The sequence below is a fragment of the Podarcis gaigeae genome, assembly GCF_964106915.1.
Source record: "Podarcis gaigeae genome assembly, chromosome: 3".
NCBI classification, from domain to species: Eukaryota; Metazoa; Chordata; class Lepidosauria; order Squamata; family Lacertidae; genus Podarcis; species Podarcis gaigeae.
Genome location: NC_139680.1, coordinates 122103623 through 122164570, shown reverse-complemented (window position 1 = coordinate 122164570; position 60948 = coordinate 122103623). Strand labels below are relative to the sequence as shown.

The following is a 60948-nucleotide window of genomic DNA, read 5'->3' as shown; positions in this document are numbered from 1 at the left end:
CACACACACACACACACACACAAGCAAGCAATGGAAGCATGATTTTACAGTGCAAAGAGTTGACAAGAGGAGGTGAAGGTGATATTACGGCGACTGCAAATGAAGATCTGCCTTTGTGACTCTTGTTCAGATATCTGAAACTAAAAAGTGTGAATCTATACTGCTACAGCAGGTTGAAAGCGCCCTAAGGTTTGACATTATCCTTGCGCTTGTTAAGAAGCATCGAAAACACCCTTTCTCCCCACAAACCTGGGCCACCTCCAGTCCGCCTTCTGGCCAGTCCAGACCTGGACCTTCCGCGGGCCAAGCAAGCCAGGGGAGGAAGGGCTTCCCCAGCCAGCCAGCAGCCCCTGGGAGACCCGGTCAGCCTGCGAGAGAGCCTGCACTTCTCCCTTTCTCGGATCCTGCCCGGGCTTCTGGCAGAGCCTTTTCCAGCCCCCATCTCCTCCTTGTTGCAGGAATTGATGCATAGCTTGTTGCCCCTCCAGCAGATCTCATGCTTGTGACTTTTGGGACTTGTCCCCATCTTGTTCCACCTGCCCTGTGGCGCCTCCTGGCTGCTCTTGCCCTGGGATTCCTGGCTGGTCTCCTCGCTTTTTGCCCAAGGGATCCTCGGATTTCTCCGTTAACATCCTAGCCAGGGACCAGCTGGGCGCGGAGGGGTTAAGAGCAGCTGAGCCGCATTCCTAGAGAGGACAGGAAAGGAAGGGGCGGGTCTTCCGGAGGCGCCCTCTTGTCTCCCCCGGTGAGTCTCCCCCTCTTCCCGGGCTCGGCCTTGGGGGGTTGCAGGGGGGGAAGGAGGGGGGCCAAGAAACCCCCTTCAGGTGGGGGGGGGAACCAGGCCCTGGGGGGCCGGGACGGAAAAGAAACGCAGCAAAGAAGGATTTGGGGGGGGGGGGGAGCCCAGTCCATCCTCGGTCTCGCCTGGAGGGCGGGAAGGCATCCCCTGGGATCCCTCCCCGAGACGGGGGGGGGGGTGTGTGCAGGAGGACCCCCAAGCAGCTGCTCCCTGCCCGGCCTGGGGGGGCACACTCCTCTCCCCCCCCCAGCAGAAGAGACTCCTGGGAGGCCGGAGGGACCTTGCCCAGCTGGGAGCCCTGAAGAGCCCAGACTCGGGGGACAAACTGGGCGGCTGGGGGAAATGTCAAATATGCTTTTCAATGGTTTTTAATCCGTTGCATTTTAAATTTTAAGAGGAGGGCAACCCAAATGGTCCAAGGCCTGGAAACGATGCCTTATGAGGAACGGCTAAGGGAGCTGGGCATGTTTAGCCTGGAGAAGAGGAGGTGAAGGGGTGATATGATAGCCATGTTCAAATATATAAAAGGATGTCACATAGAGGAGGGAGAAAGGTTGTTTTCTGCTGCTCCAGAGAAGCGGACACGGAGCAATGGATCCAAACGACAAGAAAGAAGATTCCCCCTAAACATTAGGAAGAACTTCCTGACAGTCAGAGCTGTTTGACAGTGGAATTTGCTGCCAAGGCGTGTGGTGGAGTCTCCTTCTTTGGAGGTCTTTAAGCAGAGGCTTGACAACCATATGTCAGGAGTGCTCTGATGGTGTTTCCTGCTTGGCAGGGGGTTGGACTCCATGGCCCTTGGGGTCTCTTCCAACTCTAGGATTCTATGATTCATCATGGGACTGAAACTGCCTTGTTTGCGCTAGTTGATGATCTCTGGTGGGCAAGGGACAAAGGTGAGAGCTGTTTCCTAGCTCTGCTGCATCTCTTAGAGGCTTTTGGTACCATTGTTATTATTAACCTTCCCTTTCCCAACGTTCCCATGGCAGATGAATTCTACCCCTATTGATCCAGAGCAGAGTAAAACTTAAACATGTTGCAGGATTCGCTGTTGCAGGATAGACCAGAGGCCATTGTATTTCGTTCAGCAGAGCTTTACTGCTACTGAAGGCAAATGAGCCTAAGGGTCACAATTCAGGATTGGCACACATTCAGTATTGGGACTATCCATAAGAAATCCACTTGCAGCAGACTTAACTTAAACTTACAGTAGCTTATAATAATATGTCTAAAGCTTAACACTATACAGTGGTACCTTGGGTTACATACGCTTCAGGTTACATACGCTTCAGGTTACAGACTCCACTAACCCAGAAATAGTACTCAGGTTAAGAACAGAGATCACGCAGCGACGGAAGCAGGAGGCCCCATTAGCTAAAGTGGTGCTTCAGGTTAAGAACAGTTTCAGGTTAAGAACGGACCTCTGGAACGAATTAAGTACTTAACCCGAGGTACCACTGTATGCAGAATGCCACACGAGAAGGAAGAGGGACAGAAAGAGAAGTGAAAGCCAGGCTCCTTCTGGCCTTATTCTTATAGTCAGCATGACCTTGACAGAAGAGAGAACAGGGACAGCCTAATCCATCAGTACTCAGCTTCTCTGAAGGAATAACCCAAACATCAAGAACCTTCTGCTTGTTTCACACAGAGAAGCTTCCAGAACCCTCTTGAACTAATTAGAATAGGAAAGATCTCTACACATCAGATCAATACTTTCTGTACTTAGAAATGCAAACTGACAATGACATTAAAACTATATTTAAAACAGAAAGAAGGTGAATTCTACTTGACTTGCTTTTTAGCACTGTTCTTTGGCCCCACCTAATAATCGTTGTTGTTGTTTAGTCGTTTAGTCGTGTCCGCCTCTTCATGACCCCCTGGACCAGAGCACGCCAGGCCCTCCTGTCTTCCACCGCCTCCCGCAGTTTGGTCAGACTCATGCTGGTGGCTTCGAGAACACTGTCCCACCATCTCGTCCTCTGTCGTCCCCTTCTTCTTGCACCCTCCATCTTTCCCAACATCAGGGTCTTTTCCAGGGAGTCTTCTCTTCTCAGGAGGTGGCCAAAGTCTTGGAGCCTCAGCTTCAGGATCTGTCCTTCCAGTGAGCACTCAGGGCTGATTTCCTTCAGAATGGAGAGGTTTGATCTTCTTGCAGTCCATGGGACTCTCAAGAGTCTCCTCCAGCACCAGAATTCAAAAGCATCAATTCTTCGGCGATCGGCCTTCTTTTTTTTTTTAATTTTTATTAAATTTTGACATAAATATATTTCACAAACGTACAAAAAACAAAATGAAAAAGAAAAAACAGAAAAAGAGAAAAAAAAAAGAAACAAAGAGAGAGAGAAAAAAGAAAAACACGAAAAACATACAACTTTAAATGACATTAATCGACTTCCCTTTATCTCGATTTCGGAAAATATTATCTTGTTTATCTATCTGCTGTGTCTATTCCTTAATAAAACTTTTTACGTAGCAAGCGTTATCTCATGCCTACTGTGATTTCTGTAAGTACATATATGTTTCTGATCAACATTTTGATTTTCCCCTTGTCTCTATTTCCATATATATCCTAAATTTATCCCATTCATTGTTAAATTTTGCACTTCTTTGATTTCTTATTTTCTGTGTCAATTTAGCCAACTCCAAATAATCGGATAATTTAAGTTGCCACTCCTTTAGTGTTGGGATTTTTGGTGTTTTCCAGTACTGTGCTATGAGGGTTCTGGCGGCCACCGTTGCATATTGGAAAAAGGTTCTATCTTCTTCTTTGATATCCTTACCAATTATCCCCAGCAGGAAGGCTTCGGGTTTTTTAACAAACGTATATTTAAGAATTTTTTTTAATTCATTATAGATGGATTCCCAGAATTTTTTGAGAATCTCGCACGTCCACCACGTATGGATGAAATCGCCCTCCTTGCTCTTACATTTCCAACACAATTTATCGCCTGTTCTATACATTTTATGTAGTTTTACCGGCGTTATGTACCATCTGTACATCATCTTATACATGTTTTCCTTTAGTGTCGTGCATGCTGAGAAATTCATATCTTTACACCACAATGCCTTCCATTTGTCAAACTCTATGTTGTACCCTAGGTCTACCGCCCACTTCACCATCACATCCTTTACTTCCTCGTCCTTGGTGTCCCACTCAAGCAACTGGTTGTACATTTTTGATAATAATTTTGTTTTACTTTCTATTATTTCAATCTGAAATCTAGATTTCTTGTCATTTATTCCGATCTTATTATCTTCTCTCCACATTGAATTAATTTGATGGTATTGAATCCAGCCAGTCAGCTTGCTTTTTATTTCTTCATAAGGTCTAATCCTCCACCCGGATTCTGTTTTGGTTAGTAAATCTTCATATGTCCATCTTTCCCCCTCAATGTTTAATTTTTTAATTGTTAAAATGTCTATTGGTGATAACCACCAGGGCGTTTTCTGCTCCAACAATTTTTTGTTCCTTTCCCACACTTCCAGCAGTGGCCCTCTGAAAATGTGATTAGAAAAACCTTTATGAACCCTTCCTTTGTCTCGCCATAAATAGGCATGCCAACCGAATCTTAGATTAAACCCCTCTAGATCTAACAAATTTTTGTTTTTGATGACAATCCAGTCTTTTACCCAACAAAGACATGCAGCTTCGTAATATAACCTCAAATTTGGAACCGCAAGACCACCCCTATCTCTTTGGTCTGTGAGCAATTTAAATCTAATTCTTGGTCTCTTTCCCTGCCAAATGAATTTAGAAAGTAATCTCTGCCATTCTTTGAATATTGAGGTTCCTCTAATTATCGGTATATTCTGGAATAGGAAGAGTAATTTAGGTAGTAAGCTCATTTTAATCACCGCCATTCTCCCCAACCACGAGAGTATCCAAGTCCTTCATTATTTCTTTCCATGTTTTCTTGTAGTTATTTTCAATCAAATTTATATTTTTCATAGTTAACCAGATTCCAAGGTATTTTACTTTTTTAGTTATTTTAATTCCAGTTTGACTTTCAAGATCATTTTTGGTTTCTTCTTCCATATTTTTGGTCATTATTTTGGTTTTTGCTCTGTTCAATTTAAATCCGGATAATTTTCCAAATTCCTCTAGTAGCTTTAACACTTTGCCGACGCTCTCTTTTGGTTCTTCCAATGACAGCATAAGATCGTCTGCATATGTTTTCAGTTTATATTCTTTCGCTCCTATTTTTATGCCACGGATCTCTGGGGTTTTTCTTATCTTGTTTGTGATTATCTCTAAAACCATGATAAACAACAACGGTGACAGAGGGCACCCCTGTTGAGTGCCTTTTGCTATTTCAAACTGTTCTGTCAGGGTATTGTTAATAATTAATCTAGCTCTTTGTTGTGTGTAGATTGCTCTAACTCCTTCCAGGAATGTGCCATCTATCCCTGATCTTTCCAGGCACTTGATCAGAAAACCCCAGGAGACATTGTCGAAAGCCTTCTCGGCATCAACGAACATTAAAGCAGCGGGAATTTCATTATGACATTCTAAATATTCAATAATGTCTATTGTATGTCTAATGTTATCTTTTATCTGTCTGTTGGGAAGGAAACCGGCCTGGTCAATATGAATGAGATTAGTTAAACACTTTTTAAGTCTGTGCGCCATTATATCTGCGAATATCTTGTAATCGTTATTCAATAATGAAATCGGTCTGTAATTCTTGATGTTAAGTTTGTCTGAATCTGGTTTCGGGATCAACGTGATATAGGCTTCTTTCCAGGATGCTGGTATTTTTCCTCCTCTTAGTATCTCGTTGATTACGTCACATAGTACTGGTGTTATGTATTCCTCTAGGACCTTGTAATACTTGGCGGCGATCGGCTTTCTTGATGGTCCAGCTCTCACTTCCATACATCACGACTGGGAAAACCAGAGCTTTAACTATACAGTCCTTTGTTGGCAAGGTAATGTCTCTTCTTTTTAAGATGCTGTCTAGGTTTGTCATTGCTTTTCTCCCAAGAAGCAGGCGTCTTTTAATTTCATGGCTGCTGTCACCATCTGCAGTGATCATGGAGCCCAAGAAAGTAAAATCTCTCACTGCCTCCATTTCTTCCCCTTCTATTTGTCAGGAGGTGATGGGACCAGTGGCCATGATCTTCGTTTTTTTGATAATCATAGTAATAATAAATTTATATGCCGCCCCTCGGACTGGGTTTCCCAGGCATTCTGAGCAGCTTCCAACAAATTAAAACACAATAAGACAACAAACCTTAAAAATTTCCCTATACAGTGAAACCTCAGGTTATATACTTAATTTGTTCCGGAGGTCCATTCTTAACCTGAAACTGTTCTTAACCTGAAGCACCACTTTAGCTAATGGGGCCTCCTGCTGCCGCTGCACCGCCACCACACGATTTCTGTTCTCATCCTTAAGCAAAGTTCTTAACCCGAGGTAATATTTCTGGGTTTGCAGAGTCTGTAACCTGAAACGTCTGTAACCTGAGATACCACTGTACCTGGCTGCCTTTAGACGTGCTTGGCCTCGCCCAGTTAGCCCTTGGGGGGTTGGCCAGGCAATAACCTGGCCCACAGAACAAGAAAGGACCCCACCCAAGTAGTGTGTCTTGAGGACGTTGGGGATTCCAAATGTTAGAAAATAAGACAGAAGCTGGAAGGAAATGGGCCCTGAAGTGGGGGTGGCAGAGGAAGAGAGAGCAACTCTTGAGGGTCCCCAGCTTAAGACCCCAACTATGGCCTAGTGTCTAAATTATATTCACTACAAATTACTCACTTGTCCATCATCATTCTGTCTTTACTTCTTCTCCTGACCTTGTATCAATCTAATAACAGAACAATGTATTTGCTTTGTAGGATTTGTAAGACACTCAAAATCAGATAGACGGAACTTGACAGACGACTACAGGATTCCTTCTGATCTCTTGGAGGCTTCCTAAGAGCACCAACAGATGAGCAAGACAGTTCCTGGCTGCTCTTCTGCCGGAAATGGAGAGCTGGGTGAGGGAATGTGGGGCAGAGACCACTTCCCAGGCTGTAGCCCTGGCTGAAGGTTTCCTCTTGAGTCAGGCAGAGGAGAGGAGGCAAGCAGAGCAGCAGGTGAGAGAGACTTTCCTCTGGAATCTCCCAAGGAGCTCAGAGCGTGAGGGAGAATCTCCCAAACTGCTCTTCTAACGGCTCACCATCTTTTGGGAAGCAAGGGATGAGATCTGCTCCCCTAAAGTGTTTGCTTCAGCCATTCCTGTTCTAATCCTTCTCCCTATTCTCTGTTTTGAATCCTTGTTGCTCTTTCCGGGAAAGGATCCGTTTGCAGAAATGGACCCAGATTCCTCTGAGGCAGAGAGGACTCAGATGAACACCAGAGGGAGGCCACTAGGTAAAGAGGAAGGAGTTTTTCTTCTCATTCTGTGGATCTTGAAACTAATCTGTGGGTTCTGTTCATCTTTGGGGGGGGGGGGAAGCACTTGGGGCCAAGAGCGCCAAGGAGGGGAGATGTATTTTGACCCAAATTAAGTTTGAAATGAGTACAAATGTCTAAACGGACTTTGCAAGAAAGACTTTTTCTAAGGCTCATCTGTAGCCTGAAATGCGCTGCTGAAGCTCTGAGAGACGCAGGACCTGATGGCTTCCCTTTGACTTTTGTCTCTCTCAGGTGACCGAAGGATGCCCCCCAGACCTCCTCATCTGTCTTTTCATGAGAACGGAGGAGAAGCAGCAGCCGTGGAAACAGATCTGGTATGGGGAAAGAGCTTTGTGGGGAAAGAGTCAGAGGAGGGGGGCAGCCAGGGAGTAGGCCAGAACGAATTTCTCCTGCTCAAAGCTTTTTTTGTTTCATTCTCTTTATTTCCCATTCTTCTCCTTCATCTCAGCCACCACCAAGGCATCCCACATCAATTCCTGAGATGCGTAAACTCCTTCTACATCAACTTTTAACTTTTCCTGGTCCCTTTTCACACCTTTCACCTCTCCTTGTGTACATTTAGTTTTCTCCTCCACCCCTTTTAACCTAGTTTCCACTTTAGTGGTTCTCACATTTAATTCCTTCATTTCCCCCATCATTTCTAACATTGTATTTTATTTTATTTCCAGTTTGGCTGCCTAATGCAGCCACATTTTTAAAAAAGTTGTTACCTGTTTCTAGTTGAAATTCTGAAAAAGGATCATCCTGCAAAGAAACCTTTCTGCCCAATGTCACTACTCTTAAATTCAACACCAGCATTTTCTCAGCCTTGACCAATTTGCTCTCAAAACACAGAGCCTTTCCCACCAAGTCCCACCAGGCTGCTTGGCCTTATCAACCCTTTGTCAAGGTCACCTGGAAAAATACAGCATTTGGCTAGTTTCCCTTTGTTCTAACCCCTTTACCAACACCTAGTTTTAACCTAGAATTATAAATGAAAGGATCAATGCAAATTTACAAATCCAAATTGAAAAGGATAAAGGTCTTCCATACATATATACTTTGTCATATTCTAAAATATAAATGTATATAAATATAGAAATTTATGTTATAAAAGTATAAGACGTAGAGGTGTTAAATTAAGAAGTGAAAGAAATATGTAAATAACAGTCTTTTACACAGGGCTATTTACTATGTAAAATAAAGTAGTCCAAACCATAAAATTTATCTCAGTTCCAGTTGGTTTAAACAAAAAAGCAAAACAAAAGAAGAGAATTTGACTCCATTTGCTGATACTCAATGTCCAGTGAAAATATAGTTTAGTATTCCAGTGTAGTTTTAATTCCAAAATAATCTTTCCAGAATATAATTATAATCCACTTTCTTTGTTCTTGAAACTTGACACAGTATTCAGCCCCAGTTGTTTTCTCCAATATCTCAAGATTCTTTGAGTTTTAAAAGTATTAATAACTTCCCAAATTAATAAAAAATCCCTTAGTTCCACCAGGTTTTTAAATTGGTATTTAAAAAGCTTTGTATAATCCTTTGTCTTTGCCAGCCATTTGTTGTCGTTTAGTCGTGTCCGCCTCTTCGTGACCCCCTGGACCAGAGCACGCCAGGCACTCCTGTCTTCCACTGCCTCCCGCAGTTTGGTCAAACTCATGTTCGTAGCTTCAAGAACACTGACCAACCATCTCATCCTGTCGTCCCCTTCTCCCATTAGATGGCTTTAACTCCAAAGGTTGATCCCCAGTTTCCCACTTGTAAAACTTCTCATGTGGTTAAAATACCCACAGATGGGAGTAGACTTCCTTTTTAACCTCCTGTTTTTTGCCGAATTAGTAATAAATTTTCCTTCTCACCTTGCCAATCGGCTTGAAATTATTTGGAAAGATAGTCCACTGCTGACTGGTTCAGAGGCTTCGCAACACAGAATCATGCTGGTGCCTAGATCGTTGGCTTTTCTCTCGGCTTTCACCCCCACTCGCCTCTCGGTGCAGGGGCAGAAACCGGAGCTACCGAGTTGCCGTTTGCTGTCTGCAGGACGTCACGACACCTCAAATACCCTTTTGAGGCATTTTTCGGGGTGCACCTTGCCTGAGCGCTTCCCCAATCCACTGCAGAGCAGAGTTTGACGCAGCTTTTAAACTCGCAGTCCGTTTGCCATTCACGCCTACCCGGAAGTCCCATTAAATCATTAAAATAAACAGCCATACCTAAAATGTGCAGCAAAATAATCCCATTAAAACAACACAACAATTAACGGACAGAAAACGACTGAGCATAATCTTAAGGCTGTCTCAGAAGAGGACCTTTTTCCTTTTCCTTCAGGGTCCTCTGTGCTTTGAAGATGTAGCAGTGTATTTCACAGAGGAGGAGTGGGCGTTGCTGGATCCTGACCAGAGAGCTCTGCATAAGGAAGTCATGGAGGACAATCGTAGGATTGTGGACTCTCTCAGTAAGGATTCCTGGTGGACTATAATATATATGTTGAAATCCAATACATTATAAATGTTTTGATGGCGCTTGACAGCATCTGGGATTCTCCTTCCCCATAGCTCACCTTGAATCTACTGTTTTGCCTGCGAATATTCTTGCCCCACATATGCCTTTTTAAACCATGACCAGGCTGGTCTGAGCTGCCCACACCTTCTTGAATGTAACTTTCTGTGTGGTGGCAGAAGAAGTAGCAGCTTCTGTGAGGTTTTCTGTTTTTGCTTCGGTCACTTTCTGGTTGACCAAAGAGACAACTGGCCTTGCCGATGGGGCAGATTCCATGATTAGGTCAAACAAAATCCATCCTGGAAGATGCCAGGCTGTTTGAATCTCAGGTTCCCATCAATCTGTGTGTCAAGGAGAGTCAACAAAGGCAGTGAACCTCGTAGTAAGTCCGTAGATCTAACCCCCTTTAATTCTTCATCGATCACAAACATTCATTAGCAGTGCTCCATTATTTGAATAATTTGGGGCTCCATTTCTTCCTGAGGCTCTAATCTGTTTCTCTCTTTGATGCAGGTGGTGATGGATTGAAAATTATGCACAAGGGAGACATTCACAGAGTGGGGAAGGTGTATAAATATTTGGAATGTGGAGAGAGTTATAGTCAGAGCTCCCATTCCACTTCCCATAAAATAAATTCCATTGGGAAGAATCGCTATCAGTGCTTGGAAGGTGGTAAGACGTTTCGTCAGAAGAAATGTCTCACTTTCCATCCAAGAACTCACAGCAGGGAAAAGCCATATCAGTGCATGGAATGCGGAAAGAGCTTCAGTCAGAGGTCCAATCTCACGACCCATAAAACCATTCATACAGGAGAGAAACCATATAAGTGTTTGGAATGTGGAAAGAACTTCAGGAAGAAGGCTAAGCTTATGGCTCATCAAAGAATTCATACAGGAGAAAAACCATATCATTGCATGGAATGTGGAAGGCGCTTCAGGCAAAGAGCCCATCTCACTTCCCACCAAATACTTCACAGTGGGAAGAAACCCCATCACTGTTTGGAATGTGGAAAGAGCTTCAGTTACAGGCATGTGCTCAAGGCCCATCAAAGAATTCATACAGGGGAGAAACCATATCAGTGCTTGGAATGTGGAAAGAGCTTCAGTCAAAGGGTTGCACTCACAGCCCATCAAATAATTCATACAGGAGAGAAACCATATCAGTGCTTGCAATGTGGAAAGAGCTTCCGTCGGAGGTCCCATCTCACTTCCCATCAAATAACTCACAGTGCAGGGAAAACCCATAAGTGCTTGGAATGTGGAAAGTGCTTTAATCAGAGATCCTATCTCAATTCCCATCAGAAAATCCATAGAGGGGAGACACCATATAAGTGTTTGGAATGTGCAAAGAGCTTTATTCACAAGGCTGTGTTTAAGGCCCATCAAAGAATTCACACAGGGGAAAAACCATATCAGTGCTCGGAATGTGGAAAAAGCTTCAGTCAAAAGGCTGTGCTGACAGCCCATCAAAGCATTCACACAGGTGAAAAACTGTATCAGTGCTTAGAATGTGGAAAGAGCTTCAGTCAGAAAGCTAAGCTCATGGCTCATCAGGGAATTCATACAGGAGAGAGACCTCATAAGTGCTTGGAATGTGGAAAGAGCTTCAGGCAGAGGGGGCATCTAAAGGGTCATCAAAGCATTCATACAAAGGAAAAACCATATCAGTGCTTGGAATGTGGAAAGAGCTTCAGGCGGAAGAATATTCTCATTTCCCATCAAACAATTCACACTGGGGTGAAACCATATCAGTGCTTGGAATGCGGAAAGCACTTCAGTCATAGGTCCCATCTCACATCTCACCAAATAACTCACAGTGGGAAGAAACCCCATCACTGTTTAGAATGTGGAAAGAGCTTTGGTCACAGGGCTGTGCTTAAGGCCCATCAAAGAATTCATACAGGAGAGAAACCATATCAGTGCTTGGAATGTGGAAAGAGCTTCAGTCGGAAGGACCATCTCACTTCCCATCAAACAACTCATACTGGGGTAAAACCATATCTCTGCATGAAATGTGGAAAGACTTTTAGTCGGAAGGATAGTCTCACTTCACATGAAAGAATTCACAAAAAAGAAGAACCATGTAAAAGCTTCAAATGTGGAACAGACTTCATTAAGGGATCCCAATTCACTTCCCATCAAATAACACACAGTGGTGAGAACCCATACCAGTGCTTGGAATGTGGGAAGAGCTTCAAGTGGAAGAGAAGTATCATTTGCCATCAAAGCATTCATACAGGGCAGAAACCATATCAGTGCTGGGAATGTGGGAAGAGCTTTTCCTGGAAGACAAATCTCATTTCCCATCAGAGAATTCATACAGGGGGGGCACCGTATCAGTGTTTGGAATGTGGGAAAACATTCAATCAGAAGTATACCCTTACTTCACATGAAAGAATTCACAGAGGGGAGGGAGGATATAAGTGCTTTGAATGTGGAAGGAGTTTCAGTAGGGGCTCCCAGCTCTCTTCCCATCAAAGAATTCATACAGGGGAGAGACCTCATCAGTGCTTGGAATGTGGGAAGAGCTTCAATAGGGAAAAAAGTCTAACGTCCCATCAAATAACTCATTCAACGGATGAACCCTATCAGTGTTTGGAATGTAGAAAGAGCTTCAAATCAAAGAGAAGTCTCACTTTACATCAGAGAATTCATACAGTGGTGAAACCATATCAGTGCCTGGAATGTGGGAAGAGCTTCAGTCGGAATGAACATCTCACTTCCCATAAAACAATTCACAGTGAGGAGAGACTATATCAGTGCTTGGAATGTGGAAAGAGCTTCAGATCAAAGAGAAGTCTCACTTTACATCAAATAATTCATACAGGGGAGAAGCCACATCAGTGCTTGGAATGTGGAAAGAGCTTCAGTCGTAAGGAACATCTCACTTCCCATCAAACAATTCACCGTGAGGAGAGACCATATCAGTGCTTGGAATGTGGAAAGAGCTTCAAATGGAAGAAAAGTTTCACATTCCATCAAAGAATTCATACAGGGGAGAAACCATATCAGTGCTTAGAATGTGGAAAGAGCTTCATGCAGAGGTCTAAGATGACAATCCATCAAAGAACTCACCGCAAGGAGACTCATAGCATTTGAAGATGGCTGACACATCTCTTAATCTCTTTTTGAGACAAAACATATCCAACTCAGAACTCTGGGTATAGGGCAGTGTATCTTTTGGGTCTCCCTCCTCTTCATGTGTTCCAGCTTGACAATATCCTTCTTTTATTGTGGCGTCCAGAACTGGACCCTGTACTCCAGGTGTGTTCTGACCAAGGCAGAAGGGAGCAGTAATATCACGTCCAATCATCAGGACGCCAGATGTCTGTTGATGCAGCCTAAAATAACATTAGCTTATTTTGCTGCTGCCTCACATTGTTGACTCATGTCAATTTTGTGGTGTACTAAGACTCCTAGGTCCTTTTCACATGTACAGCTGCCAAGTCTAGGGTTCATCATAGGAATCATGGAATTGCAGAGTGCTGAGGGACCACAAGAGTCATTGTTCAACCCTCTCGCAATGCAGGAATCTCAAATAAAGCATCCATGACAAATGGGCATCCAAGCTCTGCTGAAAACTTCCAACGAAGGAGAGTCCACCACAGTTTTATGGGTGAATCAGAGGACAAAGAGTATCAGAAAAGATTATGAAAGTCAGTTACAGCAGCAGGAAACCTGTTTTATTTTTATGTTTAAATCCATTCATCCAGGGGGACGTAACTCTGAATTAGACTTCAATTGTCTTATTTGATTATCTGTATCTTTGCTGTTACTTTGTACTGTGGCTTTAAGCTCGATCTCCTTGTTATCAGTATCACCTGGGGCTGGCTATATATATTTTTCAAAAAATGTTGTTAGTAACAGTGACTACATAATCGCATGAGCACTGAGTACTCATGTATATTATATCCATTCAAAAAAAAGATTGGGTATGTGTCAGGGGTTCAGAAGGAGAGACACAGGAGGGGGAGCAAATGGAGAGTGAGGAGGAGGAGTACGAGGGGGGCGCAGGCAGTGACAGTGGCCAGAGTTATTCCACAAGCCTCTCTAGCGAATCGGAGGACTCACAGAAGGGAGCGCCGGTGGCCAGAGCAAGGGAGATTCCAAGGGAGAAACCTCAAAAGGGAGGGGCCAGCGGGGAGTCTCTGAACAGCAGCTGGAGATCAGGGCCAGCGTCTCCACCAGAGCGCAGTGGGGAGGGGGAGTCCCAGGAGTCGGGACCAGTGTCCTCACCACCAGAGGGAGGAGAGGAGTCAGGTTTGGCAACACCCACATCAGGAAGCGGGGAAACGGTCAGAAGGAAAGTCACCGGCTGGGCGCGCGCGCCAAGTTCAAATGTACAGGAGCGCGGCACAGCGGGGAGCCCGGGAAGGGAGCCAGGTCCTAAAGCCCGCCGGAGGGAGGGGCAAGACTCAGGAGGCTCCGCGTCAGAGGAGTCCAGGAAGGAGGGAACCCCAGAGGGCAGAAGGACCCAACGCAGGAAAGAGCAGCGCAAGAGGTGGAGCCAGGCTAGAATCTTAAACTGGTGTGGGTGGAGCAGTGAGTCAGAGGGGACTTAGCCGGTCTAGCGTTAAGACGTGGGCCTGCGCGCCCAGAGCTTGGAAATGGAAACTAAACTTCAATTAAGACTTTTGTATATAATATCCACTGGGCGTTGGTCCTCTGTGAGCTGGGACCTAGCGGCAGTCCTGACAGTAAGTCCCCTCACCATTTTCACCAATTTTGCAACCTCGTGGAGTGCGGGAAAGCAGCGAGGGGAGAAGATTGGTGCTTCGCGAGCTCACGAAAAACAGGGAAATGACTACCGAAGAGAGGATAGCGAGTTTGCAAAACGCAGTGACGCAGTTGACTGCAGAAATTGCGGCTTCCAGAAAGAAAGAACAGGAAGCAGCTGCTGCCTGCCAGGATCTGCGAACCAGGTTAGAAGTCCTAAGTACACAGAGGCTACCAGCCACCAGACCAGAAGGGATTGGGCTGGGAAACAGAGGAGGGAGCCTGGTATCTCACTTCAATGGGGACCTGCAGGAGTATCCTAACTTCAGAGCAGATGTGATTTATACATTGCAGCTGCTTGACAAAGACTTTAAAAATGAGGGAGAGAAAGTGGGATTTATTATTTCGCATTTGCGGGGGGAGGCAAAATCGTGGCTGCGCAATCTATGGAGAGACAAGGATCCAGCCCTCCAAAATGCGGCTGCCTTCATTAAAGTGATGGATGCGTGTTTTTTATCTGAGATTGATGTGGATATCGCTAGGAGGGAGATTCACGGACTAAGACAAGGTAAAGCCACTGTGAGGCAATATCATGCACGTTTTTTCGGATTGGTGAATGTACTAGCCTGGGAGAAAGAATCGCCTGCCGTCAGAGACCTGTTCTGGGAGGGGTTGAGCGGAGCTGTGAAAGATGAGATCGCAAGGGGGGGAAGACCCCAAACCACCAAGGAAGTGGTGGAACGGGCACTCTCCATTGGGGTTCGGTTGGAAGGACGCCCTTGGGGCAGGGAGGAAGGGCATTTGGGACGCACGCCAGCGAAAGGAATGCCTCCCTTCCCCAAGGAGGCGGCGCGCGCTCGATCCATGCCTCCGCTGGGAGGGGGAGAGGAGCCGATGGAGATAGGTGGTGCTAAGGCTCACTCCACAGTCGGAGCCCTAACTCCGGGAGCAGTCAAGATGAAGCCTCCTAGAGGAACCAGGAAGTGCTACATCTGCGACAGTGCTCAGCATATGGCAAAAGAGTGTCCCCAGCGGTTTCACAAGCATACTGCAGCCGCAGCGACAGTAACAGACGCAATTCAGCAGAGGGAGTCGCAGCAGGAAAACTCCACTGTCTGGCTGGAGATGGCGTCTCTGGGGACCAGCCAGACAAGTCAGTGAAGCAATCCCCAGGGATCTTACAGCCCACCGACCCCCTCCCACCCAAACCAGTAGTGCAGCTCACCGCATCCCTTCAGCTCCCCAATGGGCTACTGGTGGAAATTCCCATCACCGTAGATTCGGGGAGCAATGCAGATTTTATAGACATGCAGTTCCTCCAGCAACATGGCATAGCCCTTCTGCCAGCGGCGGTACCTCTGAAAGTCGTCACAGTGGACGGCAGGGAGCTACTGGGAGGGCAAGTGCTACAGCAGACGCCGCCAATGGTGATGCGCATTGGAAACCACCGTGAGGTCATCAGCTTCAACGTCACCCGCCTGTCAGACACGCCCATAGTGTTGGGAATGAGTTGGCTGGATAGGCACAGCCCGGCATTAGCTTGGTACCAGCGGCAACTGACCTTCGGCTCCTCTTACTGCGCAGAACACTGCATCCTGGCGGACTTGGAAGATGAGGGGCACGAGGATGGACCACAGCTGAACTTGGGCATGTTGCAAGCGGTGCCTAACAAATACAAGGAGTTTTTGGAGGTCTTCTGCGAGAAAGAGGCGGATAAGCTGCCACCCCACAGACCCTACGACTGCAAGATTGACCTCCTGCCGGGGGCGACGCTCCCGACGGGGAAACTGTACTCCATGTCTGAGGATGAATTGCAAGAGCTCAGGGAGTTCATAGATCACAACCTGAAGCGGGGATTCATCCGGGAGTCCAAGGCGGCAGGAGGCAGTCCCGTGTTCTTTGTAAAGAAGCGGGACACGCCCCAAAAGAGGCTGGTCGTTGATTTCCGCTTCTTGAACCTCAAGACCAAGCCCTCAGCATTCCCTATGCCCAAGATCGATGACCTGCTGGCGACGGTGAGGAAGGGTCGCATCTTTACCAAGTTGGATCTGCGCGGAGCGTACAATCTCATTCGCGTACGGGAAGGCGACGAGTGGAAAACAACCATGTTTACGCCGCTGGGCACTTATGAATACAGAGTTATGCCTTTTGGATTAAAAAATGGTTCCCACTGCTTTCAAGCCTTCATGCATCATGTCTTGGCGGGTCTCCTCTACAAGAAATGCGTCTGCTTCCTGGATGACATCCTAATTTTCTCGGAATCGCCGGAGGCTCACGAGAGAGATGTTAGGGAAGTTCTGCAGAGGCTGCGGGAGCACAGGCTGTACGCCAAGCTGGAGAAGTGCCAGTTCGACAAGACGGAGGTGGATTTCTTGGGCTACAAACTGTCCGACAAGGGACTGGCTATGGACGGTGCCAAGGTACGTGCAGTACTGGATTGGAAGAGCCCACGCAATAGGAAGGAAGTACAGAGGTTTGTCGGTTTTGCCAACTTTTATCGCAAGTTCATCAAGGGTTTCGCCATGCAGACAGCGGCCATCACCGACACCCTCAGTTCCAAGAAGAAGAGGTTCATCTGGACGGAGCAGGCAGAGCAGTCCTTTCAGAAGCTCAAGCAGCTCTTCGCTTCCGAAGAGAACCTACTGCACGTAAATCCCAGCAGGCCCATGAGAGTGGAGACGGACGCCTCAGACAGGGCCGTGGGAGCCGTTCTGTTGCAGCAAGACCACCAGGGGGACTGGAGGCCGTGCGCTTTCTACTCCAGAAAACTCAGCAAAGCGGAGCAGAACTACACCATTTGGGACAGGGAGTTGCTGGCCATACATGCAGCCTTCAAGGCGTGGCGGCACTTCCTCGTCGGAGCCAAGCACACGGTGCAGGTCCGCACAGACCATAAGAACTTGGAGTACTGGCGCACGGCGAGGTTCCTGAACCAGCGACACATCCGCTGGGCGGAGTTCTTTGCAGATTTCGACTTCAGAATTGAGTACATCCCAGGAAACAGCAACGTCTTGGCGGACGCGCTGTCCAGAAAACCGCAGTATCTGGAGGCAGAGGCACCGGCGGCGGCCAAGCACATTTTCACACCACAGGCGTGGGCATGCGCGTCAGCCACGGTGGACCTGGACGCGGTGCGCCGCGCGCTGCGAACAGACTCGTTCGCCCGAGCCAAGATGGAGGAGGTGTGCAGTGGCAAGGCGAGGGGCGACGAATTCCAAGTGCGAGACGGCCTGCTCCTACGCAAGGGAGTCCTCTACGTACCAGGAGACAGCCTCCGCGCGAAGGTCCTGCAACAGCTGCACGACGCGCCCAGCGCGGGGCACTTCGGCAAGGAGAAGACGGTGGACTTAGTAGCCAGAGACTTTTGGTGGCCTAAGATGCGGGGGGATGTCGCGGACTATGTCAATAGGTGCGACACCTGCCAAAGGGCTAAGCCTGTGCACCAGCCGCCGGCGGGCCTGTTGGAACCGCTACAGACACCGTTCGTACCGTGGGAGAGGGTAGCCCTGGACTTTGTCACAGATCTACCCAGCTCAAGGGGCAAGACGGCAGTGCTCGTGGTAGTGGACCTGTTCACCAAGATGGCCCACTTCATTCCGTGCGCGAAGGTGGCCACGGCCGAGCAGACCGCTAAGATGTTCATAGACCACGTGTTCAAGGTGCACGGCCTACCACGGTCTATTTTGTCCGACCGGGGGCGCCAGTTCATCTCCAACTTCTGGCAAAAGCTGATGGGATTCCTGAACGTCAAGGTCAGCCTGGCGTCGGCGAGACACCCGCAAACTAACGGGCAGGCGGAAAGGGTCAACGCCATCATGCAGCAGTACCTGAGATGCTACGCGAACCAGCAGCCATCGACCTGGGTGGACTATCTACCGTTGGCCGAGTTTGCCTACAACAACACGAAGCACGGGTCCACGGGGGTGACCCCATTTTTTGCCAACTACGGGAGGCATCCCAGAACCTTCCCGGGTCTGGACACAGTGCGGGAGGGGGAGCCACAGGGAGCAGAGGAAGTGGCAGCGGAGTTGCAGGAGATCCACGAGCAGCTCAGGAGGCAGTTAGAGTTGGCAAAACAGGCTTACAAAGTGCAGGCAGATCGACACAGGAGGGTTGGGGAGGACATCCAGGTGGGAGACTGGGTCTGGTTGGCAGCACAAGCAGTTCCAGCCAGATCGTTAGCCAAGAAGAAACTAGGGCACAAGCAGCTAGGGCCTTACCAAGTAGAGGCGCAGATCAACCCAGTGGCCTTCCGGTTGACACTCCCGGAGGGTTCCAGAATGCACCCGGTCTTTCATAGATCAGTGCTCACGCCCTACAGAGAGCCCCACAGGTTTCAAGCACCGGGGAAGGCGCCAGACCCGCTCAGAGAAGCGCCCAAAAAAGGGGGGTCGCCGAAAGGGGAGCCACTTAATGAAGCCACTGAGATTTTAGACTCAAGGTGGGGGGAGGACGGGATTGAATATCTTCTCGCCACGGAGGACACCCCGGCCAGCGCCAACAGGTGGGTGCCGGATTACGCAGTGGAAGAGCAGTTGCTCAAGGAAGAATTCCACACACTTTTCCCGCACAAGCCTATGCCGGCGGGCTTTTTCGAGGATTGTTTGTTCACACCCACACTCTCGGCCAGCACTTTCCGGGGTTTCTCGTCAGCTGAGGACTCGGCTCCGGGAGGCAGCTCTCCGGAGGGATCACTTTCAGGTTTTGGCACGGGGGGATCTTATTGGTGGGAGGACCAACCCGAGGTGGGCTGGCGCAGAGACATGCCGAAGGGGCCCTGGGAGGTGGACCCCCATCAAACAACTGGGGGAGGAGGGCTCTTGGGTGATTTGGGGTCGAGCGCAGATTTCGAGCACACCGCGCAGGAGATGGAAGCGGAGGAGGTCGTCGTCGACGAGCCCATGGGGGACTTCCCGGACTTATCTCGATGGTTGCAAGCCTCAGGGGACGAGCTGTATCCTGGACTCACCCCTACAACAATGGAGCACCCGGAACCCGCACCGGAAGAGGGGGAGGGGGGAAGGGGGGGCTTCGAGGGGGGGATGGATGTCAGGGGTTCAGAAGGAGAGACACAGGAGGGGGAGCAAATGGAGAGTGAGGAGGAGGAGTACGAGGGGGGCGCAGGCAGTGACAGTGGCCAGAGTTATTCCACAAGCCTCTCTAGCGAATCGGAGGACTCACAGAAGGGAGCGCCGGTGGCCAGAGCAAGGGAGATTCCAAGGGAGAAACCTCAAAAGGGAGGGGCCAGCGGGGAGTCTCTGAACAGCAGCTGGAGATCAGGGCCAGCGTCTCCACCAGAGCGCAGTGGGGAGGGGGAGTCCCAGGAGTCGGGACCAGTGTCCTCACCACCAGAGGGAGGAGAGGAGTCAGGTTTGGCAACACCCACATCAGGAAGCGGGGAAACGGTCAGAAGGAAAGTCACCGGCTGGGCGCGCGCGCCAAGTTCAAATGTACAGGAGCGCGGCACAGCGGGGAGCCCGGGAAGGGAGCCAGGTCCTAAAGCCCGCCGGAGGGAGGGGCAAGACTCAGGAGGCTCCGCGTCAGAGGAGTCCAGGAAGGAGGGAACCCCAGAGGGCAGAAGGACCCAACGCAGGAAAGAGCAGCGCAAGAGGTGGAGCCAGGCTAGAATCTTAAACTGGTGTGGGTGGAGCAGTGAGTCAGAGGGGACTTAGCCGGTCTAGCGTTAAGACGTGGGCCTGCGCGCCCAGAGCTTGGAAATGGAAACTAAACTTCAATAAAGACTTTTGTATATAATATCCACTGGGCGTTGGTCCTCTGTGAGCTGGGACCTAGCGGCAGTCCTGACAGTATGTAACCTTTTTATGTTTATAATTTCCACGCTAATTGAGGTTATTGTTATATACGTGCAGGTTATTGTTATATACGTGACTTATTCAAGGACTTTCAGAGACTTCCGTTTGATAGTTGTGATGTTTTCCATTATTTCATAAAGTTTTCTATACTGTAATTGTTTCTGGCCATCGTGGTGCTTTCGATATTGCTGTATCTTATCCAATCAGCAGGACAATTTTTTACCTTTGGGAGTTAATGTGACATTAGTTTATGAATTAGGTCTTCTACAAGGAAAAATGTTTAGAATTTATCCGCCTCCGTTAAGCTTGTAGATAGTCCCTTTCTATACAAGTGTATTGTTGTTTAGTCATTGAGTTGTGTCCGACTCTTCGCAACCTCCTGGACCAGAGCACGCCAGGCACTCCTGTCTTCCACTGCCTCCCTCAGTGTTGTCAAACTCATGTTGGTAGCTTCCAGAACACTGTCCCACCATCTCGTCCTCCACCATCCCGTTCTCCTTGTGCCCTCCATCTTTCCCAGCATCAGGGTCTTTTCCAGGGAGTCTTCTCATGAGGTGGCCAAAGTATTGGAGCCTCAGCTTCAGGATCTGTCCTTCCAGTGAGCACTCAGGGCTAATTTCCTTAAGAATGGATGTGTTTGATCTTCTTGCAGTCCATGGGACTCTCAAGAGTCTCCTCCAGCACCAGAATTCAAAAGCATCCATTCTTTGGCGATCAGCCTTCTTGATGGTCCAGCTCTCACTTCCATACATCACTACTGGGAAAACCAGAGCTTTTACTATATGGACCTTTGTTGGCAAGGGGATGTCTCTGCTTTTTAAGATGCTGTCTAGGTTTGTCATTGCTTTTCTCCCAAGAAGCAGGCGTCTTTCAATACAAGTGTATTAGAGTCCAATAAATTCTAAAAAATGTTTTTGCTGCTAGAGATGTAATTAGGAAAATGCTTTTTGGAAACATATGTTCATAGGATGTCCAAAGCTTGCATTTTGGAGGAAAGTATTAAGGTGCATAAATATTACAGACCAACTTTATATGTGTTGACAACGGGTTAATGTAAATGAACTCTTTGCATCCTTCCTTCTGATAAAAAACTGATATTTATTCACTGGAAAGATAATGCCAAGGTCCCCTTTGAACGATGGATACAAGATAGGACTACTCTTGCAACGTAGGAGTGTAGATTGTGAAGAAAGACAATGATATTTAGAATTCATTTATAAAAACAATGAATTGTTAATAATATTCTACTTGTTAGAATAATCGTTCCACTTATATACCTACATATTGTATTGTATCACAGTTTCAAGCAGTTTCCTTTGGTTTGGCTTGACCTTTCTCCATCCTTGTCACTTCATTTCTCTTCTGGAAATTTACAACAAAATAGAAACCCGTCACGCTTCTGCCTGGTTGAACAGACCCCCATCCCTCCTTGAATTGAAGCCATGTGACCTTGACTTTCAACTTCCCTTTGACCAAGGGTCTCATTGGGGATCCTCTGTGTTCCTCAGAGTCAGATCAGTTGGCCTATGTTTCACAATTGTGCATTTTACAAAGAATACAACATTAAGGAGTTAAGTGGAACCGCAGCGATCCAGATGAATGTAATTAAGGTCCAGCTCCTGATTCACTGTTTTTTGTGACTCTCATTCACTGTCCCTTAAAAGAAGGGAAAATATGTTTGCATGCCAGTAGTAGCAGTGGTAGAGAGGGGAGGGCTAGAGGAGGGTCTGAATGCAGAATGTGAACTGGGGGGGGGGGGTTCCATAGGGTGAGCTTGTATTTCACCCAGGACATCCAGCTGGAGGCTTACTGCTGTGGGAGCCAGCTGGGAGAATGGCCAGAGTGCGGAAGAGGCCGGAGAACCTTCCACCAGGAGCCGTCCAGGAGAATAACGGGACAGGCAGGCAGCCTTGGCTTCCTGGAACAACCGCACTGTTGTTCTTGCACTTAAAAGGACTGCACCCTCTGGGGAGAGAGAGACTTTGTGTTGAGACCTTGCATTGGAATGGTTGCCTGTTTGCTCATTCAATGAATTAAAGACTTGTCTTTCTTCATCTCTGTGAGATGTGGTTATTTCATACTGGGGGTCCATCCTGCTGCACTGTAGAAACACAACCAACCAGATCCTTGGGTTCCCCTTGGCTAACTATGGACCCCCTTCCCAGAGGATGCAGGGCTTCCCCCAGCCACCCATCCCTTTGGAGAGCCCGTCTACCTGCGGGAGATTCTGCCGTCCCCCTCCGGGCATTTGGCCCTTTCCGCCCGAGCCCGTTCAAGATGTGGAGGGCACACGGAAACAGCGTATCCCTTCCCATCACAGCGGTACCTCTTTATCTACTTGCACTTGTGTGCTTTTTGAACACTTGGGTTGGCAGAAGCTAGGACAGAGCAACTGGAGTTCACCCCATTGTGTGGGTTTGAAGGGCCAACCTCCTGCTGGACAAGCTGAAGAGGCTGAGGGGGGGTGCAGGCGAGAGAGAGGGAGGCACCTGTTGGCTGAGTCTATCTGCTGTCTGCCAGTCTAGCTGCTCCATGCTTTGGAAGCCCCCCCCCAGCCGGTTTACCCCCCCCCCAGGCCAGGACTCTAGGAGCAAGGTTGCCCCCGAGAGAGAGGGCAGGAGGGAGTGGCCATGGGAGCCAGGGGTGCATCCACCTCCCTAGGTCAAGTAAAACAAGAGAGGTACTCACCTAACTGACCAACCTAACCAAGGCCTGCCCCCCCCCCAAAAAACCATTGGCTATGTCCCTGGAGCTGCCTGTGCAAGAACCTTTGGAGAGCCTGTGTGGTGTAGTGGTTAAGAGTGGTGGACTCGTAATCTGGGGAACCGGGTTCGCTTCCCCGCTCCTCCACCTGCAGCTGCTGGGTGACCTTGGGCCAGTCCCACTTCTCTGAAGTCTCTCAGCCCCACTCACCTCACAGAGGGTTTGTTGTGGGGGAGTGTAGTGATCAGGTGGGATTGCTATGAGGAATTATAACAAATATAGAGTAAGCCATCTGTGTCAGCAATGAAACCCCCCGAGGCCAGGACTCTAGGAGCAAGGTTGCCCCCGAGAGAGAGGGCAGGAGGGAGTCGCCATGGGGGGGGGGGTCAGGGGTGCATCCACCTGCCTGAGGGGGCGCGTCCCTGGAGCTGCTCGACAGCCAGCCAGCCAGCCTGCAGGGCGCTCTGCACATGCTCGGATCTCCCTCTCCCCAGCCCGCCCAGCCCTAGGCAGCAGGGGGCTCCTCTTTCCCCCTCTCGGCTCCCTGCTTCGGGCCCAGCCTTTTCCTCCCCGCAAACGAGACCTCCCTCCGGCGGGCCAAGGGTGAAGAGCAGCTGAGCCGCCCTCGTAGAGAGGACAGGAAGTGAGGGGGCGGGTCTTCCGGAGCCCCTCCCTGGCCCCTCTTGTCTCCTCCGGTGAGTCTCCTCTTCCCTCTCGGGGTCCCCGGGATGCTGCTCGGCCCAGCCGGCCACCAGGCGAGGGTCCGGCCACTGGGGCGGAGGGGGAGATCCCTCCCGGGAGGGAAGCAAGTGCATTGCTTTGGACAGAAGAGAAAGGCCGCAGATAAGAACAAGGCCCCGTAAAGGAAGAGGCGGGGGGGGGGGGAGATGGGGGCGAGGCCATCGCTGTCCACGTTTCCCCTTTTTAAGGGACGTTCCCTTATTCCGAATAGGATTCCTCGCAAGAAAAGGGTTGACAGCTATGGCCGAGAAGAGGAAGGTCTTCCTCCTTGTAACTCGTCCAAGGTCCAAAAGAAGAAGCCTCTCCTGAAAGACAAGGGCTTGGTGCAAAACCTTTAGAAATAAACCGACGAGGCTGAACCTAAAGCGAGAGAGAGCAAGGGAGCAGCTGCCGAGCGCAGGCATTTCTCCCTCCTGGCTCAGCGCCACCTTGAGATCCTCGAAGCAAAATTGCCAGCAGAAAGGAACCTTAGAGGATCTTCCAGGATTTTCCAAGCCAGGTTGCTAATTGCAATGTCAATTTCATTTCGATTTCCTGCTGCCTTTCGGACCGGTTCCAGGTCTGTTCAGGGGCAGCTTCGCATAGAGGGCTTTGCTGTAATCCCCTCGGATCCAGAGCCTGGCGTCCCCTGGACACGTCCTGTCTGTCCCAACCTAGTCAGCGAGGCCCCCTGAGCCCCCCCTGAGATGGTGGGATGCAGGAGGGCCCCCCGGCATCTGTGGGGATTATGCAATGGAACATCATCATCATTGCGGTCATTATTATTACTATTTACTATTCTCCCCTTCCCTGAAGTTTCCGTGGCAGATGAATGCAATGAAATTCGACTCATCAATCCAGAGCAGATTCCAACGTAGAGTTAGCAGAGTAAACATTAAACACGTTGCAGGATTCCCCCAAAATAGACCAGAGGCCGTTGTATTTCATCCAGCAGAGCTTTACTGCTATTGAAGGCAAATGAGCCTAAGAGTCACAAATCCAGACATTCAGGATTGGCACCATGTATAAGAAATTCACTTGCAGCAGACTTCACTTAAACTTACAACAGCTTATAATAATATGTCTAAACCTTAACACTATATACAGAATAGCACACCAGAAGGAAAAGAAGCCTTACTCTTATAGTCAGCGTGACCTTGACAGAAGAGAGAACAGGGACAGACTAATCCAGCAGTACTCAGCTTCTCTGAAGGAATAACCCAAACATCAAGAACCTTCTGGTTGTTTCTTTCACACAAAGAAGCTTCCAGAACCCTCTTGAACTAATTAGAATAGGAAAGATCTCTATGCATCCAATCAATACTTTCTGTACTAATAAATGCAAACATTAAAACTACATTTAAAACAGAAAGACCTTGCCCAGTTAGCCCTTGGGGGTTGACCAGATGATCATCCGGCCCTCAGAACAACAAGAAAGGACCCCACCCAAGTAGTGTGTCTTGAGGACGTTGGGGATTCCAAGTGCTAGAAAATAAGGCCAAGGCAGGAAAGAAATATGCCCTGAAGTGGGGGTGGGAAAGGAAGAGAGAGCACTCTTGAGAGTCCCCAGCTTAAGACCCCAACTATGGCCTAGTGTCTAAATTATATTCAGCACAAATTACCGTATTTTTCGCCCTATAGGACGCACTTTTCCCCCTCCAAAAATGAGGGGGAAATGTGTGTGCGTCCTATGGGGCGAATGCAGGCTTTCGCTCTCCAGGCTTCGCGGACCTCTCCACAAGCAGCGGGAGCACTCCCGCTGCTTGCGGAGAGTTGCCTGCATGCTGAAGCCTGTGCGCGCTGAGCTCAGCACGTCCAGGCTTCACGGACCTCTCCACAAGCAGCGGGAGCCAGCGCTGGGCTCCCACGGCTTGCAGAGAGCTGCCTGTTTGGGGACTGGGGTCAGGGGAAGCTGGGGCGGGCCTCCCCCGCCCCACCCCCCGCGCCTGGGGGGGAAATAATTTTTTTCCCTTTATTTCCCCCCCAAAAACCTAGGTGCGCCTTATGGGACGGTGCATCCTATAGGGCGAAAAATACGGTACTCACTTACCCATCACCATTCTATCTTCGCTTCTTCTCCTGACCTTGTATCAATCTGATAACAGAACAACATATTTGCTTTGTAGGATTTGTGAGCAACTCTTAATCGTATAGACAGAACTCGACAGAAGACTACAGGATTCCTTCCGATCTCTTGGAGGCTTCATGAGAGCCCAGATGGATGAGCAAGACTCAGCTGGCCCTGAAGCAGGAGGAGGCCTTGCCCTCCAAACTGGGAGCAGTGGGAGATTATGGGAAAACTCAGTGCAGAAGATTTCGGGTGAGGAGGACACCCTCTGCTCAGAGGTGCAGAGCCAGCAGTTGACGCAGTCCGGCTCTCAGGAGGCCAAAGGACCCCGAGAGGCTTGCGGCCGACTCCACCACCTCGACTGTCGGTGGCTGAAGCCAGAAAGTCATACGAAAGCTCAGATGCTGGACCTGGTGATCTTGGAGCAGTTCCTGGCTGTCCTTCCGCTGGAGATGGAGAGCTGGGTGAGGGAATGCAGAGCAGAGACCAGTTCCCAGGCTGTAGCCCTGGCCGAAGGTTTCCTCCTGAGTCAGGCGGAGGAGAGAAAGCAGGCAGAGCAGCAGGTGAGAGAGACTTTCCTCTGGAAACTCCCAAGGGGCTCAGAATGTTATAAGCCAAAAATAGCTTATCTCCTGAGTTTATGCCAATAAAAACTCAGAAACGTGAGGAGTCCAACGTTTATTGCAAAGCAATAGGTTACAGTCGGTTTGTTCCGCAAAACTGCAACCCTGCTCAGTGGTCCAGGTGGTGGCATTTATAACATTTCAAACAAAGCTTTTCAATTTTCACCAATCATATACCTCATTACTTCATTTCTTGTTTTACACATGCGCAATAAGCTCTGGTAATTTATGCTGATTCAGGTTTGATTCTCACCGTGTTCTGTTGCATTGTGCTATACACATGTTGGGAACCTGTGTTACGTGTAGCCATTAGCACCATGTAACAACTTGAGCTGTATCTTTATAATTCACATATTAGCTATATTCCTGCCCCAAATGGAGGGTGGCAACTTGCAAAATCATCAGTTTCATAAAGTAACAGGTTACCATAAGTTATCTATTAGAAGCACACTCAAGGATTTACAGGAGTACACATCACATTTATTGTGGCCTTTTGGGCCCACCACCACAAGAATCTGAAAGAGAATCTCCCAAAATGCTTTTCTAATGGCTCACCCACTTTGGGGAAGCAAGGGATGAGATCTGCTCCCCCAAATGGTTTTATTCGGCCATTCCCCATTCTCCCCATTCTCTGTTTTGAATCCTTGTTGCTCTTTCAGCGGAAGGATCTGTTTGCAGAAATGGGCCCTGATTCCTGTGAGGCAGAGAAGACTCTGTTGGATGCCAGAGGGAGGCCGCTGGGTAAGGAGGAAGGAGTTTTTCCTTATTCTCTGGATTTTGAATCTAATCTGTGGGTTGTGTTCATCTTTAGGGGGTTGAGTCCCTGAGTGTTTTCCCCCTGCCAGCAAACAGTTACCTGGCAACAGCTCCTGATTGGCCAGAGCGCCAAGGAGGCAGTTGGAGTGGAGGGAGAGACGGTGTGGGAGATTCATGGTGTGGGAGAGTCATGGCGTCTGAGGGGATTCTGTGCAGAGAGTTCCTTCTGACTGGGGTCAAGATGAGGATAGGCAAGAACTCTCAGGAGATGTTCTCCGGTTCTGAATGGCAGAACCCTGTAGAAATAGACAAGACACAGCCCCACAAGTTCTGACACGAAAAAGGGTCCGCAGAGGGAATCCTCTGACAGGAAAGGGCAGGAGGGATTCCGAGGCCAAGGAGGATTTGGGGGTCTGTAGGGAAACAGTCCAGCGGAAATCCAGTTGAACTATGGGAGATGTCTTGTAGTGTCCCCAAAACCAGGAAGGATTGGATTCTGATTAATAGAATACACACAAGACTTAGGAAGTGCCAATAATAATAATTCCCTCCTCACCCCTCGGCCCAGGTCGTTTTATTCACAAAAGAACTTTTTACACCGTGTTCGTAAGAACCAATCAGATTTCCTCTGAGCATTTCAAAAACCCCACGTGGGACAAAGTCAGATCAGAAGAAATTCTTTTAACTGTAAAGACTACTTTGAGCATGCAGACATAGCTGAGAGTAAATAAAACAGGACTAGAGGAATGGATTTAGGAAACTCTGGAGGTCATAAACAGGAGAGGAAGGATGGCAGTATTTACCGTCTTCTTGTGAACCCTCTTCCTGCCCCTTAAGATCTATCTAAAGATTAAACTTACCTATTTTTATGTACTGAGGATGCCTGGTGAAGTAACTGGCCTGTGTTTAATAATAATAATAATAATAATAATAATAATAATAATAATAATAATAATAATTTTTATTTATACCCCGCCCTCCCCAGCCAAGGCCAGGCTCAGTTTAGAATGCTTATATTTGCCTGTCAGGCAGAGAAATAGGACAGAGACGCAGAGGTGTGGATTGATCAGAAATCCTATCAAAATGGCTCAAACCCAGTCAACGCAGTGCTTTCATTGCTGACACAAATGGCTTGCTCCATATTTTTTATAATTCCTCATAGCAATCCCACCTGATCACTACAGTGTATAAAAGAAAGTAATTTTAAGCCTGAGCAGCATACAGACAATGTTTTAATAAAAAGCAACAGCGCTGTGCCGTGATCAATAACCACACTGTTTGCTACATTTCTGTGGAAGAAGAACCCAAACTCCTTGTTTACATCCGTTATAATAAAGTCTGTTTGCAACCTGTTTTCCCCCAAGAAAACCCCTCTGAGGCTCCCGATTCCTTCTCCATTGGGAATTTCACCTGAGGGAGGGAAACAGGGCTGGCGCAGCAGCGCCAGGGAGAGAGAGGGCCGTTGCGCTGATGCATATTAATTGGTGGCAACGCCGTGATACAATGTTCAAACCCACATAGAAACATGCCCACAGACACAGAACAACCAGCTTAATAAAGTATTGGGGTTATTTTATTAAAAGAAAGAAAGTTTTCTGTCAGAAAACGGCCAGCAAACACCAAGCAAAAGAGACTCAGGATGACCCAGGGCAGGGAGCTGCCGCATCTGAGGAGAATCCTAATACTGAATTAGAAATGATGGGACTAAGATTAGAATTGGTCATAGTTGAAGCAGAGAAAGAAAGACATAAAGTTGAAACAGGGAAAGAAAAGGAAAAGGCAAATTAGCAGCTGAACAGGCCAGAATTACAGCCGACAGTTAGCACAGATGCAGGCTGAGAGGGATATGGCAGAGAGAGAGAGCGCAGATTAGCTCATGAGGAAAAAGAGAAAGAAAGAAATGCCAGATTAGCCCAAGAAGAAGGAGAAAGGGAGGCCAAGATGGACCATGAAAAAGACATGTTCCTTTTAAAAATGGAGGAAATGAAGCTGAGAGCAGAACTGCCACATCCGTTGGTGGGGCGTGGAGATTTTACCTCAGCTAATTCAAGAGATTTCCTAAGTATGTCCAAGGTGGTGATGGACAGGCATTCCTGTTTAGTTTGGACTTTCCTGAAGAAAATTGGATGCTTTCTTTACGCCACAGATATGTGGAACATTGAGGGAAATATACTCAGATTTAAGATAAGATGAAACCTCTGATTACCTCACATTCAAAGAAAGAGGAAAAGGGCGCTTTGGTTTAACTGCAGAGCAAAGTAGAAAAGCCTTTTGTGACACTGAAAGAAAAGCAGGAGAGACTTCTGCCCAGCTGGGTAGACATATTGATAAAGCTCTGGACAGATGGGTGGAAGGAAGGAAAATGGAAACTGTTGATGAGCTTCTCTGTCGCCTGAAATGCGCTGCTGAAGCTCTGAGAGACGCAGGAGCTGATGGCTTCCCTTTGACTTTTGTCTCTCGCAGGTGACAGAAGGATGCCTCCCAGACCTCCTCATCCATCTTTTCATGAGAACGGAGGAGAAGCAGCAGCTGTGGAAACAGATCTGGTATGGGGAAAGAGCTTTGTGGGGAAAGAGTCAGAGGAGGGGGGCAGCCAGGGAGCCTCTGGGCCGGAAAGAATTTCTCCTCCTCTTGGCTTCTGTCAAAGCCTCTGTCCTGAACAAAGATGGGCAATCCCATTCAAGAAGGTTTATGTGCTGACAGGAATGAACAGCCATCTCTCCTTAGCTGGGCTTCGGAATGTCACTTTTATTATCATGATTTATCAGTAGCTGCAGCTATATTTCTATATTGATCTAATCAGGCTTCTAAGCAGTTGAGAAGCTTCCAAGAAGTTGAGAAGCCATAACAAACCGTGGCCGGGATTCACCTCAGCAGCCCCATCAGCTGAAGAAGGGGAATCCCCCTCCTCCCCCTCTCTGTGCCCCCATGAGCCCCTTGAAGTTGGCTGTAGGGCAGAGGGAGGGTCCCATCGCCCCCAAGCATCGCACAGCGGGAGTAGAGAAGGGAGCGTTCTGTCTGGCAGACAGGAATACTTCCACAGACAGAACGATTTGAAGAACACCAGGCGGAGGTCCACCCATTCACACAAAGATTAATACCCACCATTAGAATGCACAGTAAAATAAATCCACTGAAATGCTAAAATAGGCATCCAGACCTAAAAGGTGCAGCAAAATAATCCCATTAAAAGAACACAACAGTGAACGGGCAGAAAATAACCAAGCAGTGTGTGGTAGATAGAATCATAGAATCCTAGAGTTGGAAGAGACCACAAGGGCCATCGAGTCCAACCCCCTAATAATCCATTAACACAAAGAAGAAGATGATGATGATCATGATGATAATAATTTATTATTTGTACCCCGCCGATCTGGCTGACTTTCCAATCGAGTGTTAAAAACAGTACAGCATTAAATATTCAAAACTTCCCTGAACAGGGCTGCCTTCAGATGTCTTTTAAAGAGAAGATAGCGGCTTATCGGGTGGCACTGTGGGTTAAACCTCAGCGCCTAGGACTTGCCGATCAGAAGGTCGGCAGTTCGAATCCCCACAATGAGGTGAGCTCCCGTTGCTCAGTCCCTACTCCTGCCCACCTAGCCGTTCGAAAGCACACTTAAGTGCAAGTAGATAAATAGGTACCGCTTTATAGCGGGAAGGTAAACGGCATTTCCGTGTGCTGCGCTGGTGCTGGCTCGCCAGAGCAGCTTTGTCACGCTGGCCACATGACCCGGAAGTGTCTTCGGACAGCGCTGGCCCCCGGCCTCTTAAGTGAGATGGGCGCACAACCCTAGAGTCGGACACGACTGGCCCGTACGGGCAGGGGTACCTTTACCTTTACCTTTTATGAAGGGAGGGCGTTCCACAGGGCGGGCGTGACTATCAAGAAGGCCCTCTGCCTGGTTCCCTGTAGCTTTGCTTCCAGCAGGAAGGGAACCGCCAGAAGGCCCTTGGAGCTGGACCTCAGTGTCCGGGCAGAATGATGGAGGTGGAGACGCTCCTTCAGATATACTGGACCGAGGCCGTTTAGGGCTTTCAAGGTCAGTACCAACACTCTGAATTGTGCTCAGAAACGTACTGGGAGCCAATGTAGGTCTTTCTGACCGGTGTTATATGGTCTTGGCGGCTGTTCCCAGTCCCCAGTCCCCAGTCTAGCTGCCGCATTCTGGATTAGTTGTAGTTTCCGGATCACCTTCAAAGGTAGCCCCACGTAGAGCACATTGCAGTAGTCCAAAGTAGTCCATTGCAGTAGTACAAAGATTAATACCCATCATTAAAATGCACAATAAAATTATTCAGTTACCCTATTTTTTGCTCCATAAGGCGCATCTGACCATAAGACGCACCTAGTTTTTAGAGAAGGAAAACGGGGGGGGGGGGGGTTGTGAATCAAATGTTGTACTAAACTATTTAATAAACTACCGGTATATCAGAGTGAGAGGGACAGGAGCTATATGTTTGTTTAGCATGCACGCTCAAGGAGCCAGCGGATCAGCTGAGATGCTGGGGGATTTGCGTAATTTTTCCCTCTCCCTCATCCTGTGCCCTCCCGTCCCCAGCATCCTTCCTATTTTACCTCCTGGTTTTCACTGTGCTCGTGGCTCAGAGCTCGAGGTGGTTGTTTTTTTGCTGCTGGTTGCTTAAATTTCATCCTTCCCAATCCAGCCTCTCCTGTGCCCTGTCGTCCCTCTGCAGCCTCATTGCTCCATTTAGGGAGCGCGCAGACCTTGGCTAGCTGAGGCTGCTGCAGCTGTTGCTGGCTACGCACCACTTTTAAAAACGCCTGCTGGCTTTGAATCGCCTGCCTCCCCTTGCTATTTTACTTGTTTGCCCTGTGCCTGGGTTTTTTTTCCATTTAACAGTTTGCAGCTTTTTCCTTCCGCTGCTTGTTTTGAGGCAGGATAGATTTGAGCACGTGAGCAGGACTTGGATTGCAGGGAATTCGCCACTAGCTGTGTAAATGTGCTCCTCCTTGCAGACTTCTACTTTGTTTGTACACGTGGTTACCTAACAATAGCGAACCTACCTCTTTTCTACTGTAAAAGTTACACTTTTGCTCCGATTCTGTTGCTGCCAGTGGCTTCTTATCACTTGAACTGAACCTGATATAGTCTATTCAGCTCTGCTTTTAGCACCTCTTGTTTGTTTTATGGCTGTGCCAGTAGCCTGAGAGTTACAACTGATTAGCTGTTAGTTAGCGAGACCAGTTGCTAGGCAATAAGCGGGGGAGCAGCACGCCCCCAAACAGACCCGACAGAAGGACCCCAGCGGCCTCCTCTCATGTAAGCGGCTCCTCTCCTGCTTTGCTGCTTTAAAGCGAGTCATGGAGGAGGGAAGGTAGGGGAGCCCATTCATCACTCCTCCCCGGCTCGCTTTAAAGCAGCAAAGCGGGAGAGAAGCCGCTTACATGGCTCCCGCTTTGCTTGCTTTAACAGTGAGCCGAGCCGGGGAGGAGGGAGGGAAGGAGAGCCATGGATCCTCTGCTCGCAACTGCAGCAGCAGCAGAGGGATCCCACGGCCGTCTGTACGCATTCACTCCCTAAGACACACAGACATTTCCCCTCACTTTTTAGGAGGAAAAGAGTGTGTCTTATGGACCAAAAAACCGGTAAAATGCTAAAGTACCTATGCATCAAAGTGTGCATCAAAGTAATCCCATTAAAACAACACAACAATCAACAGACAGAAAACAACCGGGCAATGTGTAGTAGATAATCTTTATGCTGTCTCAGAAAAGGACCTTTTTCCTTTTCTTTCAGGGTCCTCTGTGCTTTGAAGATGTCGCTGTGTATTTCACAGAGGAGGAGTGGGCATTGCTGGATCCTGACCAGAGAGCTCTGCATAAGGAAGTCATGGAGGACAATCGTAGGATTGTGGACTCTCTCAGTAAGGATTCCTGCTGGATCATAATATATATTTTGAAATCCAATACATTATAATTTTTTTGATGGTGCTCAACAGCATCTGGGATTCTCGTTCCCCACAGCTCACCTTGAATCTACTGTTCTGTCTGCAAATATTCTTGCCCTACATATGCCTTTTTAAACCATGACCAGGCTGGTCTGAGCTGCCCACACCTTCTTGAATGTAACTGGCAGAAGAAGAAGTAGTCAACAAAGGCAGTGAACCCCGTAGTAAGGCCTCAGATTTAACTCCCTTCAGTTCTTCATACATCACAAACATTCATTAGCAGTGTTCCATAATTTGAATAATTTGAGGCTCCATTTCTTCCTGATGGTCTGTTTCTCTCTTTGATACAGGTGCTGATGGATTGGAAATTATGAACAAGAGAGGCCATGACAACATTCACAGAGTGGGGAAGCTGTATAAATATTTAGAGTGTGGAGAGAGCTCCTATTCCACTTCCCATAATATAAATCCTATTCAGAGCTCCTATTCCACTTCCCATAATATAAATCCTGTTGGAAAGAATCTCTATCAGTGCTTAAAAGGTGATAGGACGCTTCGTCAGAAGAAATGTCTCTCTTTCCATCCAAGATCTCAGAGCAGGGAGAAACCACATCATTGCTTTGAATGTGGAAAGAGCTTCATCCAGAGGGCTAAGCTCATTACCCATCAAAGAATTCATACAGGGGAGAAACCATTTCAGTGCTTGGAATGTGGAAAGAGCTTCAGCCAGAGGGGTCATCTCACTTCCCATCAAACAATTCATACCGGGGTGAAACCATATATGTGCATGAAATGTGGAAAGACTTTCAGTCGGGAGGATAGTCTCACTTCACACCAAACAATTCACAGTGAGGAGAGACCATATCAGTGCTTAGAATGTGGAAAGAGCTTTAAATGGAAGAAAAGTCTCACTTTACATGAAAGATTTCACAGAGGGGAGGGACCATATAAGTCCTTGGAATATGGAAGTAGCTTCGGTCAGAATAGTAGTCTCACTTCACATCAAAGAATTAACATTGAGGAGAGACCATATCAGTGCTTGGAATGTGGAAAGAGCTTCAGTCACAGGGCTGTGCTGAAGACCCATCAAAAAATTCACACAGGGGATAAATTGTATCAGTGCTTGGAATGTGGAAAGAGCTTCAGTTACAAGCACGTGCTCACAGCCCATCAAAGAGTTCATACAGGGGAGAAACCATATCAGTGCATGGAATGTGGAAGGAGCTTCAGTAGAAAGGACCATCTCACTTCCCACCAAATAACTCACAGTGGAAAGAAACCCCATCACTGCTTGGAATGTGGAAAGAACTTCAGTCACAGACATGTGCTCACGGCCCATCAAAGAATTCATACAGGAGAGAAACCGTATCAGTGCATGGAATGCGGAAAGAGCTTCAGTCACAGACATGTGCTCACGGCCCATCAAATAATTCATACAGGGGAGAAACCATATAACTGCTTGGAATGTGGAAGGAGCTTCAGGAATAGGGCCGATCTCAATTACCATCAAATAAGTCACAGTGGAGGGGAAACCCATAAGTGCTTGGAATGTGGAAAGAGCTTCAGTCAGAGAGCTAAACTCATGGCTCATGAGAGAATTCATACAGGAGAGAAACCATATCAGTGTTTTGAATGTGGAAAGTGCTTCAGGAATAGGACCCATCTCACTTCCCATCAAAGAACTCACAGCGGGGAGAAATCCCATAAGTGCATGGAATGCGGAAAGATCTTCCTGCAGAGGGATCAGCTAAAGGCTCATCAGAGAATTCATACAGGGGAGAAACCATATCAGTGTGTGGAATGCGGAAGGAGTTTCAGTAGGAAGGACAATCTCGCTTCCCACCAAATAACGCACAGTGGGAAGAAACCCCATCACTGCTTAGAATGTGGAAAGAACTTCAGTCACAGGGCTGTGCTCAAGGCCCATCAAAAAATTCACAGAGGTGAGAAACCATATCAGTGTTCAGAATGTGGGAAGAGCTTCAGTAAGAAGGCTGTGCTCACAGCCCATCAAAAAATTCATATAGGGGAGAAACCACACCAGTGTTCTGAATGTGGAAAATGCTTCAGTCAGAAGGTCCACCTCACTTCCCATCAAAGAACTCATACAGGGGTGAAACCATATCTCTGCATGAAATGTGGAAAGCCTTTCAGTCGGAAGGATAGTCTCACTTTACATGAAAGAATTCACAGAAAAGAAGAGCCATATAAAAGCTTCAAATGTGTAAGGGACTTCATTAAGGGATCCCAGTTCACTTCCCATCAAATAACACACAGTGGTGAGAAAGCATACCAGTGTTTGAAATGTGGGAAGAGCTTCAAATGGAAGAATAGTCTCACTTTACATCAAACAATTCACAGTGAAGAGAGACCGTATCAGTGCTTGGAATGTGAGAAGAGCTTCAAATTGAAGAAAAGTCTCACTTTACATCAAATTCTTCACAGTCAGGAGAGACCATTTCAGTGCTTGGAATGTGGAAAATGCTTCAGTCGTAAGGCATATCTCACTTCCCATCAAACAATTCACCGTGAGGAGAGACCATATCAGTGCTTGGAATGTGGAAAGAGCTTCAAATGGAAGAAAAGCTTCACATTCCATCAAAGAATTCATACAGGGGAGAAACCATATCAGTGCTCAGAATGTGGAAAGAGCTTCATGCAGAGGTCTAAGATGACAATCCATCAAAGAACTCACCGCAAGGAGACTCATAGCATTTGAAGATGGCTGGCACATCTCCTCTTAATCTCCTCTTTTTGGGACAAAACTTATCCAGCTCAGAACTCTGGGTATAGGGTGGTGTATCATTTTGGTCTCCCTCCTCTTCATGTGTTCCAGCTTGACAATATCCTCCTTTTATTGGGGCGTCCAGAACTGGACCCTGTACTCCAGGTGTGTTCTGACCAAGGCAGAAGGGAGCAGTAATATCACATCCAATCATCAGGACACCAGATGTCTGTTGATGCAGCCTAAAATAACATTAGCTTATTTTGCTGCTGCCTCACACTGTTGACTCGTGTTAATCTTGTGGTGTACAAAGACCCCTAGGTCCTTTTCACAAGTAAAGCATCCCTGACAAATGGCCATCCAAGCTCTGCTGAAAACTTCCAACAAAGGAGAATACACTACCTCCCGAGGGAGACAGTTCCACTGTTGACAGCTCTTACTGTCAGAAGGTTCTTCTTGATGCTTAGTCAGAATCTCCTTTCCTGTAACTTGAAGCCATTGATTTGAGTCCTACTCTCCAGAGCAGGAGAAAACAAGCCTGCTCCCTGGAGCAGCCCTTGAGATATCTGAAGTTGGCTGTTGCATCTCCTCTCAGTCTCTTCTTTCCCAGGCTAAACATTCCCAGCTCCCTCAACAGTGGTTCCATGTGGTGGGTGAGTTTCTTGTTATTTTCCAGAAAGGTTAAGAATAACTCTGCAGCTGGATTAGCCCATTGTTCCACCCAAAGACCTTTCTTAAAAAGGAAGACAAGACCGGCCCTGCCATGAGTCTTGCCTCAGGCAGTGGCTTTGGGTGAAGCAGCAGTGTCTCTGCCCAGGGAGGCCCTTCCATGACAGAGGAAGCTGGCTGAAGTCTTGTCAGGATTTTGTGTGTCCAGCAGTGGCAAGCATCTTGGACCCATCAGGGCCTGGGAGAGGAAGAGAACCAAGAAGATGCCATAGCTCCTGCTACAGCTGAAGGTAAAGAAGGGTCCAGAGAACAGACCCAGCGCCTCTCTCCTGCGCCCCAGAGGCCCTTGCTGCAATGCAGAGGAGGCCACGAAGGCTGCTCATTGGGGAAGGGGAGCCCAAAGCAGAACCCCTGTTCCTGCTCACTGCAACATGCTGACCTTCCCTTTGTTGCCTCATTTCCTAGTCTTCCGCCCTGGCCTAAGAACAGGCATGGCCAAACTCGGCCCTCCAGATATTTTGGGACTACAGTTCCCACCATCCCTGATCACTGGTCCTGTTAGCTAGGGATGATGGGAGTTGTAGGCCAACAACATCTGGAGGGCCAAGAAGCAAGAGGTTTCAACACCAAGTGGTAAGAATCCCTACATACCTGTTTGCCTTTCTCCTCTATTTGGCAAAAGGTTTTAGTTCAGCAGCAGGGCAGTTGCTTGGCATACAGAAGGTCTTAAGTTCAATCCCCTTCTGGAGAGCTGCTGCCAGTCAGGGTAGACCAGTGCTGGCCAAAGGTGTCCAATTCTAAAAATGCTTTTGCTGCTACTTCTTTGAAATATATGTTCATGGGATGTCCTTTTATTTCATCGTATCAAAGAACATCTTCAAAGTTGGTTACATCACAGACAATTACAGGATATATTTAAGGAGGATAACAAAAAAGGCTTCTCATTTTCGGCTTCCAATTTCCAAAAGGAAGTGATAGAAGAAAACACAAAATGATTAAAAAAGGCATATAACATCCTTTTGGAATGGGAGACCAAAGATGAAGAAGTAAAATCAGTAATGATTAAATGGGTGCAAGATGTAGGACATAATATACAATTTCACGAATGATAAAATTGTAGAAAATAAATTTGAAATTTACAGATTTCATATTATTGAGAGAGAATTATATGAAAATGATGTACAGATGGTATTTATCACCGGTTAAATTGGCAAAAATGTATAAAAATGAAAAGAAAAAGTGTTGGAGATGTGAAACAGAAGGTACGTTCTATCATATGTGGTGGGATGGTAAGAAGGAAAAATCCTACTGGGAAATGATATACAATGAATTGAAGAAAATGTTAAAAATAACTTTTGTAAAAAAACCAGAAGCCTTTTTATTAAGTATGTTAGGTCAAGACATACCAAAAGAAATGAGGATGTTATGTATGCCAGCAAGAATGTTGATTGCACAAAATTGGAAGACTGGAGAAATACCAACTAAAGAACAATGGCAGGAGAAGTTGATGAACTATGCAGAACGGGCAAAAATGACAGAAAGACTAAGAGAAAAAGACAACAGAGACTTTGAACAAGATTGGGAACCATTCATAATATATTTGCAGAAACAAAGAAAGGCAATAGACTTGATGGCAAGATTTAAATAAACATTCACATTATGAGCATCAGAAAATGTTTGGAAGATAGTGAAATAAGATGATGTATTTAATTTTAATTTTATGTTTTTAAGGTTTGATGTTATGTTATTAATAACTTTTTCTGTTGAGAGATAGCAAAGTGGGTGAAAATAGAAACAAACCAGAAACGCAAGTTGAGGGAAGTCTTGGAGGGGAGGGAGGGAGGAATATATAGGAAATGTTAAGAATTTGAGATGTATGTAATGAACGAAAATGAAAAATGAATTAAAAAATTAAAGAAAGAAACATATGTTCATGGGATGCCCGAAGCTTGCACATTTTTGGAGGAAAGTATTAAGGTGCCTACGAACTACATACCAACTTTATATGCATTGACAACGGGTTAATGTAAATGTACGCTTTGCATCCTTCCTTCTGCTAAACAACTGAGATTGATTCATTGGAAAGATAATGCCATGGTCCCCTTTGAACGATGGATACCAGATAGGACTACTCTTGCAACATAGGAGTGTAGATTGTGGAGAAATAGAATGCATTTATAAAAACAATTATTTGTTAATCCAGTGGTACCTCAGGTGAAGTACTTAATTCGTTCCGGAGGTCCGTACTTAACCGTAAATGTACGCTTGGACTGCTTGCCTCTTTGCTCATTCAATGAATTAAAGACTCGTCCTCCTCCTCCGTCTCTGTGAGATGTGGTTATTTCATTCTGTGGGTCCGAGGGGGAACCTGCTGCAGTGTAGAAACACAACCAACCAGATCCTTGGGTTCCCCTCGGCTATGGACCCCCTCCCAGAGGATGCAGGGCTTCCCCCAGCCATCCATCCCTTTGGTGAGCCAGTCTACCTGTGGGAGATTCTGCAGTCCCCCTCTGGGCATGTGGCCCTTTCCGCCCAAGCCCATTCAAGGTATGGAGGGCACACGGAGGGCACACGTTCAAGGTATGGAGTCACACTTCTCTGAAGTCTCTCAGCCCCACTCACCTCACAGAGTGTGCGTTGTGGGGGAGGAAGGGAAAGGAGATTGTGAGCTGTTTTGAGACTCCTTCGGGTAGCGATAAAGCGGGATATCAAATCCAAACTCTTCTTGGGACTGGTGGTGAAATATACTCGGAGTCGAGAGTGGATTTCATTCTCTTTATTCAGCTCATAGTGGTGAGGAGGAAAGTTCCCCCACAATATCTGCTTTATATGCATTATTTACACAATGGGCTGCACGCGATTGGCTAATTCTGGGATTCTCCTGTGGACCAAACAGTTTGTGCATTCACTTCCACCTGGAGCTCAATTGGGTGGCTCCTGCGGACCAATCATACTGCTGCATTGTTCTAGGACCAACCAGACTGCTGCATTTTGGATCCTATTCAACTCAGTACATAACAGGCAGAGAGAGGGAGGGTGTCTGGCCATGCAGGGCTCTCTCAGGGCATCTGCCCTTTCTGCCCGCTCCTGCTCCAGGTGTGGGGTGCACGGCGGCTCCTTGAAGCCTCACCATCCCCTCGCTGGGGAGGAACAGGGGAGACCCCGAAGCTCCAGAGGCGCAGCCGAGACAGGGTGAACGGAGGAGAAGCTGGTGCAGGGGAGGTGGAGGGTAGATCTGCCCCTGGGCGGAGGAAGCGAGCTGAGGGTTGGCTCCTTGCCCAACAGCGCAGAGGGACCATTCTGACCTCCGGACTCAGCTCCTGTCCGCCCAGGGCGACAGAGGACTCCAGTTGGGGCAACACCCAGAGCGAGGCTGGGCTGGAGTCTAGCAGCAAGGGGGGCTTTCAGCTTTGAGCGTCCCCATTTTTTAAAAAGATATTTATTAAAGTTTTCAATGTTAATACAATAAAAATCAAAAAGAAAAAAAAATAAGAAAAATACAAAAAATAAAAATTATTAAAAACACACAGTTTCCATAACTTATTTTCCTTTAACTTATTTCCCCGACCTCCTCATACCTCCCTTTTTTGTATTCCAATTCAAATTGTTAATTCAGCAAATCCTTATCAATAAACTTTAACCTTCTTCTAAACCTTTTTTCCATATTCTCTTAAAACATTACAGCTGGAAACCACTTAATTTCTATCCGACATCATTTTAACATTCATTGATTTTACAATATTTCTGTAAATAGTCTTTGAATTTCTTCCAATCTTCTTCCGCCAACTCTTCTCCCTGGTCTCGGATTTCTGACCTGGTTAGCGGGGTAGAAGTGGAAGGATCATTAGGCGCGAGTGATCATGCTCTTCTGAAGTTTACTATACAGCGGAAAGGAGCAGCCAAGCATACTAGGACTCAATTTCTTGACTTTAAGAAAGCCGACTTCATAAAACTTAGGGAAGTGCTGGGTGAGATCCCATGGACAGCAATACTAAAAGGAAAGGGAGTTCATGATGGCTGGGAGTTTGTTAAGAGGGAGATAGTAAAAGCACAACTTCAGGCAATACCAATGAGACAGAAATATGGAAGGTGCCTAAAGAAGCCAGGGTGGCTATCTAAAGAACTTTTAACTGAGTTAAGATTAAAAAAGGATGTGCACAAAAAATGGAAAAGGGGGGAAACCACCAAAGAGGAATTCAAACAAATAGCGAGCACGTGTAGACACAAAGTCAGAAAAGCTAAAGCACAGAATGAACTCAGGCTTGCTAGAGAGGTTAAAAGCAACAAAAAAGGCTTTTATGGGTATGTTCGTAGCAAAAGGAAGAACAAAGAAACAGTGGGGTCACTCAGAGGAGAAGATGGTGAAATGCAAACAGGGGACACAGAAAGGGCTGAACTCCTCAATGCCTTCTTTGCCTCAGTCTTCTCCGATAAAGAAAACAATGCCCGACCTGAAGAATTTGGAGCAAATGATTCAGCAGAGGAAACACAGCCCAGAATAACTAAGGAGATAGTACAAGAATACTTGGCTAGGACCTTCCCTTCCTCTGTTTGGTGAGGCAAGGACCCCTGGACGGGAGCCGGCAGCGTTGGTCCGCAGACAGCCTTCCGGGTAATTTAGGCAGCAGGACTAAACCGCTTCTGGCCAGAGCGCACAGAAACACCACAGTGGTACCTATTTCTCTACTTGCGCTGGTGTGCTTTTGAAGTGCTAGGTTGGCAGGAGCTGGGACAGAGCAAGGGAAGCTCAGTCATGGGGACTGGAAGCACAGACCTTCCGCTGGGCAGCCCAAGTCTCAGTGGCTTATAGACCACAGAACCCCCTGCGCCCCAAGACCCTCCCCTTTTTGCGGGAAATTCCCTTATTCCAGCCCCGTTTCCGGCTGCTATCCTGGATAGATAACCTATAGACTGTCCCTGGGACAGGGGAGGCTGCTGATCCCTTATTTTCAAATCTGAAAGTGGACAGCTATGGCAGGATCCTGGGCCGGATGGGTCCCCTTTGGCGCGATGCACCTGCCCCAAGGCTCTTCCTGTTTCTAAGCAGTCCTGCATGGAGCCTCCAGGGCCAGAGCCAGTCTACCTTAGAGGGCCAAAGGCGCTCTCCTCCTGCTTGGGGCGCCTGGGTGCCACTGGGGGCGCAGGATCCTGGGCTGGAGGGGTCCCCTTTGGCGCGAGGCACCTGCCCCAGGGCTCTTCCTGCATGGAGCCTCCAGGGCCAGAGCCAGTCTACCTTCGAGCGGCAAAAGGCGCTGCTCTCCTGCTTGGGGATGCCTGGGTGCCACTGTGGGCGCAGGATAAGCTGGTAAAATGCGGTCTTGACTATGCTACCACTCAGTGGATTTGTAACTGGCTGACTGACGGAACCCAAAGGGTGCTCATCAATGGTTCCTCTTCATCCTGGAGAAGAGTGACTAGTGGGGTGCCACAGGGTTCTGTCTTGGGCCCGGTCTTATTCAACATCTTTATCAATGACTTGGATGATGGACTCAAGGGCATCCTGATCAAATTTGCAGATGACACCAAACTGGGAGGGGTGGCTAACACCCCAGAGGACAGGATCACACTTCAAAATGACCTTGACAGATTAGAGAACTGGGCCAAAACAAACAAGATGAATTTTAACAGGGAGAAATGTAAAGTATTGCACTTGGGCAAAAAAAATGAGAGGCACAAATACAAGATGGGTGACACCTGGCTTGAGAGCAGTACATGTGAAAAGGATCTAGGAGTCTTGGTTGACCACAAACTTGACATGAGCCAACAGTGTGACGCGGCAGCTCAAAAAGCCAATGCAATTCTGGGCTGCATCAATAGGAGTATAGCATCTAGATCAAGGGAAGTCATAGTGCCACTGTATTCTGCTCTGGTCAGACCTCACCTGGAGTACTGTGTCCAGTTCTGGGCACCACAGTTCAAGAAGGACACTGACAAACTGGAACGTGTCCAGAGGAGGGCAACCAAAATGGTCAAAGGCCTGGAAACGATGCCTTATGAGGAACGGCTAAGGGAGCTGGGCATGTTTAGCCTGGAGAAGAGGAGGTTAAGGGGTGATATGATAGCCATGTTCAAATATATAAAAGGATGTCACATAGAGGAGGGAGAAAGGTTGTTTTCTGCTGCTCCAGAGAAGCGGACACGGAGCAATGGATCCAAACTACAAGAAAGAAGATTCCACCTAAACATTAGGAAGAACTTCCTGACAGTCAGAGCTGTTTGACAGTGGAATTTGCTGCCAAGGAGTGTGGTGGAGTCTCCTTCTTTGGAGGTCTTTAAGCAGAGGCTTGACAACCATATGTCAGGAGTGCTCTGATGGTGTTTCCTGCTTAGCAGGGGGTTGGAGTCGATGGCCCTTGGGGTCTCTTCCAACTCTAGGATTCTAGGATATTGGGCCGGATGGGTCCCTTTGGCGCGATGCAGCTGCCCCAGGGCTCTTCCTGGTTTCTGAGGAGTCCTGCATGAAGCCTCCATGGACAGAGCCAGTCTACCTTAGCGGGCAAAAGGCGCTCTCCTCCTGCTTGGGGTGCCTGGGTGCCACTGTGGGCGCAGGATCCTGGGCCGGATAGGTCCCCCTTGGTGCAATGCAGCTGCCCCAGGGCTCTTCCTGGTTTCTGAGAAAGGTTTCTGAGCCTCCATGGACAGAGCCAGTCTATCTTAGAGCGGCAGAGCACAAGGTGGGGAGAAGGCGCTCTCCTCCTGCTTGGGGCGCCTGGGTGCCACTGTGGGCGCAGGATCCATAGTTGTCAACCTTCCCTTTTTTGGGGGGGGGGAATTCCCTTATTCCCGCGCCCCCTTGACAGCTTGTCCCTTGCCAGCTCTGGCCCTGCCTGCCTTTCGCCCTGGCCCCAGAGGCCAGAAACTGCCCCCCCTCCCGGCCCCCCAGGCTCCCGGCCTTTTCCCTGCCCATCCCGGGGCTCCTCTGGCCCTTCTCGGCTCCTCCTCCTCCTCCTCCGGCCCCCAGGCTCCCCCCAGAGGAGACCAGCTGGGCGCCGAAGGCTAGGCAAGGGTTAAGAGCAGCTGAGCCCCCTTCCTAGAGAGGACAGGAAAGGACGGGGCGGGTCTTCCGGAGCCCCTCCCTGGCCCCTCTTGCCTCCTCCGGTGAGTCTCCTCTCCCCCCTGGGGGGGGGTCCCATTGTGGGGAGGGGGAGGCAGGGCTGGGCAAAGGGGGGGCGAGGGGGTTGCGCTAGAGCGGCGCTTCTCCAGCTGTTTTAATAATAGAATCCTAGAGTTGGAAGAGACCCCAAGGGCCATGGAGTCCAACCCCCTGCCAAGCAGGAAACACCATCAGAGCACTCCTGACATATGGTTGTCAAGCCTCTGCTTCAAGACCTCCAAAGAAGGAGACTCCACCACACTCCTGGGCAGCAAATTCCACTGTCAAACAGCTCTTACTGTCAGGAAGTTCTTCCTAATGTTTAGGTGGAATCTTCTTTCTTGTAGTTTGGATCCATTGCTCCGTGTCCGCTTCTCTGGAGCAGCAGAAAACAACCTTTCTCCCTCCTCTATGTGACATCCTTTTATATATTTGAACATGGCTATCATATCACCCCTTAACCTCCTCTTCTCCAGGCTAAACATGCCCAGCTCCCTTAGCCGTTCCTCATAAGGCATCGTTTCCAGGCCTTGGACCATTTTGGTTGCCCTCCTCTGGACACGTTCCACTTTGTCAGTGTCCTTCTTGAACTGTGGTGCCCAGAACTGGACACAGTACTCCAGGTGAGGTCTGACCAGAGCAGAATACAGTGGCACTATTACTAGATGCTATACTCCTATTGATGCAGCCCAGAATTACATTGGCTTTTTTATTTTTTAAAAATAATATTTATTAAGTTTTGTTTGACAATAAATATATATGAAAACATATCAATTTCAGATATCATTATTTCATAAACATCCTTGGACTTCCTCACGCCTCTTGTAACTGCTTTCTAAACTCATAAATTTTACCAGCAAATTATTAACCTAATTTAGTTTATCTGATTAGAATTTCCTAATATTCAAATCTCAAATTTAATCTTTTAAATTTCTTTTGTCAAAGGTTAACTATGAAATACCATTTATCCACAATTTGTCTTATTTTTCAATTACATTAACTTTTATACACAAAGATTATTAATTTGTTAGAGCCATGATGTTACAGATCCTACATTTTTCTTAACATTCATACAATTTACAAGGCTTTTGCAGATAGTCTTTAAACTTCTTCCAGTTCTCCTCCTCCAATTCTTCTCCCTGGTTTCGGATTCTGCCAGTCATCTCATCCAGTTCCATATAGTCCATCAGTTGCATCTGCCATTCTTCCAGTATGGGTAAATCTTGAGTTTTCCAGCCTTTAGCAATGAGTATCCTTGCTGCTGTTGTGGCATACATAAAAAAGGTTCGATCCTTCTTTTGCACACTCTGGCCGACAATGCCCAGGAGAAAGGCCTCTGGCTTCTTAAGAAAAGTATACTTAAATACCTTTTTCAGCTCATTATATATCATTTCCCAGAAAGCCCTCACTCTAGGGCACGTCCACCAAAGGTGAAAGAATGTTCCTTCAGCCTCTTTACACTTCCAACATTTATTATCAGGCAAATGATATATCTTTGCAAGCTTGACTGGGGTCATGTACCACCTGTATATCATTTTCATAATGTTTTCTTTCAGGGTATTACATGCCGTAAATTTCATACCGGTGGTCCATAACCTTTCCCAGTCAGCAAACATGATGTTGTACCCTATGTCCGGTGCCCAATTTAACATAGCTGATTTAACCGTTTCATCCTGTGTGTTCCATTTTAGCAGCAGGTTATACATTCTTGAGAGTATCTTAGAGCTGGGTTCTAACAGTTCTGTTTCTAACTTTGATTTTTCCACCTGGAATCCTAATTTTTTATCTAACTTAAAAACTTCTTTAATCTGAGCATAATGTAACCAATCTCGCACTTTCTCCTTTAGTTTCTCCATACTCTGCAATCTCCAGTTGTCGCCATCTTTTTCTATTATTTCCCAATATTTCGGCCATTTGGCCTCCATATTGAGTCTTTTCGGGGCCTTAGCCTCCATTGGTGATAGCCACCTTGGGGTCTTATTTTCCAATAAGTCCTTATATTTTGACCAGACATTAAACACTGCTTTTCTAACAACATGGTTCTTGAAAGCCTTATGTATTTTAACCTTGTCATACCACAGATATGCATGCCAACCAAACGCATTATTAAATCCTTCCAAATCTAAAACATCAGTGTTTTCAAGAAGTAGCCAATCTTTCAACCAGCAGAAAGCTGCTGATTCATAATACAACTTTAAGTCTGGCAGGGCAAAGCCCCCTCTTTCTTTAGCATCAGTTAGTATCTTAAACTTAATTCTGGGCTTTTTGCCCTGCCAGACAAATTTAGAAATATCTCGTTGCCACCTCCCAAAACACTCCATTTTATCCACTATTTGCAAGGTTTGAAACAAAAACAACATCTTTGGCAATACATTCATTTTGATCGCAGCAATATGTCCTGACAAGGAAAGTTTCAATCTTGACCAGACATCTAGGTCTTTTTTAATTTCAGACCAACATTTTTCATAATTATCTTTAAATAAATTTCTGTTCTTCGCTGTTATATTTACCCCTAGATATTTTACTTTTTTAACCACATTTAGTTCTGTCTCTTTTTGAAACCTTTCTGACTCTAAAGAATTCAAATTTTTCCCCAAAACCTTAGTTTTTTGTTTATTAAGTTTAAATCCTGCCACTCGACCAAATTCCTGAATCAGTTCCACTGAGTGGTAGCATAGTCAAGTCCGCATTTTACCAGCTTCTTTACAAGAATATCATGGGGCACCCCGTCAAATGCCTTGCTGAAATCAAGGTAGGCTACATGCACTGCGTTCCCTTCATCTACCAGGCTTGTAATTCTGTCAAAAAACGAGATCAGGTTAGTCTGACATGACTTATTTTTCAGAAATCCATGCTGACTATTGGTGATCACAGCATTCCTTTCTAGGTGCTCACAGACTGTTTGCTTAATGATCTGCTCCAGAATCTGCCCTGGTATTGATGTCAGACTGACTGGGCGGTAATTATTTGGGTCCTCTCTTTTCCCCTTTTTGAAAATAGGGACAACATTTGCCCTCCTCCAGTCTGCCGGGACTTCGCCTGTTCTTCAGGAATTCTCAAAGATGACTGCCAGTGGTTCTGAGATCACATCTGCCAGTTCTTTTAATACTCTTGGATGCAGTTCATCTGGCCCTGGAGACTTGAATACATCTAAACTAGCCAAGTATTCTTGTACTATCTCCTTAGTTATTCTGGGCCGTGTTACCTCTGCTGAATCATTTGCTCCAAATTCTTCAGGTCAGGCATTGTTTTCTTTATCGGAGAAGACTGAGGCAAAGGAATCTTCTCTTCTCATGAGGTGGCCAATGTCTTGGAGCCTCAGCTTCAGGATCTGTCCTTCCAGTAAGCACTCAGGGCTGATTTCCTTCAGAATGGAGAGGTTTGATCTTCTTGCAGTCCATGGGACTCTCAAGAGTCTCCTCCAGCACCAGAATTCAAAAGTATCCATTCTTTGGCAATCAGCCTTCTTTATGGTCCAGCTCTCACTTCCATACATCACTACTGGGAAAACCAGAGCTTGAACTATACGAACCTTTGTTGGCTAGGTGATGTCTCTACTTCTCAAGATGCTGTCTAGGCCTGTCATTGCGCTTCTCCCAAGAAGCAGGCGTCTCTTAATTTCGTGACTGCTGTCACCATCTGCAGTGATCATGGAGCCCAAGAAAGTAAAATCTCTCACTGCCTCCATTTCTTCCCCTTCTATTTGCCAGGAGGCGATGGGACCAGTGGCCATGATCTTCGTTTTTTTGATGTTGAGCTTCAGACCATATTTTGCGCTCTCCTCTTTCACCCTCATTAAAAGGTTCTTTAATTCCTCCTCACTTTCTGCCATCAAGGTTGTGTCATCTGCATATCTGAGGTTGTTGATATTTCTTCCGACAATCTTTGGATTCATCCAGCCCAGCCTTTCGCATGATGTATTCTGCATATAAGTTAAATAAGCAGGGAGACAAAATGCAGCCTTGTCGTACTCCTTTCCCAATTTTGAAAGTCCAGCCTTCAATGCAGGAATCTCTGCTCAGTTCTCCATTGCAGGTGGCCCCCCACCTTCTGCTCAGAAACCTCCAAGGAAGGAGAGGCTGCCATCTCTCCTGGGGGTGACAGGGCCCAACAGCTCTTCGGTTTTTCCCAATGCTTAGTCGGAATCTCCTTTCTACAGGAGATCCAAGAGGAGAGGCCATGGTGGGAAGGAGGGGCAGTGCGGCCTAATGGTTAGAGTGCCAGACTGGGACAGGGTTCGATTCGCCACTCAGCCATGAAGCTCCCTGGGTGAGCTTGAGTCAGTCCCCATCTCTTCGCCTCGCCTTCCTCACAGGGTTGTTGTGTGGGTGAATCACGTATTCCACCCTGAGATCCTGGGAAGATAAAAGGGATCTGTACATGTGATAAATAAATCCCAGGGTGCAGGTGGGGTGAAAGAGGCAGCCCCCTCCGAGGGCTGAGAGTAAGTGGGAGACCCTCTCTCCACAGCCCCCTCTGCTCCAGCTACGGTTCCCCAAGTCCCCTGGCAAGGAGGCTGGGTTGTTACACCACCCTAGGAATTGCGGGAGAGGGCGCTCTCCTGTCCACTCACCGCATCCTGAACAAACTACGGTTCCCAGGATTCTGGGAAGACCCAAATAAATAGGCTGCCTTCTTCTTTCATGTGTTTAATTAATTAATCTGTTCCAGGACCTTCCCCGGTTGCCTGGTATCAATCTCAAGCTCACCGGTCGGTAGTTTTTCCTGTTTTGAAGATGGGGACAACATTTGCCCCCCTCCAGTCTGCAGGAACCTCTCCTGTTCTCCAAGAATCCTCTGAGCTCTAGATGAAGGCTCTGAGCTTACATCCCCAAGCTCCTTCAGTACCTTGGATGCAGCTCAGCAGGTCCTGGAGATCTGGATTCACTTGAAGAAGCCAGGTGTCCAGTTACTCCCTCTTTTCCGATGAGGCAATTCGGCATGGTCACTTTCCTTAGACCAGGGCTAGAGACATACTTCTCTTTCTTCTTCCTTTTTTCCTGTTAATGAAAGTTCAGAGTGTGGTGCAGTCCAGCCCTGGCTCCTAGCAAGACTCAGCCACGCTTGCTCAGGAAACATTTCTCTTCTCCTGACCATGTATCAGTCTGATAACAGACCAATATGTTTGCTTTGTAGGATTTGCTAGCACCTCTAGATCGGACCATCAGAACTTGGCAGAAAACGAAAGGATTCCTTCCGATCCCTTGGAGGCTTCATGAGAGCCCAGATGGATGAGCAAGACTCAGCTGGCCCTGAAGCAGGAGGAGGCCCTGCCCTCCAAACTGGGAGCAGTGGGAGATTCGGGGAAAACTCAGTGCAGAAGATTTCGGGTGAGGAGGACGACACCCTCTGCTCAGAGGTGCAGAGCCAGCAGTTGACGCAGTCCAGCTCTCTGGACGCCAAAGGACTCCGAGAGGCTTGCGGCCGACTCCACCACCTTGACTGTCGGTGGCTGAAGCCAGAAAGTCATACCAAAGCTCAGATGCTGGACCTGGTGATCTTGGAGCAGTTCCTGGCTGTCCTTCCGCTGGAGATGGAGAGCTGGGTGAGGGAATGCGGAGCAGAGACCAGTTCCCAGGCTGTAGCCCTGGCCGAAGGTTTCCTCCTGAGTCAGGCGGAGGAGAGGAAGCAGGCAGAGCAGCAGGTGAGAGAGACTTCCCTCTGGAAACTCCCAAGGGGCTCCAAGCAAGACAGGGCGCCTTCCAAGATGCTCTCCTAACGGCTGGCCCTCTTTGGAGAAGCAAGGGATGAGATCTGCTCCCCTAAAGTGTTTGCTCTGATCATTCCTTTTCTAATCCTTCTCCCCATTCTCTGTTTTAAATCCTTGCTACTCTTTCAGGGAAAGGATCTCTTTGTGGAAATGGGCCTGGAGTCCTGTGAGGCAGAAAAGACTCCGTTGGATGCCAGAGAGAGGCCACTGGGTAAGGAGGAACTCGTCTTTCTTCTCATTCTGTGGATCTTGAAACTAATCTTTGGGTTGTGCTCATCTTTAGGGGGGGAGACACTTGGGGCCAAGAGCCCAAAGGGGGGGAAGATGTATTTTGAAGAACAAAAATTTGAAATGGGTACAATGTCAAAATGCACTCAACAAGCAAGACCTTTTCCATGGCACATCTATGGCACTTATCTCTAAGTGCTGAACCTCTAGTTACAGGTCGGTAGCCGTTTTGGTCTGCCATAGGCGAAACAATATTAAAAAATTCCTTCCTGTAGCACCTTAGAGACGAGTATCTTATTGGTATGAGCTTTCGTGTGCATGCACACTTCTTTAGATACACTGAACCAGACTTCTGAAAGAGACTTCTGTTTCAATGTATCTGAAGAAGTGTGCATGCACACAAAAGCCCATACCAATAACAAACTTAGTTGGTCTCTAAGGTGCTACTAGAAGGAATTTTTTTATGCTGAACCTCTGAGAGACGCAGGAGCTGATGGCTTCCCTTTGACTTTTGTCTCTCTCAGGTGACAGAAGGATGCCCCCCAGACCTCCTCATCCATCTTTTCATGAGAACGGAGGAGAAGCAGCAGCTGTGGAAACAGATCTGGTATGGGGAAAGAGCTTTGTGGGGAAAGAGTCAGAGGAGGGGGGCAGCCAAGGAGCCTCTGGGCCGGAAAGAATTTCTCCTCCTCTTGGTTTCTGTCAAAGCCTCTGTCCTGAACAAAGATGGGCAATGCCATTCAAGAAGGTTTATGTGCTGACAGGAATGAACAGCCATCTCTCCTTAACTGGGCTTCGGAATGTCACTTTTATTATCATGATTTATCAGTAGCTGCAGCTATATTTCTATATTGATCTAATCAGGCTTCTAAGCAGTTGAGAAGCTTCCAAGAAGTTGAGAAGCCATAACAAACCGTGGCCGGGATTCACCTCAGCAGCCCCATCAGCTGAAGAAGGGGAATCCCCCTCCTCCCCCTCTCTGTGCCCCCATGAGCCCCTTGAAGTTGGCTGTAGGGCAGAGGGAGGGTCCCATCGCCCCCAAGCATCGCACAGCGGGAGTAGAGAAGGGAGCGTTCTGTCTGGCAGACAGGAATACTTCCACAGACAGAACGATTTGAAGAACACCAGGCGGAGGTCCACCCATTCACACAAAGATTAATACCCACCATTAGAATGCACAGTAAAATAAATCCACTGAAATGCTAAAATAGGCATCCAGACCTAAAAGGTGCAGCAAAATAATCCCATTAAAAGAACACAACAATGAATGGGAAGAAACCAACTGAGCAATCTATAGTGGATAACACTGGCCAACAATTTTTTACTTTTTGAATGTTGTCTACATATCTACAACTGATTTAGGGTATTTTTTCACTGCTGAATCAGGAAATGGCATCCGTTTCTCTCCATCAGGTCAGGTTTTTGTGCTATGTTGATTTGAAAAAAATCAGATCTTGTGACAAAATCAATTACATCTTTGTGGCATTATCAGCTGATTTTTGTCAACACATATCATCCTAAATATGTTTTTAAGAGAAAAAAATGTTTTTCCAACAACATATATTGATTACCTGATAGAAACATCGATTACTGTAAACTGAATGGTGAGCGTTGATAAAGGTAAGTACACGTAAATTGCATGTTGCTTCACCATTTTTCAAACTTCAGGGCTTGAACTTCCGTTTCTTGGAACTCCTGGAATGCTCAGCGGCAGGGAGGTCTCTCTTCAGAGTCCAACAGTAGTCAGCCATCATCCCAGCGACCCTGATAGCTGGTCTCCATCTCTTTCATGTCCTGATGGAATCTCTCCCCCTGCTCGTCACTCATTGAACCCAGATTCTCAGGAAACCGGTCCATATGTGAAAATAGGTAGTGCATCTTGACGCTCATGTTGCAGCCCAGGTTTCTGAAAGCAGTCAGCATGTTGTTGACAAGTTCTGCGTAGTTTCTGGCCTTATTGTTGCCAAGAAAGTTCTTCACTACCAGAACAAATGCCTTCCACGCTTCCAGTTCCACTTCGTTCACTGAGTTTCCAAACTCTGATGAGCTGACAGATCTGAGGACCGTCAACGATGCCAGCTTTCAACTTCTCCATGGTCAATCCTGGAGAAGCCTGGCACAAGTAAGTGAAGCAGTCACCATCCTTGTCCAGAGCCTTGCTGAACTGCTTGATTAAGCCGAGCTTGATGTGCAGCGGTGGGAAGAGTATTCTGTCTCTGTCCACCAGAGGGTTGTTGATGACGTTCCTTTTTCTGCAAGGCACCAATTCCTCCTGCACAGGCCAGTCCTTCATGTAATGCTGAGCACGGTCCCTACTATCCCACATGCACAGAAGACATGGGTACTCGGTGAAGCCAGACTGTTGTCCCAACAAAAAGTTCACCATCTTCAGGTCAACACAGATAAACCACTTATGCTGACCATAACCAATTTTCTCCAGAACATAGTTCTCCTTCAGTGTACTCGAGTGAGCCAGGGGTTTTGATCCCCCAACTTTGTGCTTTGCCGCACCTATTTATGGAAGATTTCGAGGTTTTATGACTTCAAACTGATGCCTTTATCAACATAATCACCCAGAACTATCGAACCTGAATACTTCTTGTCATTAAAATAATCATTTCCAAGCAAAACAATTATTCGACATGGCATTTTACCCCCCCCAACTTCTTCTAAAATGTTCCACACAAGCGTACATGGGAACAAAAATTGTAAAAAAAATGACATGTGGCCATAACTCAAAAACTTGACCTGATTGAGCAAAACCAATGTGATTTTTGGATTCAGCACATCAGATTCGTTCTAAATCAGCTGAAAAAACGCAGACAACAAATTTGTTGTTGACCAATGTAATCTTTATGCTGTCTCAGAAGAGGACCTTTTTCCTTTTCCTTCAGGGTCCTCTCTGCTTTGAAGATGTCGCTGTGTATTTCACCGAGGAGGAGTGGGCGTTGCTGGATCCTGACCAGAGAGCTCTACATAAGGAAGTCATGGAGGAGAATCGTGCGACTGTGGACTGTCTCAGTAAGGATTCCTGCTGGACTATAATATATGTTTTGAAATACACCCACCCACCCACCCAAACCCACAGATCCCTACCTCCACCTGTGAGAATCCTGCAATATTTTGATGGTGCTTGACAGCATCTGGGATTCTCATTCCCCGCAGTTCACCTTGAATCTACTGTTCTGTCGCAAATATTCTTGCCCCACATTTGCCTTTTTAAACCATGACCAGGCTGGTCTGAGCTACAAAGAGCTTCTTGAATGTAACTTTCTGTGTGGTGGCAGAAGAAGTAGCGGCTTCTATGAGGTTTTCTGTTTTTGCTTCTGTCACTTTCTGGTTGACCAAAGAGACAACTGACCTTGCATATGGAGGAGATTCCATGATTAGGCCAAACAAGATCCTTGCCGGAAGATGCCAGGCTGTTTGAATCTCAGGTTCCCATCAATCTGTGTGTCAAGGAGAGTCAACAGATCTGTAGTAAGACCTCAGATCTAAGTCCCTTCCATTCTTCATCTATCACAAACATTCATTAGTAGTCTTCCATAATTGGGGGCTCTATTTCATCCTAAGGCTCTAATCGGTTTCTCTCTTTGATGCAGGTGCTGATGGATTGGAATTTATGAACAAGGGGAACCATAACAACATTCACACAGTGGGGAAGTTGTATAAATATTTGGAGTGTGGAGAGAGTTATAGTCTGAGCTCCCATTCTACTTCCCATAAAATATATCCTATTGGGAAAAATCGTTATCGGTACTTAGAACATGGTAAGACATTTCATGAGAAGACATTTCTCACTTTCCCTAAAAGAACTCACAGCAGGGAGAAACCCCATCAGTGTTTGGAATGTGGGAAGAGCTTCACTCACAGGGCTGTGCTCAAGGCCCATCAAAGAAGTCATAGAGGAGAGAAACCATACAATTGCTTAGAATGTGGAAAGAGCTTCAAACTGAAGAGGCATCTCACTTATCATCAAGCAATTCACAGTTGGGAGAGACCATATCAGTGCTTGGAGTGTGGGAAGAGCTTCAGTCGAAAGGACCATCTCATATCCCATCAATATATTCATACAGGGGAGAAACCATATCAGTGCTTGGAATGTGGAAAGAGCTTCAGGAAGAAAGCTAAGCTCACAGATCATCAAAGAATTCATACAGGGGAGAAACCATACAAGTGCTTGGAATGTGGAAAGAATTTTAGTCGGAAGGATATCCTTACTTCACATGAAAGAATTCACAGAGGGGAGAAACCATATAAATGCTTGGAATGTGGAATGGGCTTCATTAAGGGCTGCCAGCTCACTTCCCATCAAAGAATTCACACTGGGGAGAAACCATATCAGTGCTTAGAATGTGGAAAGAGCTTCACTCGCAAGAATAGTCTAACTTTCCATCAAAGAATTCATACAGGGGAGAAACCCTATACGTGCTTGGAATGTGGAAAGAGCTTCAGGCAGAAAGCTAAGCTCACTTCCCATCAAAGAATTCATACAGGGGAGAAACCATATCAGTGCTTGGAATGTGGGAAGAATTTTAATCGGAAGGAAAGTCTCACTTCCCACCAAATAATTCATACAGGGAAGAAACCATATCAGTGTATGGAATGTGGGAAGAGCTTTACCCAGAAAAGAAGTTTCAAAGCTCATCAAAGAATTCATACAGGGGAGAAACCATATCAGTGCATGGAATGTGAAAAGAGTTTCACCAGGAAGAAAAATCTCACTTACCACCAAATAATTCATACAGGGCAGAAACCATATCAGTGCATGGAATGTGAAAAGAGTTTCACCAGGAAGAAAAATCTCACTTACCACCAAATAATTCATACAGGGAAGAAACCATATCAGTGTATGGAATGTGGGAAGAGCTTTACCCAGAAAAGAAGTTTCAAAGCTCATCAAAGAATTCATACAGGGGAGAAACCATATCAGTGCATGGAATGTGAAAAGAGTTTCACCAGGAAGAAAAATCTCACTACCCACCAAAGAATTCATACAGGGAAGAAACCATATCAGTGTATGGAATGTGGAAAGAGCTTCAGGCAGAACGTTCACCTCACTACCCACCAAAGTATTCATACAGGGGAGAAACCATATCAGTGCATGGAATGTGAAAAGAGTTTCACCTGGAAGAAAAGTCTCGCTTCCCACCAAATAATTCATACGGGGAAGAAACCATATCAGTGCTTGGAATGTGGAAAGAATTTTAATCGGAAGGATACGCTTACTTCACATGAAAGAATTCACCGAGTGGAGAAACCATATAAATGCTTGAAGTGTGGAAGGGGCTTCATTAAGGGCTGCCAGCTCACTTCCCATCAAAGAATTCATACAGGGGAGGAACCATATCAGTGCTTGGAATGTGGGAAGAGCTTTAGTTGCAAGAATATACTCACTTCCCATCAAAGAATTCATATAGAGGAGAAACCATATCAGTGTTTGGAATGCGGGAAGAGCTTCACTTGCAAGAATATACTCACTTCCCATCAAAGAATTCATACAGGGGAGAAGCCATATCAGTGCTTGGAATGTGGGAAGAGCTTCAGTCAGAAGGGACATCTTACTTCCCATCAAACAGTTCACCATGAGGAGAGACCATATCAGTGCTTGGAATGTGGGAAGAGCTTCAAATGGAAGCAAAGTCTCACTTACCATCAAGGAACTCACAGCAGGGAGAATCATGGTATTTGAAGATGGGTCTCCTATTTCCTCTCAGTCTCCTCTTTTGCAGACTAAGCCTGTTGGAACCAGCCAGTCAATTGGTGCTTAGCATAGCATAGAAAAAAGACACAATGAGGCAGCGTGTATTTTCATAATGCTGGAGAGCTGCTCCTTCCAGCCTTTCTCCTCCGGCAACTTTTTATTATCTCCTTTGTTCTCCCAGCCGCATGGCCGTTTTTCCAAAGTCTCCTGTTACCTCATCCGGTCAAGGCTTGACACTCCCCTCTCCGTATAAGGTAATCATTGCCCAGAGGAATGTCAGGGGGCCCCTGCAGTATTTACAAGCCTCTGCCTTAGCTGTATGACTCCCACATGCCCTCTTTCTTTATTTTATTAATCAGAGTCATAAATGTCCGTTCCAACACGATTATATTGAGTGCGATAAGCGACTCTTGTGAAAGCGGGAGCGGGCTGCGGACTGGACAACTATGCAGTACACATAGAAATTAAGGAAAGAATACATTGAATACATCAACACAAAATAATGCAAATAACTACTATAATGATCACTAAAATTAATAAATGTCGAAGCCAACTTCCATCCGGAAGCCAAGAATATAAGAATTCTGATTCCAAGCTGCATGGTAGGCTTCCTTTCTAGTTTTTTAACCATGCACTCGTGCCACTCCTACAGCTCTGAGATTGGTCACTGTATGTTCCTGTAAGAGAACAAGAGCTATTAAACATGAATTTCAATGTATATTGACAGTTTGGATATATGCCCCATGATTCTTTCCCCTCTCTAATTTGAAAACAAATGGAGGCAGCCTCATGGGGGATCAATTGTACTGGAGGCCAAAAAGTTTGCTTAGGGGATATAATATTCGTAAATCGAAAGGATCCACCATGAAGCATTAAGCCTGAATGACGGGCAAAAGGGGGCATGTGCATACATAACCAACATTTAGAACATTTAGAACATTTAGAAGCATGCAATAAATTGGTAAACGTAATCATATCTTGCACAAAAATATTATCCCTCCATATTTTATGATAATTTTCTCCCCTAAAAGTCTTATTCAACAACACTGTTCTTATAGTTCGAGAGTGGCTGAGTCGTGGATGCTGCCAGCCAGAGTAGGATTCTGATGACAGCGGCTTGCCAGCTGATAAGGTGAAATATGGTGGTTTCAACTGGACTGGGTCATCTGCTTCTCTTCCTTGTATAACGGTGCAGCAAAGGATGGCAAGGCAGATGGTGGGGAAGGCACTTCCGCAATTGAAGGGACTCGCCATGGCTGCACGCGTCGAGCTGGAACCCACAAAGGCTTGTCCTCTAGGTGGCGCATGCGGAAAGGTTTCAATGCTTCATCCACAAAATGTTGACAAAGTGTAGGGGAGTTCCGCATGCTGTGAGACAGGACAACCCACTGATATTGCTGGGTGGGCTGCAAATTGTTATATACTGGCAATGTAAAAGCAAACCGTTCCTGTCTGCTGGGGCCAGTGGGATGAAGACAGTTCAATGTGGCCAAAAGTAAATTGTTCAGAAATAAGCTGTTCAGAAACGAGATGGTGCCATTGCTGCGGATTTTTCCTTTGGTGGAGGCCACTCTACCCACACTGAGGTATCGGTGATCTTGGTTTGCCACGCTGGAAACGTTGTATCGATGGCTACAGGCTGGTTTTTATTTAGCGCTGCTGCCAGCAAATGGGCCTTGTGGGTGGCTGTACCAACAGACTGACAAATGCGAAGCATAGCTGCTGTGTCTGTGGCAGGATTGCGTATTATCGGGCGCAACGCAACCTTACAATCCTCATTTGCATTTTCGAAGGCCAATTGTTTGATAATTATTTGTTTGGCTTCAGGATTTTCAATTTGTCTACTCACTGCTGTAATCAGCCTGTCCATAAAGGAAGAATATGATTCTCTAGGTTCTTGGCTGATTGAACCCCACCTAGACTGAATACTGGAGGGTTCAGGAATTTTTCTCATTGCTTGTTGAGCAGCAAGAGCAGTATCCCTCAATAAGATCTGCAGCAGTGTGGCTTGCACTGAAGCCTGATCAAAGGGACCACGCCCCATCATAGCATCCATCACATTTGCGAGGGTAAGATTAGGATTATTCCCTCTTGCTTGTTGCAGTAAAGCAGGAGCATAAGCACGACAGGTGATTTCCCATTCATGGGCAAACAATACACCTGCTGATGGGGGTAAAACCGTACGTGCCAAAAGCTTGATGTCATCTGGAACCAATAGCTGGGCTAATGTGGCTTCCAAAAGAGCTTGTGTAAATGGAGCTTGCAGTCCATTTGTCCTAACTGACAATTGAAGCTCTTTCAAGATTTTAAAGTCAAAAGGTTGGTGCTGGGCTTGAGTTCCTGCTGGAGCACCAGTAGGGGGCACAATAACAGGGAATGCCATGGTATCCTGTGATAAGGAACAGGCAAGTACTGCACGTTGAAAAGGGGTAGCTTGTTCTGCTGCTGAAAGAGCAGGGTCATTTCCAGCCAGACCACTGTATTTTTGCAGGATTGGGTCCTCTGGTGAGGCACTGTAATCTGGAGGTTTGGGGTCTGGGGCTGCTGGCAAAACAAGTGCTGGAACACATGGCATAGCAGCATGCTGAATTAATGAAGCTGAAGGTTGTTTTGGCAATGTAGCCATGGAGATATTTTTTGGTGATAGAGAGCCCATAGCATAACGAATTTTACACCAAGCATTTAAAATTCGAACACTGAAATTGGGGTGTCCATGAAAATATGTTCCAATCTTATCCCATTGCTTTAGTTCCCAAGTCCCATTTGCAGCAAAGCAGGGGCAATGCTCATCGATGGCTTGAATGAGCTGTATCAAATCGCCATCAGGGACTTCCAATTTGTTGGAGGAGAGGAGAAATTTTAAGTCCTTTAAAAATTTCTGTTGCGGAAATGACAGGGAACTGCCCATATTTCTAAAATCAATATAATAGGGATCGACTCACCAGGGATCCGTAGATGAATTCAGCGCTGATTAGCCCTTTCCGGGCGGGGTGAGTCGATGATCGAGAAGCCTCTTATGGTTTCCTTTGAAGTTTGAAGTCAGCATCCCACTGCTTCCTTTCTTTAGCCTTTGAAGTCCGTCTCAACTGCTTTCTTCAGTCAGCCTCCTTTCTTTTAAGTTTTCCTCTTCTTTTAATTGAGCCTCAGAGAGGGCACCACTAGTTGGAACCAGCCAGTCAATTGGTGCTTAGCATAGCATAGAAAAAAGACACAATGAGGCAGCGTGTATTTTCATAATGCTGGAGAGCTGCTCCTTCCAGCCTTTCTCCTCCGGCAACTTTTTATTATCTCCTTTGTTCTCCCAGCCGCATGGCCGTTTTTCCAAAGTCTCCTGTTACCTCATCCGGTCAAGGCTTGACACTCCCCTCTCCGTATAAGGTAATCATTGCCCAGAGGAATGTCAGGGGGCCCCTGCAGTATTTACAAGCCTCTGCCTTAGCTGTATGACTCCCACATAAGCCTACCCAGCTCCTTCTATCGTTCCTTAAAAGGCTTGGTTTCCAAATGCTTGATTATATTGGTCACCCTTCTCGGCACAGATTCCAACTTCTCAATATCCTCCTTCGATTGTGACATCCAGAATTGAGCACAGGACTCCAGGTGTGGTCTGACCAAGGCAGAAAGGAACCTAGTCTGACTGTGGCTTGCCGTTGTTTTACTGATTAAAGTTTAGATATTATTGTAACTGTTGATTGGATTTCTGTTTAACTTTTATATGTTATTATTATGTTATACTATTCTAAGTAATGGTTGAATGTTGCTATTTTGATGTAGGCTGCCAATTTTAAAGTTATGTTTTGTATTGCATTAGATTGTTAGAAGATGTACATTTTCTCTTTCTTCAGCTTGTAAACCACCTTGAGTATTGTAAGATAGAAAGGCGGTATACAAATTAAAATTGATGATGTTGATGATGACAAAAGTTTCCTTAAGCGCTTTCTTAAATTCAGTATATATCATTTCCCAGAACACTTTTACCACTCCACAGTGACCACCACATATGATAAAAGGTACCTTCTTTCCTTTTACATTTCCAGCACAAATTTGAGCTGGTTCTATACATTTTTGCAATTTTACTCAGTGTGAGGTACCAACAGTACATCATTTTCATACAGTTTTCTTTCAACGGAACAGCAAGCCTTAAACTTCAAATGCTCTTTCCATGACTTTTCCCATGATAAAAATTGTATATTATAACCAAAGTCTCTTGCCCATCACTGATGTAACTTCATCATTTTTAGTATACCATTCTAGGGAGATGGCCTGCTCTTGATGGGGTTACACTTCCTCTGAAGGAGCAGCTTCATAGCTTGGGGTCCTCCTGGATCCTTTCCTGTCGCTCCAGACTCAGGTGGCCTCCGTGGCCCAGAGTGCCTTCCATCAGCTTCGGCTGGTGGCCCAACTACGCCCCGGTCTGGACAGGGATCACCTAACTACTGCTGTCTATGCCCTGGCAACCTCAAGGTTAGATTACTGCCATGCGTTACACGTTGGGCTGCCTCTCAAGACGGTTCGGAAACTGCAGCTGGTGCAGAATTGAGCGGCCAGGTTGCTCACCGGAGCAAGGCGGATTGAACATATTGCACCAATCCTGGTCCGACTGCACTGGCTACCCATTCAGTGAGCTGGTTTTGACCTATTAAGCCTTAAACATCTCAGGACCGCAATTCCTCAAGACAGCCTCTCTCCATATCCCCCTACCTGGACCCTGAGATCATCTTCTGAGGCCCTTCTTTGTGTCCCTCCTCCTTGAGAGGTCCGGAGGGTGGCAGCACAGGAACGGGGCCTTCACTGCAGTGGCTCCCCATTTGAAGAATGCTCTCCCCAGGGAAGTTCCCCCAAGCGCCTTTGTTATACACCGTTATGCACCGGGCAAAAATGTTCCTTTTTAACCAGGCCTTTGGTTGATTTGATTGACATCCTATGCCCTTTTAAAATGTGTTTGGGGGGAGGGTTTATCAGGTGGTTGTTGTTTTTATTTTGATGATTCTGCGGTTTTATATTCTGGTTTTATTTTGTGAATTGCCCTGAAAGCCTGTGGGCATTGGGTGGTATATAAATTTAATACAGTGGTACCTCGGGTTACATATGCTTCAGGTTACAGACTCCGCTAACCCAGAAATAGTACCTTGGGTTAAGAACTTTGCTTCAGGATGAGAACAGAAATTGCTCCATCTAGCAAACTATCTGAAAGTTCTAGACAACGCAAAACACCGATGGGCATTTTCCAGGGCCCGCTTTAACGCTCTCCCTTCAGCTCTTCTAGAGGGAAGATACAACAAAATACCGATCAAACAAAGATTATGTCCCTGTAACAGCGACGATATCGAAACCATCGGGCATGTCATCTTATACTGCCCACTATATTGAGACTCAAGAAAGGAGCTGATCGAACCGATTCTGAGGAAAATACCCCGTAGTACAGATGACACCTATATCAGACATCTCCTAGCTGATAAAGAGCCCGAAATCAACAGGCCTGTGGCAAAGTATTGTGACATTGCAACAAGAATAAGACGAGCAATGATGTCAGCAACGGAGTTCAAATTGTAAACACCGAAGGAACGATAACAAACAGTAGCGACATTTGAATTTATTTCTTAAGATCTTAACAGACGAAACCTGGTCATAAATATAAGCACCAATTCTGTGAATTGGCCATATTTCCACTTTTATTTGTAGCACAATACTGCTTATAAAGTCGTATTTCTTTTATAAATTGCTTTCTGGTCATTGATCGTATTAAAGATATTATTATAGTACCTCGGGTTAAGAACTTTGATTCAGGATGAGAACAGAAATCATGCTCTGGCAGCCCCATTAGCTAAAG

The 60948-nt window shown here is 46.8% G+C and overlaps 3 protein-coding genes across 13 annotated transcripts; all 3 read left to right on the top strand.

Annotated features, from left to right (window-relative positions):
- The first annotated feature begins 707 nt into the window (after positions 1-707).
- Positions 708-22265, top strand: LOC310841768 (uncharacterized protein). 2 transcript variants are annotated; one of them, XM_083733180.1, is made up of 8 exons: positions 708-745; positions 1620-1695; positions 6636-6878; positions 7080-7155; positions 7432-7514; positions 9511-9637; positions 10195-13540; positions 20205-22265. In XM_083733180.1, the coding sequence occupies exons 3-7, from the start codon at positions 6768-6770 to the stop codon at positions 12777-12779; spliced, it is 2982 nt and encodes a 993-aa protein (XP_083589306.1). In that variant the 5' UTR covers positions 708-745; positions 1620-1695; positions 6636-6767; the 3' UTR covers positions 12780-13540; positions 20205-22265. The 2 variants fall into 2 exon arrangements, with proteins under 2 accessions (XP_083589306.1, XP_083589305.1); XM_083733179.1 differs by having other exon boundaries at positions 10195-13612.
- Positions 22266-23593: 1328 nt separating this feature from the next.
- On the top strand, positions 23594-38322 carry LOC310841762 (uncharacterized protein). 9 transcript variants are annotated; one of them, XR_014562734.1, is made up of 8 exons: positions 23610-24407; positions 25759-26263; positions 26983-27064; positions 29543-29625; positions 32839-32965; positions 33340-35284; positions 35370-36877; positions 36985-38322. XR_014562734.1 is itself a non-coding variant. In XM_083733149.1 (7 exons), exons 2-7 carry the CDS (start codon positions 25838-25840, stop codon positions 35398-35400), a joined length of 2694 nt encoding a protein of 897 aa, XP_083589275.1. In that variant the 5' UTR covers positions 23598-24407; positions 25759-25837; the 3' UTR covers positions 35401-38322. The 9 variants fall into 9 exon arrangements, 6 of the variants coding, with proteins under 6 accessions (XP_083589272.1, XP_083589275.1, XP_083589273.1 ...); XR_014562733.1 differs by having other exon boundaries at positions 23598-24407; positions 33340-36877; XM_083733149.1 differs by having other exon boundaries at positions 23598-24407; positions 35370-38322.
- A 5139-nt stretch (positions 38323-43461) lies between these two features.
- LOC310841779 (uncharacterized protein) lies at positions 43462-55106 on the top strand (the record flags this gene model as incomplete). 2 transcript variants are annotated; one of them, XM_083733209.1, is made up of 6 exons in its annotated part: positions 43462-43481; positions 48613-49120; positions 49316-49397; positions 49939-50021; positions 52309-52435; positions 53017-55106. In XM_083733209.1, the coding sequence occupies exons 2-6, from the start codon at positions 48692-48694 to the stop codon at positions 55104-55106; spliced, it is 2811 nt and encodes a 936-aa protein (XP_083589335.1). In that variant the 5' UTR covers positions 43462-43481; positions 48613-48691. The 2 variants fall into 2 exon arrangements, with proteins under 2 accessions (XP_083589335.1, XP_083589336.1); XM_083733210.1 differs by lacking the exon at positions 43462-43481 and having other exon boundaries at positions 48505-49120; positions 53017-54464; positions 54549-55106.
- Positions 55107-60948: the final 5842 nt, after the last annotated feature.

Coding starts and splice junctions, on each gene's coding strand:
- LOC310841768 (XM_083733180.1), top strand. CDS start 6,768: ATGGAGAGCTGGGTGAGGGAATGTGGGGCAGAGACCACTTCCCAGGCT. Junction 6,879..7,079: donor GGAGGCAAGCAGAGCAGCAG/GTGAGAGAGACT, acceptor TTTCCGGGAAAG/GATCCGTTTGCAGAAATGGA. Junction 7,156..7,431: donor CACCAGAGGGAGGCCACTAG/GTAAAGAGGAAG, acceptor TGTCTCTCTCAG/GTGACCGAAGGATGCCCCCC.
- LOC310841762 (XM_083733146.1), top strand. CDS start 25,838: ATGAGAGCCCAGATGGATGAGCAAGACTCAGCTGGCCCTGAAGCAGGA. Junction 29,626..32,838: donor CAGCTGTGGAAACAGATCTG/GTATGGGGAAAG, acceptor CTTTTCTTTCAG/GGTCCTCTGTGCTTTGAAGA. Junction 32,966..33,339: donor TAGGATTGTGGACTCTCTCA/GTAAGGATTCCT, acceptor TCTTTGATACAG/GTGCTGATGGATTGGAAATT.